Genomic DNA, 71635 nt, shown 5'->3' on the forward strand with positions numbered 1-71635 from the left:
GGTATGGGTGTGTACACTGCCTCACTGCTGCACTGGTTCCCAAACACACCTCGATAAGAACAACCTTTTACAAAGACTATTAACCATGAGCGTGTCCGAGCTGACGATGTCATTACCTTGGAGAAGTAACAGCAGGATGTAAAATTTCTTGATCAGTGTCTGCTCCCAGATATTTCATCAGCCTCACCCTCTCAAGCTCTGAAAGACAAAGGAGTTAATGAGACCTCACCTCTTGTCAGCAGCTCTCGAGAGATCAGAACTGCTTTTGGACCATGTCCTTGTAGACTACTTTGATTCTCTGTGGGCTGATAGGTGCTCCTCAGAGTCAGGAGGCTTCAAGAAGGTAAAACAACAAAATGTTTGAAATTTTATTGCAGCTTTCACCTCTTCAGGATGTCCCAAAGCTCCTGTCTCGGCATTACCCACGTTCCTTGATCGAGAAAGATATCCTGTATAACAGACTTGAGCCCTACAGTGAGATCTTCCTAACAACCGAAATTGTTCATTGGAATATATCTTCACAACATCCCAACATCAGCAAGACTTTAGTTCCCCTGAACCTGTCCAACTGCTCGCCTGGGGAGGGTGGAATTGCCACTTCCTGTATTGTTCCCCTTGAGTATTTAATCAGAACTGTTTTCTGTCACAGTGAGTGAAAGCAGCAAGTTGGTTCAAAGTGAGAAAGCAGCAATTAGCCCCGGATTACAAACAAACTGTTAACCCTTTGTGTTTCCTGATATTGTCTCTCTGTGGACCTGGACAGCATTAAACATGGCGGGGCTGGGGGCGGGGTGGGGGGAGAGGTGGTGAATGGAGCTTCTCCTGTTCCTCTCTCACAGACCTGAGAGGCTGAATGGGCCTCCTCCTGTCCCTGTGCTAAAGGCTTCTGGGGCTGGATGGACCTTATACTGGTCCAATGTAACGAGCTAAAGGGGCTGAGTGGTCTTGTTTGTGTCTAATAGGAACCGAGAGCCTGAAGTGGAATTGTCCTGTTTGTGAGTAACAGGCCCAGAGCTCAATAATAAATAGCAATTTATTGAAGGCGTCGATCACTGGAATCTGTGTGTGTCACATCACATCATCAAAGATATTGGTTGTGGAAGTGAATTGCAATAGCCTCATTACTTACTAATGACCTTCCTGACTGCTTGCCTGGGGAGGTACTGCCAGGACCCTCTGCTTGGACTGAATGAACTCCTCCTTTATTGCTACCCCCTGCCTATTTAATGACATACAGTAAACCGCTTCCGGATAAATACCTAAACCCTCGCATTAGAGGGACTTTCTCAGTGGCAGTTGCAGTGGGAGGAGCGACAGCAAGGACCAGAGACCCGTCAGGAAATTTGGAGTAAAGTTTATTAACTCACCTCGTGAATAGGCAGAGCACACACTGAGCAGGAGTGGACACAGGACTTATGGGTAAGTGAGGCCTTATGTTTGGGTGGTTGCTTTACCCACAACACTACCCGAGTTGTATCTCCCACCTGTCCTCTGCCTCGAACTGAGTGCCAGATTGATAAGGTGACTCGTTTTTTCCTCTTTTTAGTTTTTCAGTCGGATCGTTTGGAATTTGGAATGTTGGGAATGGTGGTTAGAGCAGTTGAAGGTTCCTCATGCAGAATGTGGGAGGGAAGGGTCACCACTAGTGTCTCTGCTGACTGCATCTGTGGGAAGTGCACCCAACTCCAGTTCCTCGAAAACTGCGGTAGGGAACTGGAGCTGGAGCTGGACAAACTTCGGATCATTTGGGAGGCAGAGGGGGTTATTGTAAGGAGTTATAGGGAGGTAGTCACACCTCAGGTAAAAGAAGAAGGTCGATGAGTTACCGTCAGGGGACTGAAAGAGAACTGGCAGGAAGTGCAGGAATCTCCTGTGGCCGATCACCTCAACAACAAGGAGACCATTTTTGGCACTGTTAAGGGAAACAACTTACCAGGGGTAAGCAATGGGGCACAGGTCTCTGACTCAGATTCTGTCCCTGTTGCTCAGAATGGAAGGCAGAAGAGGAGCAGAGCATTAGTCATTGGAGACTCCATAGTTGGGGGGATAGAGAGGAGATTCATTGGGAATGAGACAGACTCATGGTTGGTGTGTTGCCTCCCAGGTACCAGGGTGCGAGATGTCTCTGATCGTGTTTTCAGGATCCTTGAGGGGGTGGGGGAGCAGCCCCAAGTCATGGTTTACATAGGCACTAATAACATAGGTGGGAAGAGAGATGTGGATTTAAGGCAGAAAGTCAGGGGGCTAGAATGGAAACTTAGAGCTAGGATAAACAAAGTTATTATCCTTAGTTTGTTACACGTGCCACGTGCTAGCGAGGTGAGGAATAGGGAGAGGGAGGAATTGAACATGTGACTACAGGGATGGTGCAGGAGGGAGGGTTTTGGATTCTTGGATAATTGGGTCTCTTTCTGGTGTAGGTGGGACCTCTGTAAACACGATGGTCTTCTCTTGAACCAGAGGCATACCGATATCCTTGGGGAGGAGGGGGAGAGGGGAAGGAGATTTGCTCATGCAGTTTGGGTGTCTTTAAACTAATTCCGCACTGGAATGGGAAAGTAAATTACAATTTGAGGATAGAGGAGGTTGAGAATAAGGAGGTCTGAAATAAGGTTTCAGAGTCACAAGCAAAAAACGTTGGTTTTAAGTGTGTCTATTTTCAATGTCAGAAGCATTGGAATAAGGTGGGTGAGCTTGCAGCATGGGTCGGAACCTGGGATTTCAATGTTGTGGCTATTTCGGAGACATGGATAGAGCAGGGATAGGAATGGTTGTTGCAGTTTCGGTAAGAACAGAGAAGATGGTAAAAGAGGTGGGGGTGTGGCATTGTTAGTCAAGGTCAGTGTTACGGTTGCAGAAAGGACTTTGAAGGACTCGTCAACTGAGGTAGTGTGGGCTGAGGTTAGGAACAGGAAAGGAGAGGTCACCCTGTTGGGAACTTTCTATAGGCCTCTGAAAAGTTCCAGAGATTTAGAGGATAGGATAGCAAAGATGATCCTTGATAGGAGTGAGAGTGACAGGGAGTTGTAATGAGAGACTTCACCTTCCCAAAAATTGAATGGGAATACTATAGTTCAAGAACTTTAGATGGGTCAGTTTTTGTCCAATGTGTACAGGAGTGTATTCTGACACAGTATGTAGACAGGCAAGAGCTACAGCTGGGGAAATGCAATTACGATGCAGTTAGACAAGACTTAGGATGCATAGGATGGAGAAGGAAACTGCAGGGCATGGGCACAATCGAAATGTGGAGCTTATTCAAGGAACAGCTAATGTGTGTCCTTGATAAGTATGTGCCTGTCAGACAGGGAGGAAGTTCTCAAGCGCAGGAGCTATGGTTTACAAAGGAAGTTGAATCTCTTGTCAAGAGGAAGAAGAAGACTTATGTTAGGATGAATTGTGAAGGCTCAGTTAGGGTGATTGAGAGTTCCAAGTTAGCAAGGAAAGACCTAAAGAAAGAGCTATGATCAGCAAGGAGGGGATGTGAGAATTTGTTGGCGGATAAGATCAGGGAAAACCCTAACTCTTTCTATAGGTATAAAAGGGATTAAAGAATGATAAGAGTAAGATTAGAGCCAATCAGGGACAGCAGTGGGAAGTTGTGCTTGGAGTCAGAGGAGATAGAGGAAGTGAAAAATTAATATTTTTTGTCAGTATTCACACTGGAAAAAGACAATGTGGTCGAGGAGAATACTGAGAAACAGGCTACTAGACTAGATGAGATTTCGCTTCACAAGGGGGAGGTGCTAGCAACTCTGTAAAATGTGAAAATAGATAAATCCCCTGGGCCAGATGGGATTCTCTGGGAAGCTAGGGAGGAGATTGCGGAGCCTTTGGCTTTGATCTTTATGTTGTCATTGTCTACAGTAATAGCACCAGAAGACTGAAGGACAGCGAATGTTGCTCCCTTGTTCAAGAAGGGGAGTAGAGACAACCCTGGTAATTACAGACCAGTGAGCCTTATTTCAATTGTGAGTAAAATGTTGGAAAAGATTACAAGAGATAAGATTTATAATCATTTCGATAGGTATAAGTTGATAATGGATAGTCAGCATGGTTTTGTGAAGGGTAGGTCGTGCCTCACAAACCTTATTGAGTTCTTTGAGAAGGATGGATGAGGCTAAAGCCATTGATATGGTGTGTATGAATTTCAGTAAGGTGTTTAATGAGGTTTCCCCCATGGTAGGCTACCGCACAAAATACAGAGGTATGGGATTGAGGGCAATTTAGTTGTTTGGATCAGAAATTGACTAGCTGAAAGAAGACAGAGAGTGGTAGTTGATGGGAAATGTTCATCCTGGAGTTCAGTTACAAGTTGGGTACTGCAAGGATCTGTTTTGTTCCACTCTTGTTTGTCATTTTGATAACCGACATGGATGAAGGCATAGAAGGATGGGTGAGTAACTTTGTGGACGACACTAAGGTTGGTACAGTTGTGCATAGTGCCAGAATATTTTGGAGGTCACAGAGGGATATAGATAAGCTGCAGAACTGGGCTGAGAGGTGACAAATGCAGTTTAATGCAGGAAAGTGTGAGGTGATTCACTTTGCAAGGAGTAACAGGAATGCAGAGAACCAGACCAATGATAAGATCCTTTGTATTGTGGTGAGCAGAGAGATCTTAGCGTCCACATACACAGATCCCTCAAAGTTGCCACTGAGGTTGATTGGGATGTTAAAAGGCATTAGGTGTGTTAGCTTTTATTGGTAGAAGGATCGAGTTTTGGAACCATGAGGTCATGCTGCAGCTATACAAAACTCTCGTGCAGCCGCACTTGGAGTATTGTGTGCAGTTCAGGTCACCACATTATCAGAAGGATGTGGAAACGTTTGGAAAGGGTTCAGTGGAGATTTACTAGGATGTTGACTGGCATGGAGGTAAAAACAATGACTGCAGATGCTGAAAACTAAATACTGGATTAGTGGTGCTGGAAGAGCACAGCAGTTCAGGCAGCATCCAACGAGCAGCGAAATCGATGTTTCGGGCAAAAGCCCTTCATCAGGAATAAAGGCAGTGAGCCGGAAGCGTGGAGAGATAAGCTAGAGGAGGGTGGGGGTGGGGAGAGAGTAGCATAGAGTACAATGGGTGAGTGGGGGAGGAGATGAAGGTGATAGGTCAAGGAGGAGAGGGTGGAGTGGATAGGTGGAAAAGAAGATAGGCAGGTCGGACAAGTCAAGGAGACAGTTACTGAGCTGGAAGTTTGAAACTAGGATGAGGTGGGGGAAGGGGAAATGAGGAAGCTGTTGAAGTCCACATTGATGCCCTGGGGTTGAAGTGTTCCGAGGCGGAAGATGAGCTGTTCTTCCTCCAGGCGTCTGGTGGTGAGGGAGCGGCGGTGAAGGAGGCCCAGGACCTCCATGTCCTCGGCAGAGTGGGAGGGGGAGTTGAAATGTTGGGCCACGGGGCGGTGTGGTTGATTGGTGCGGGTGTCTCGGAGATGTTCCCTAAAGCGCTCTGCTAGGAGGCGCCCAGTCTCCCCAATGTAGAGGAGACCACATCGGGAGCAACGGATACAATAAATGATATTAGTGGATGTGCAGGTGAAACTTTGATGGATGTGGAAGGTTCCTTTAGGGCCTTGGATAGAGGTGAGGGAGGAGGTGTGGGCACAGGTTTTACAGTTCCTGCGGTGGCAGGGGCAAGTGCCAGAATGGGAGGGTGGGTCGTAAGGGGGTGTGGACCTGACCAGGTAGTCACGGAGGGAACGGTGTTTGCGGAAGGCGGAAAGGGGTGGGAGGGAAATATATCCCTGGTGGTGGGGTCTTTTTGGAGGTGGCGGAAATGTCGGCAGATGATTTGGTTTATGCGAAGGTTTGTAGGGTGGAAGGTGAGCACCAGGGGCGTTCTGTCCTTGTTACGGTTGGAGGGGTGGGGTCTGAGGGCGGAGGTGCGGGATGTGGACGAGATGCATTGGAGGGCATCTTTAACCACGTGGGAAGGGAAATTGCGGTCTCTAAAGAAGGAGGCCATCTGGTGTGTTCTATGGTGGAACTGGTCCTCCTGGGAGCAGATACGGCGGAGGCGGAGAAATTGGGAATACGGGATGGCATTTTTGCAAGAGATAGGGTGGGAAGAGGTGTAATCCAGGTAGCTATGGGAGTCAGTGGATTTGTAAAAAATGTCAGTGTCAAGTCGGTCGTCACTAATGGAGATGGAGAGATCCAGGAAGGGGAGCGAGGTGTCAGAGATGGTCCAGGTAAATTTAAGGTCAGGGTGGAATGTGTTGGTGAAGAAGGTCTTATGAGGAGAGGCTGAGGGACTTGAGGCTGTTTTTGTTGCAGACATATCAGATAATCAGAAGGTTAGATTGAGTGGACAGTGAAGCCTTTTTCCTCAGATGTTGGTGGCTCGCATAAAGGGGCATATCTTCAAATTGAGGGGTGATAGATATAGGACAGATGTCAAAGATAGTTTCTTTACTCAGAGAGTAGGTGGGGCATGGAACAGTCGTAGACCCGTCAACATTACGGGCATTTAAATGGTCATTGGATAGTCATCTGGGTGAGAATGGAATAGTGTAGGTTAGCTGGGCTTCATCGAGGCACAACATCGAGGGCTGAAGGGTCTGTACTTCACTGTAATATTTAAAACAGTTCATTCAAGCACTTTTTGTTAAATTGCAAACAAAAGAAAGAGGAACTTAACTACTTAACTACTCTCACGAATTACTTAACTACTCTACTGGAAAACTGAACAGAATAACCGATTATTTTACTCTTAAACAGTTACTGTTCCAATATAGTAACATCTCATAAACACACCCTTGCCAAAAGGTATATTCAGAAAACAGAAATGTCTCACACACAACTCCAGCAGCCCTAGAGGTAAAACAAATCCAGAGAAACTTCAGAGACAGCGTGTAGCAGCTGAGAGAGATCTATTGCTTTCTAACCCTACTACCACAGTCTATTTTAGTGCATTTTTCTCCATCACCACCAAATGCCTCCTTCTTGCTTTACGAAAGTCACAACAATGCATTGGTGTTATGATGTTGAAGGCATGTACTGGACCATTAAGAGAGAGTGAATGCTATTCTGAACTGAGAGATGACAAGCACATAGATAGCAGTCTGAAATGGATACCTGAGTAGTTTGCTGTTTTGATAATAATTCAGATTTAACCAACGGTGAAACTTGAAAGGGTTCAGAAAAGATTTACAAGGATGCTGCCAAGGTTGAGTGGTTTGAGCAACAGGGTGAGGCTGAATAGGCTGGGGTCGTTGCCCCTGGAGTGTCAGAGGCTGAGGGGTGACCTTATAGAGGTTTATAAAATCATGAGGGGCATGGATAGGGTAAATAGACAAGGTCTTTTCCCTGGCATGGGGGAGTCCAGAACAAGAGTGCACAGGTTTAGGGTGAGAGGGGAAAGATATAAAAGTGACCTTATGGGCAATGCTTTCATGCAGAAGGTGCTGCATGTATGGAATGAGCTGCCAGAGGCTGGGACAATTACAGCATTTAAGAGCCTTCTGGAAATGTTTAGAGGGATATGGGAAAAGTGCTGGCCAATGTGGCTAGATCAGGTTAATGTTACTGTTCAGCATGGATGAGTTGGATTGAAGTGTCTGTTTCTGTGTTGTACATCTCTATGACTGTAACCAGTTTAAATTATGGCCCTGGAAACTAAAACTTAATCGAGTTTGAATTTAATGTTTTGCCAACATCAAACCAATGAAATGATCTGACGTTGTGAATATAAAAATCTAAAATTTTTGAATATTGCGGATAGAGCAACTGCCATCAACACAGATCTAAGTAATTAAGAAACACTCTCTGCCAAAGGTACTTATTCATATGAAACATACTCACAGTAAAAAGAAAGAAGACAACCTGGGGAGATCTTCATCTGGAAAAGACAGACACCGAAGATGACAGCCGCTGTGTGGTTGTGAAATTAAGTTGATGTATTCCAACAAATGTTTTATTGGAACAGCATGTTGTTATCGAGTTGGAGGCAAGTAACGAGCAGGAAAGAGAAGGGGGGTCTTAGAATTATGAATAATTGTTGTTTAATGTTCACTTTTCAAGTTAAAAAACTAAATGGATTTTTTTTAACATAGTGCAATTTGGGAGTTCTCTGTCACTCATTACAGATTACAAGGCGAGGTGTGCTTTTCTGGGTTTTTGGTTGAGCTGACAGAGCGGTTCACCATTGCTTCATAACAATTGACACCTCTTCATTCTGCCGGGTGGAAAACTTTCAAATTGAATAGCTGCAATTATAAGCTCCATCGAAACAGTCTCAACTTTTTCTCCTTAAATGTTTCTAAGAACCTTAAAAGGATGTGGTCAGTATGTACTAATATCTCACACACATTACTAACAATATAAGTGTTGAAATATTGTAACTCCAATACGAAGCTCAAGGTTTCCTTCTTCATCGTGGAACAGTTCCGTTGATGATTATTCAATTTTCTGGAAAAATACCCAATATCCATCTTCTCGTCATCTTCTTGCAAGAGTATAGCACCAATACCTTGAATGGCTTTGCTTGATGAGGTGTGGCTAGCACTGGGACAGCTTTCAGGCTGGCAAATACCTTCTGATGGTTTGCTGTCCACTGATAGGTCAGTCAGTGGAGGAAACACACTGCTAAACCTGGGGATGAAATTCCAATAAAAAACACTCAAACCCAGGAATTATAGCACTGCCCTCTTTGCTGCTGGGATGTAAGACACCCAAATAACTTCTGTTTTCACATCCTGTGCGCCATCTGTCCGTGTCCACTGACATGGCCCAAGAATGCAAGTTGGCCTTTTACAAACTCACCCTGAGCCAGGTTTATCACCAAGCCCGCCTCTGAAAGTGAATCAAACTATTCCAATAAATGCTGCAAATGTTCCTTCCATGTGTGCCTAAAAATCACCAGCTCGTCGATATCTAGCACACAATTGGGTAATCCAGAAATGACTTTATTAATTTGTCTTTGAAATGTGGCTGGTGGATTTTCAGACCAAATGGCATGACTTCAAACTGATATAGCTCATTCTGTGTTACAGAAACTGAAACTGTCTCCACTCATAAAGGTACCTGCCATGTAACTGAGTAGGTCCAACTTAGAAGACTATGTTCTGTGTCCCAACTTCTCAATACAGTCTTCAAAATGTGGAATAGGTTATGACTTTGCAATAAGCTACACATAATCGTTGGGTACCATCTGGTTTTGGCACCATTACTATGAGTGAGCTCCAGTTACTGATGTTGTCTTTCAACGTGCATTCAATTTTTATTTGAACATGTGCCAACTTCAGAGGACAAGTCAATAAGGATGTTGCTTAATTGGAACAGCATTTTCTGGATTGGAATCATGCATAATTTAATTAGTGCTTCCTAGCTATGTCTCTCCATGTGATTGGAATAACTCTTTAAGGCCACTTTGAATTTCCTCTGAAAGATAACTCAATAATTTATCCCAATTTTTGAGAACTTCTTCACGGTCTAATTTGAGGAATGCCCAATTCAGAACAATCTGATCTGAGTTCTGCAAACATTCACCTTATTCAATTTCCTTTCAATTTGATCAGGTCCAGTAATACTTGCCTGTAAACGTTCCCTTATCGTTGGAAATAACGTTACCACTTTATCTCCACTAGCAACATGGCAATTTTTTGATTTCTTGTATACTTCCTCTATCATTATATTCTGAGCTACTTTCAAATGTTGTCGAGCCAACTCACTTGCTCTCTACACTAAAATCTGACACACAATCGAATTGTATGGTCTCAAAACTCTGACTCATCAATTTTCAATTAATTCATTTCAGTGGACTTCTCAACTTCAGCCCAAAACAAATTCAAATGAACTGAATTTGATAGATTCATTTGGTGCAAACAAATTGCAAAAAAGTACAAATGGAATTCCTTTATCCCAATTCTCTGGATAGTCTTGATGATAAGCCTTCAACATGGTCTTTAAAGTTTCATGCCACCATTCTAATGCTCCTTTTCATTCTGGATGGTATCGAGTGGTTTTGATTTGTTTTATTCCCAAGCTCCTTTATTGGTCAGAACACTGAATATGGGAGTTGGGAGGTCATGTTGTGGCTGTACAGGACATTGGTCAGGCCACTTTTGGAATATAGAATGGAAGAAGGATTTTGTGAAACTTGAAAGGGTTCAGAAAAGATTTTCAAGGATGTTGACAGGGCTGGGGGTTTGAGCTACAGGGAGAGGCTGAATAGACTGAGGTTGTTTTCCTTGGAGTGTCAGATGCTGAGGGGTGACATTATAGAGTTTTACAAAATCATGAAGGACATGGATAGGTTAAATAGACAAGGTCTTTTCCCTGAAATGGGAGAGTCCAGAACTAGAGGGCATTGGCTTAGGGTGAGAGGGGAAAGATATAAAAGGAGCCTAAAGAGCAACTTTTTCATGCAGAGGGTGGTGCATGTATGGAACAAGCTGCTGGAGGAAGTCATGGAGGCTGGTAAAATTGTAGCTTTTAAAAGGCATTTGGTGGGGTATATGAACAGGAAGTGTTTAGAGGGATATGGGCCAAGTGCTGGCAAATATGACTAGATTAGGTTAGGATATCTGGTCAGAATGGACGATTTGGACTGAAGAATCTGTTTCTGTGCTGTACATCTCTATGATTCTATCCATAACATCCTTGAATGCTTTGGATGTAAATGTGACCCTGATTATATCTCAGTGGGTAGTCCATATCTCGTAAAGAATTTGAGTAACTCTTCCACAATCCTTTAACTGTGATACTGCTTAATGGAATTACATCTGATAAATCGAGTAAACTCATTCATTATGGTGAATAAACACTGATGCCCATTCTATGTTTAAAGTTGGGGTCCTATGGAACCAATATAAAAGGTTCCTCAAACATGGGAATGGGCATCAAGGGTGCTGGTTTTATTACTGCTTGAGGTTTTCCTGGCACCCATGACATGCTTGGCAAAACTGATTACATCCTTATGCAGTCTAGGCCAACAAAAATGTTTCTGTATTTTGGCTTGTGATGTCCTAACTCCCATGTGACTTCCTCCTGGTAATTCATGTGCTACCCACAACACCTCCTTTCTTTAACCCACTGGTAATACAATCTGATGGACTTCTGTCCACTTCCCTTCCGCCTGAATATGCGATGGTCTCCATTTCCTCATCAAGAAGTCATTGTTATGGTACTAACATTCTGGGATACACACAGATTCTCCTTCTACATATGTATTTTGATACAGCTGCTTTAGTTTTTCATCTTCCTGTTGTAATTCATTTACTTTCTCTGAACTAAAGATATCCACTTCATCTTCCACCTGTTCCTGTTTGTTCTCAACCATTGAATCAGACATAGGCTTTGATAATTGAACCTCAACTTCCTTGTCTTCATGTTTTGATTTCTCCTCCTGATTCCACCTGTTGTTTTGTGACTGTCTTACCATACAGTCAGGAAAAATCCCAGGATATCCTTCCCGGTATACCTCAGTTGCCTGATATTCCACCGGCTTTTCAACTGCTGTAGGCATCACTCTCACCTGTGATCCAGCTGTATCATGACCAAGGATAAATTGCATTCCTGGAACTGAGAATTTCTCGATTACTCCTACCACCACTTTGCCACTTTTTCCTGGACTTTCCAACCTCACTTCAAACCATGAAACACTGCATTTCTCATCATGAATTCCACGTATAATTACTTTTCCTGGCAATATGCCTTGTGAACACATATCTCCTCATCTCTCCCTATCAAAAATTGACTTCCTCCCATATCACCAAAAATGTTAATTTTTTTACCTGCTCCTGCTGCCATACATGAGTCAACCTTACCCTCACAAGTAAATTCTTTATAAAGAGATCTGGCATTCTCTTCTCAACCAACCTCTGATTGGATTGTGCGTTCTTTCACAGCTTTTTTTTTAGCTTTCACTGCACTTTCCTTTCCCACAATAACAATATTCACTGGTTTATCCTGTTTTCCCACACCTGTCTTCCCAAAGTGCTTCTCCTATACCAGCAGTATTGTGACTTGATTTGGCGCCTACTTTATTACAGTGAAAACACTGGAGCATTTTTACTCCTCTTTCCCCTATCATGGGGTTCCTTTTCACCCTCTGGTAAACTACCTTTACTATCTTCAATGAGATCTCCTTTCCCTTACCACTTGAGGATTTCTCTTTTTCCCCAATTACTATCCTTCACAGATTGAGATTGATGTCGGAAGTCAAATTTTGATTTATGAATCAATTCATAATGACCTGCCAGTTCAGCAGTTAATCTAACAGTTTTAAATATCTGCTTTTCCACGTCAGTTCTCAGGGCTTCAGGAAGTGATTCTTTGAACTCCTCCAAAATAATCATCCCTCTCAGAGCATCATATGTTTGATATATTTTCAATGGTTTTCTCCCTCTATCAAAATTACGGTGTTTGATCCTTTCGAATTCAATGTATGTTTGACCAGGATCCCTCTCCTGAAACGCTTATGTCAGCTTCTGGTCTTCGTTCATATGCATTGAAGGTGGCATTTTTCACCTCATTACCCTCACCAGGTACCTCCTGTGTTAGCAATGCAAATACTTCACTGGCTCCACATACCAACTTTGGTTAAATCAACAATACCCACATGGTCACTGGCCATTTCATATATTTCGCTATTTTCTCAAATGGAATGAAAAAGGCTTCTCGATCCATCTTGTTGAACGTTGGTGATGCTTGAACATATTTAAACAGATCCCACCAGGCCTTTAACTCAGATGGGATTGCTCTCCGTCACCGCCCTCATCATTATTCCGACTTTCACCTCTACCTCCTACATTTTAACTTGACTTTGGGTTTTCAGTTCCAACCTCTGAAGTTCAAGTCTTACCTCTTTTTCCGATTCTTCTCTCTCTCCTTCAGTCTTTCTTCTCTCTCTCTCTCCCACACACTTTCTTTTACTAGGGATTTCTTCTCTTTTTCTTTTTCTGCTGTTTTTAATCATAATTCAAGCTGTCTCATTTCATTCTCTCTTCATTTTTGTTCTGTCAGTGCTATCTTTCCTTTTCTTTTGCCTCTAACCCACACTGCTTCATTTGCAATTACATTTTAGCTATTTCCAAAGATTCTGATGGCATTCCTGGCCATTGTAAATGCTGCGTGATTGCCACACATATCTCCCCTTTCCTCACAGACACAGCCAACCCCAACTCCAGCTGGTTTGCCAATTCCAAATGGTTTTCCTTGCTCACTTTTTGTAAAACTGCCAAAGCAACTTTCTCCACCCCTAAGAAACTCTCAGTGACTGAAAGAGCCATTATTAAAACAAGGTCCATCCTGTTTAAATTAATCAAATTCAACACCCCAAAAAAGAAACAAACACTTACCATTCGCTATCGTTGAGAACAATAATCCTGACTCAAAGTGGAATTAGAGATTTTGATCCTGATGAGAATCCCCAGTCTGCTATGGACCAGAGTAAACCCCCACAAAAAATCCAGAACACAGCCTAACCCTCACTTTTTCTTCTTGTAAAGGTACATGCAAGGCATTGTGTTCCGGACACAGTTTGATCCGTCAAACGACCAGATTTGAAGCAAAACACACTTTATTCATACACTATAGTTAAAAGACAATAAATGGAAAAGGCAATGAGAATAACTTTATTCAAAACTAAACAGAATAAGAAATTATTTTGCTACTAAAGAGTAACTGTTGTAATATCGTAACACCCCATAAACACACCGTTGGCAAAAGGTAAGTTCAGAAAAACAGATTGTCTACATGCAATTCCAGCAGCAGGAAGAAAAAACATCAAGAGGGCATTCAGTGAATGAATGGAGCTGGGAGAGACATCCTACAGCTTCCACACTCTGTTGAGACCTCAGCAATAACTGTTGAAAGTTAAAACTAATATACTCGTTCTGTGGGAGTTTGATCACACCCATTCAGGCTGCTTCAATTCTTCCATCTTTGAAAATACCTAAGCTGTTTTGTAGGTTTTCAATGGACAACAAACCTCTGCCTTAAAACCTTTCTTCAAAACAAAGACAGGACAAAATACATCTCTTAAAGCCATAATATCATCACAAAGTGATAGGGAGGGAGTATGAGACTTTGTTAGAGGGTTATTCCTTTAAGACCACTATCCAACTGGAGTGTCAGCATTGAGGGTGTGTCCTTTGTCAGAGGGAGTGATGTCATTACTCATGGGAGCACACTGAATGAGCTCGATCTTAAAACATTTTGAAGCTCAGTATAAAAATTCCTTTGAAACCCATGTCTCAGAAATTTCAGGATGTGAGAGTCTGAGAGGACATGGAAGAGATTTCCCTGAACAGCTCCAATGAGCAGGGATTTCAGTGACAGGGTTCATTTGGGGAAGCTGGGGCTGTTTCTCTCAGAGCGACGGTGACTGGGGGTGAATCTGACTGATGAGGATGAGATGGGGCCAGGTTTAGATCAGGGAGACAAAGGAAAGCTATTCCATTTGCTGATGATACAAGGACAAGGGGAGACATATTGAAGATTCAGGGTGGGATAGACAGAGCAGGGATTGTGAAGAAGGACTGCTATACACTGTGAGTGATAATAATCTGGATTTCACTGTCTACAAGGTGGGATGGAAAGGAAGATGCTCACTGATTTCAAACAGAATTTGGATGAATATTTGTGGGAAATAAACTCTCAGAACAATGAGGAGTGAGAGGGGAAATGGCACTGACTGGATTACTGTACAGAGACAGCTGGCATAGCTCAATGGACTGAATGGCTACCTGAGATCTCTATTGATCTCAGACGATCCGTACCAGTGCCCTTAACTGGACTCAGTACAACCTAACCCAACATCCCATTGGATTCGGTTACACTGATAAAGCTTGAAACAGCCTTTCAGCTTCCTTTAACTGTTTGCCCCTCACTGACACAAACACCAGCAACAGTCAGAACAACAGCTACAATGAATATCCCAGCTCGTATTCCCAGGATCAGGATCACATGCAGACTCTCTCCTCTGCTATCTAGAAAACACAGAGAAAGAATTAATCACTTCCTGTCCATGTTCAATCTCTCTCAAGCTCCACTTCATTACAAATGTGGCAGTGATGCAGTGAGAATGTCACTGGGTGAGCAATTCAGAATCCAAAGCTAATGGTTCTGGGAACATTGGTTCACATTACATTGTTACAGATGGTGAAATTTAAATGTAATTAAAGATCTGTAATTAAAACGTTTGCCTAATTGAGATCATGTAACTATTGCTGATTGTTGTAAAAAACCAGCTAGTTTACTTACGGCCTTATGAGAATCTACTGAAATTTTACCCGGCCTACCCTACATGTGATTCCAGACCCACAGCAATTTGACTGTCTCTGAACTGCCTTCCAAACCAGAAAAACTGGGATGAAATATAAAATATGTCTTTCTGAGCAACTAATGGTTTCTCAGAGACACCAAAGTGTCCAAGATCTTTTCACTGTGAACTTGCTGCAAGTGCCATTCTGACCTTCCACTTTAGTGGGGAGACGATGGTCTAGTGTTAATATCTCGACAGGAATCATCCAGAGAGCGCGGTGCTGTCTGGAGATTGCAGATTGGATCCATTATAGCTGATCGTGGAATGTGAATTCATTTAAAAATCTGGAATTCAGGGTCCAATGATAACCATAAAATCATTGAAGATCGTCAGCAAAACCCATCTGGTTCACTGATGTCTGTCAGGGAAGGGCAGTGCTGACATTATCAGGTCTGACTTACAGGAATGAATCTAGTGAATGAATCAAATCAAAGTGTGGGATATTGGAGACAGTGCAGGTTTGTCCTGTTTAATTCCCTGTCAAATGTTTCTCTCTTTTTTGCACACAGGGTTGTGTTGTTGTGAATTGTTGGAGAGAAATCTGGAAACGCTGTTCACAGAGTGTGAAATCTATCTTGGTCTCGTGTAAATCAGCCATGATCTCAACAGACCACTGCACAAAATTTCAGATTCCATTAAATAAACAGCTCCAGACATTACCCAGAGACTGGAGGGAACTACGACAAGTGAGCGTGTGAGAACCCTCCCTATCTATGTCACCTCAACCCATTCAGCAACTGCCACAATCTCTAAACTCAACCAGCCCCTCACCCAACATCACCACTGTGATATGCCACAGCCCATTCACTCATCATTTCCTCTGTAACCTCCTCCTGCTACGACACAACCTCCTTATCTCTGTAGACTCCTCTAGCCCCACCAACTCCCTCCCTATCTCTGTCACCTCTCCTTCCATACATCCCTCCCTATGTCTGTAACATGCTCCAAATGCTACACACTACCCTATATGTGTAAACCCCTTCACCCGCTACACCCCCTCCCTATCTCTGTAACGTCCTCCAGACCCTACAACCCCTTCTTATTTCTGTAACCTCCTCCAGACCCTACCCCCGCTTCTTATTTCTGTAACCTCCTCCAGACCCTACACCCCCTTCTTATTTCTGTAACCTCCTCTAGACCCTACACCCCCTTCTTATTTCTGTAACCTCCTCTAGACCCTACACCCCCTTCTTATTTCTGTAACCTCCTCCAGACCCTACACCCCTTCTTATTTCAGTAACCTCCTCCAGACCCTACACCCCTTCTTATTTCTGTAACCTCCTCCAGACCCTACACCCCCTTCTTATTTCTGTAACCTCCTCCAGACCCTACACCCCTTCTTATTTCTGTAACCTCCTCCAGACCATACACCCCCTTCTTATTTCTGTAACCTCCGCCAGACCATACACCCCCTTCTTATTCCTGTAACCTCCTCCAGCCCCTACATCCCCTCCCTATATGTGTAAATCCCTCCTGTCCCTAGACCTCTGCCCTGTCTCTGTAACCTCCTCGAGAGCCTACACCCCCTCCCTATATCTGTAATCCCCTCCAGCCCCTACACCCCCCTCCCTATCTCTGTAACCCCCTCCCACTCCTACACCCCCTCGCTATCACTGGAACCCCCTCCAGCCCCTACACTCCCTCCCTATCTCTGTAATCCCCTCCAGTCCCTACACCCCCTCCCTATCTCTGGAACCCCCTCCAACCGCTATACCCCCTCGCTGTCTCTGTAACGACCTCCCACTGCACATACCTTCCTGTTTTGTGTAACCTCCTCCAGCCCCTACAATTGTCACTATCTCTGTAAGGTCTGCCAGCCCTTACACCTCTATCTCTGTTACCTCCTCCAGCCCAATGCTTTGTCAGAGCAGCAGTCGGAGAGGAGCAGAAAGGTTGGAGTCTTCACTCTGTCCAGAGGCAAGTCTCCTGAGGTGACCTCACAATTTAACAATTAGCTCAGGGAAAGAGGATTGGTTGTCTAGGAACCACTTTTCGGGGCTCAGAGTAAAACCTGTCGGGAGACAGAATGTAAAGTCCTTATCCTTGTGCCTTGTCATTCTTTAGGAATAGAGAAAGCACAAGAAATCTGATTTGTTGAGTAATGGGTAAGGTTGGGTAGTTTCTTCCTAGTTTATTGTTTGTACTTGCTAAGGAGAACTCGGCACTGCGGAATGCTCCTCCTACTAGAATGTGTGAAATCAAAGACACTTCCAGTCTCCTTGGTGACCATGTATTCAAGAAGTATATTCAGCTGCAGCTCCTGATTTGGCACAAGGAGCAGATGCAGCTGCAGATGGAGTCATGATGGAGCATCCATGATGCTGAAGACATTGTGGATAGTACATATACTGAGCTGTTACACCATACGTAAGAGCTACACAGGCAGAAAGGTCTGGGGCAACCACCAGGAAGACTGTGGTCAGGTCATGCACAAGTCTCCTGTGGCTATTCCCTCACAAACAGATACCGCGTGCTGGATACAGTTGTTGGGGGTGGCCTATCAGGGGAAAGTTTGCAGTGTCGCAACTGGCTCTGCAGCATAGTGCAGGAAGTAAAAGGCTGGCTGGTCTTCAGTGACAGAGGAACTCGTTTGTCAGAGGAACTGACAGGCAGTTCTGTGGTGCAGAAAATGGGGGGGGGGATACTAAATGAGTATTTTGCATCAGTATTTACTGTGGAAAAGGATATGGAAGACATAGACTGTCGGGAAACAGATGGTGACATCTTGTAAAATGTCCAGATTACAGAAAAGGAAGTGTTGGATGTCTTGAAATGCATAAAAGTGGATAAATCCACAGGACCTGATCGGGTGTACCCCAGAACTCTGTGGGAAGCTGGAGAAGTGATTGCTGGGCCTCTTGCTGAGATATTTGTATCATCGATAGTCACAGGTGAGGTGCTGGAAGACTGGAAGTTGGCTAACGTGGTGCTACTGTTTAAGAAGGGTGGTAAAGACAAGCCAGGGAACTATAAACTGGTGAGCTTGACGTCAGTGGCGGGCAAGTTGTTGGAGGGAATCCTGAGGGACAGGATGTACGTGTATTTGGAAAGGCAAGGACTGATTAGGGAGAGTCAGCATGGACTTGTGCGTGGGAAATCATGTCTCACAAACTTGATTGAGTTTTTTGAAGAAGTAACAAAGAAGATTGATGAGGACAGAACATAAATGTGATCTACATGGACTACAGTAAGGCATTTGACAAGGTTCCCCATGGGAGACTGGTTAGCAAGTTTAGATCTCGTGGAATAAAGGGAAAACTAGCCATTTGGATACAGAACTGGCTCAAATGTAGAAGACATGGTGGTGGAGGGTTGTTTTTCAGACTGGAGGCCTGTGACCAGTGGAGTGCCACAAGGATCGGTGCTTTTTGTCCTCAACTTTTTGTCATTTACATAAATGATTTGGATGCGAGCATAAGAGGTACAGTTAGTATGTTTGCAGACGACACCAAAATTGGCGGTGTGTTGGACAGTGAAGAGGGTTACCTCAGATTACAACAGGATCTGGACCAGATGGGCCAATGGGCTGAAAAGTGGCAGATGGAGTTTAATTCAGATAAATGCGAGGTGCTGCATTTTGGGAAAGCAAATCTTGGCAGGACTTTTACACTTAATGGTAAGGGCCGAGGGAGTGTTGCTGAACAAAGAGACCTTGGAGTGCAGGTTCATAGCTCCTTGAAAGTGGAGTCGCAGGTAGATAGGATAGTGAAGAAGGCATTTGGTATGCTTTCTTTTATTGGTCAAAGTATTGAGTACAGGAGTTGACATGTCACGTTGCGGCTGTACAGGACATTGGTTAGGCCGCTGTTGGAATATTGGGTGCAATTCTGGTCTCCTTCCTATCAGAAAGATGTTGTGAAACTCAAAAGGGTTCAGAAAAGATTTCCAAGGAGGTTGGTAGGATTGGAGAGTTGAGCTCTAGGGAGAGGCTAAACAGGCTGGGGCTGTTTTCCCTGGAGTGTCAGAGGCTGAGGGGTGACCTTATATGACTCTATAACTCTCTATGTCCACAAATGGGACTCTCGAACGGGATATTATCCTCCTGGTCAGAGCTCCAGAGTAGCTGTCAGGCATTCTGAAGGGGGAGGGTGAATAACCAGCTGTCGTGGTACATGTTTATATATAAAAAAAATGAAATGTGGTTCTGTAATACGAATTGAGAGAGTTAGGGAATAGATTAAAAAGGAAGTCATAAAATATCTTTAGCTGACAGGATCAAGGAAAATCCCAAGGCTTTTTATAAGTATATTAAGAGCAAGTGCAGCATCTCCTCATAAGCTGCCTCTGCACCGAGCTTTAGAAGGTCTGTAATGCTGATTTTTGATCTTACATTTCATTTTTCTAATTCATACCTAAGATTTTGTGCCTAGATATCTTTGTTCCTAGGATCATGCCAGATATGGTGACTTTGTACACTTTTTGCTCCAGTGCCAGTGTATCATGACAGTTTTATGGCACAAAGTGAAATAACCAAATTAAACCAGCCATTGAATTACTGTATTTGCAACACAGTAACATTGTTGAAGGCCTCAATAAGCACCTCAATGGTTCCTAACCAGACGTTTGAATAAGCAATCCCAGACTTTGCAATTAATGAAATTTCAGAAACCAGTTTGTACCTGAAACAAAACACTTCACTATTTATTAAATACACAATAAGTTCAGCAAAGAGAAAATGATCTCTCTGTAATCTAACTAATGTTTATGTTTCAAACCCGAAACATTTGGTTTCAGACCCCATTCACACAAAAGACAGATAGACAGACAAACTAACATAAAAGAAATATCATAATTGGCCAGATTGCTGAAACCATTTTCATGTTGCATTGTTTCACAGGTAGGAATGGGGCTGCTTTTTCAAAACACTGATTAGGGTCACCTTCTCAGTTCACCCAGGCAAAAGCAGAAATACTTCTAATGCAACTTCCTACTCTTTGGAATTCTAAATGCCAACGTGACAGATTTGGCACAGAGCTTTCAAATCTTCATGCTGCCTTTGTTAGAAGCCAAACTCATCTACACAGCAAATACACACAATTACTTCAGTTCTAGTTCTGCCCTGATAGTCTGATTGCCTCTTCCTGAGGTCTCAATAACCATTCAACAACTGCTGTCTGCTTCAACATAGGGCCTCTTCCAGACTTGCTGGAACCAATTCCCAGATACAGACCTTGTTAATAGCCACCTTCTGCTATCTGTTTAAACACAATACCCTTCACTTTGTCTGTTGGAATTCCTTTAACCAAGAATCTGCCTGCAATTAGCCTCCAGGCCTGCCCTCACAAACAAACAGACGCTTGTTGATCTGCTATCTTCCTTTTACCACAAGCTGTCCCAAATTCCACAGTTCATTTTCAGCTCATACTTCCCAATTCACAACTCCAACCAAAACTGGTAAAACAATACAAACAAAAATAATGAAAAATCAGTGAGAGTTCTAACATTAGTTACTTGTATGTCTTGATTGATTATATCTCTTCTCTGCCCCACATTCCAGGATTCAATTTGGTGAACCCTCAATGTGCTGACTCTAAGATAAGGAAATCCTTCCTCAGCTGAAGTGACTCAAGCTGTAAACTGTCAATACCTCCCAACTGTCATTTGAGGCGTCTGACAAATGGCCATAAAATGAAGTACTTCTTAAGACTTCCATCATTCTGCCTACATTGGGTCATATCCACAGGGCCCATGCTTCCTGGGAGTAGAGCAATGTGAACACTGAGGGCTGTGCTGAACACTCAGTGTGAGGGCAGGGAGTCAGACATCAATATCAGGGCTGCTTACTTACTCCCAAACGTTATCCTGCGACCGTCCGAGCTGTTGGCACCGACTGTGTTCCCCGCCTCACAGGAGTACACACCCTCCTGTTTGTGAGTGACTCTGTACAAGGTCAGGTCTCTCTCAGATGATTCCAGAGACTCAGCCTCCTCTCCCTGTCTCAGTTCCCACTTGTACCAGCTGGTTGGGGGGTTGCTGTCGCTGGTGCAGCTCAGAGTGATGTTGTCACCTTCGTGTATCGCACTGTCCGATGGAGAGACTGACACCTGCATGTTCCGAGGGGAATCTGACAGAAAGGAACAAGACTCTCAGTGAGATATAGCATTACTTGAGCATCCCTCACTAAGGGAGACATTGCAAGGGGTGACATAACAGGAAAATCGGTCACAGATCCCACACGGCAGATAACTTGACAATTCTTCAATTAAAGGGCTCAGCTTTTAAGGAAGAGAAAGGGTGAGAGGTAAAACAAATTAGGGACAGATTGCCAAAGTTCAGGGCTGCAAATGGGAGAGTGAATCGGGAAATACTCAAGAGGCTGAAACTGGAAGGGGTTACAAGGATAAGAGGGGGTATAGGGAATGGGGAGCATTACAGATACAGAGAGGGATGTAGGGACTGGTGGAGGTCCAGAGTAGGGAGGGGTGTAAGGACCAGTGCAGGTTACAGAGACAGAGAGGGGTGTCGAGGCTGGAGAATGAAACAGGGATAGGGAGAGCTTTTGGGACTATAGGGAGGTACAGAAATAGGGAGGGGGTAGGTACTGGAGAATGTTATGGATATAGGGAGGAGTGTAGGGACTGGAGGGGGTTACAGAGATAGGGAGCGGGTGTAGGGACCAGAGGGGGTTACAGAGACAGGAAGGGGGTGTAGGGGCTGGAGGGGGTTTTGGGGTTGGGAGGGGGTGTAGGAGCTGGAGGGGGTGACAGAGATAGGGAGGGGGTGTAGGGGCTGGAGGGGGTTACAGAGAAAGGGAGGGGGTGTAGGGGCTGGAGGGGGTTATAGAGATAGGGAGGGGGTTGTAGAGGCTGGAGGGGGTTATAGAGATAGGGAGGGGGTGTAGGGGCTGGAGGGGGTTATAGAGATAGGAGAGGGTGTAGAAGCTGGAGGGGGTTACAGAGATAGGGAGGGGGGTGTAGGGGCTGGAGGGGGTTAAAGAGACAGGGAGGGGGTGCAGTGGCTGAGGGGTTTACAGACATAGGGAGAGGTGTAGGGTTTGGAGGGGGTTACAGAGCTGGGAGGGGGTGCAGGGGCTGGAGAGGGTTACAGAGATAGTGGGGGGTGTAGGGGCAGAAGGTGGTTAAAGAGATGAGGGGGGTTAGGGGCTGGAGGGGGTTACAAAGATAGGGAAGGGGTGCAGTGGCTGTGAGTTCAGAGACCGGGGGACAGTGAAACTTTGGATAAGTCGCTCTCATGCAGTGAGTAGTGACAGAGACCGGGGAGTTTACATTGGGAAAAGGTCAACCTGGGAATGTTACTCACAGAGCATCTCGATCCTGAAGCTCTTTGAAGCTTGTTTTCCAATAACGTTTTCCGCTTCGCAGTAATAATCTCCAGATTCCGTTGGGGTGATGGAGCGTATGGTCAGGATGTTCCCTGTCCCCTTGTTAACGGCTGTGTTCACATTGTCCTTATACCAGGTGTAGCGAGCTCCTGGATTACTCCTGGAGTTACAGGTCAGGGTAACCCGGTCTCCCTCCTTCACCTCTCCCTGTGGCTCACTGCGAACAATGGTAACATCTCCAGGACCATCTACAAGAGGAATTACAGCTCGATTCAGGTCAGGGAGAGGGATAAAGCTGTAGAACATTCTCCCAAATCTCCGAATAAATGCTGCCCCTGAGCACTGACATCATTTCACAGAAAGACCTCCAGAATTCCTCATATCCTGAAAGAGGCCATTCATCCCCTCTTCTCCATGCTAGAATTTCTCATTCCCAAGTGCACCCTCCTCTGTAATGCCTGACTATCCAACTGTAGTGTGGAGACCCGGGATCCAAACACAGTGCTCCGAGTGTGGTCTGGGGGCTATTTTCTGGTTATCCCACACCCTCTTTACTTACACTGTACATTAATGTGTTTGGGTGTAGAATCCCGGGAGCTGACAGAATTCCGTGCTCTACAGATGTAGCTACAAGATGCATCATCCCTGGTGGGTTGAATCCTAATCGTGTCGGTATTTTCTCGCAGATTGTTCCGTTGTCCGTTGCACATTTTCCTCCAGCTGTAGGTATGAACCGGGGGGTTGGCTTCACCTCGACACGTTAACGTGATCTCGGTCCCCTCCTTCACTGTATCCTCAGAAATAATCTCCACGTTCCTCGGTCCATCTGTTGGGAGAGAGAGAGAGAGAGAGAGAGACGTGATTCCAAGATTTCAGAATCCCTCACATATCCAGGTCCACAGGAGACAGGGGGTCTCCGAGGGGTGGGGTGGGGGAACACCAGAAAGATCCCTGATCGGAAATGAAACCAGGAAAAGTGACAAAAAAGAGCTCAGGGTCATTGCCAGCTGAAGGCAGAGCCGACGGGGGCAGGAATCAGGCGATACTCAAGAGGCCAGGACTCGAGGGGGTTACAGACATGTAGAGGGATGGAGGGGCTGGGGTAGGGTACAGAGATAGGGAAGAGTGGAGGGGCTGGAGGGGGTTACAGAGATAGGGAGGGGTGTAGGGGCTGGAGTAGGTGACAGAGATAGGGAGGGGTGTAGGGGCTGGAGGGGGTTACTGAGATAGGGAGGGGGTGTAGGGGCTGGAGGGGGTTACAGAGATAGTGGGGGGTGTAGGGGCAGAAGGTGGTTAAAGAGATGAGGGGGGTTAGGGGCTGGAGGGGGTTACAAAGATAGGGAAGGGGTGCAGTGGCTGTGAGTTCAGAGACCGGGGGACAGTGAAACTTTGGATAAGTCGCTCTCATGCAGTGAGTAGTGACAGAGACCGGGGAGTTTACATTGGGAAAAGGTCAACCTGGGAATGTCACTCACAGAGCACCTCGATCCTGAAGCTCTTTGAAGCTTGTTTTCCAATAATGTTTTCCGCTTCGCAGTAATAATCTCCAGATTCCGTTGGGGTGATGGAGCGTATGGTCAGGATGTTCCCTGTCCCCTTGTTAACTGCTGTGTTCACATTGTCCTTATACCAGGTGTAGCGAGCTCCTGGATTACTCCTGGAGTTACAGGTCAGGGTAACCCGGTCTCCCTCCTTCACCTCTCCCTGTGGCTCACTGCGAACAATGGTAACATCTCCAGGACCATCTACAAGAGGAATTACAGCTCGATTCAGGTCAGGGAGAGGGATAAAGCTGTGGAACATTCTCCCAAATCTCCGAATAAATGCTGCCCCTGAGCACTGACATCATTTCACAGAAAGACCTCCAGAATTCCTCATATCCTGAAAGAGGCCATTCATCCCCTCTTCTCCATGCTAGAATTTCTCATTCCCAAGTGCACCCTCCTCTGTAATGCCTGACTATCCAACTGTAGTGTGGAGACCCGGGATCCAAACACAGTGCTCCGAGTGTGGTCTGCGGGCTATTTTCTGGTTATCCCACACCCTCTTTACTTACACTGTACATTAATGTGTTTGGGTGTAGAATCCCGGGAGCTGACAGAATTCCGTGCTCTACAGATGTAGCTACAAGATGCATCATCCCTGGTGGGTTGAATCCTAATCGTGTCGGTATTTTCTCGCAGATTGTTCCGTTGTCCGTTGCACATTTTCCTCCAGCTGTAGGTATGAACCGGGGGGTTGGCTTCACCTCGACACGTTAACGTGATCTCGGTCCCCTCCTTCACTGTATCCTCAGAAATAATCTCCACGTTCCTCGGTCCATCTGTTGGGAGAGAGAGAGAGAGAGAGAGAGACGTGATTCCAAGATTTCAGAATCCCTCACATATCCAGGTCCACAGGAGACAGGGGGTCTCCGAGGGGTGGGGTGGGGGAACACCAGAAAGATCCCTGATCGGAAATGAAACCAGGAAAAGTGACAAAAAAGAGCTCAGGGTCATTGCCAGCTGAAGGCAGAGCCGACGGGGGCAGGAATCAGGCGATACTCAAGAGGCCAGGACTCGAGGGGGTTACAGACATGTAGAGGGATGGAGGGGCTGGGGTAGGGTACAGAGATAGGGAAGAGTGGAGGGGCTGGAGGGGGTTACAGAGATAGGGAAGGGTGGAGGGGCTGGAGTAGGTTACAGAGATAGGGAGGGGTGTAGGGGCTGGAGTAGGTGACAGAGATAGGGAGGGGTGTAGGGGCTGGAGGGGGTTACTGAGATAGGGAGGGGGTGTAGGGGCTGGAGGGGGTTACAGAGATAGGGAGGGGTGTAGGGGCTGGAGGGGGTTACAGAGATAGGGAGGGGGTGTAGGGGCTGGAGGGGGTTACAGAGATAGGGAGGGGGTGTAGGGGCTGGAGGGGGTTACAGAGTTAGGGAGGGGGTGTAGAGTCTGGAGGAGGTTACAGAGATGGGGAGGGGGTATACGGGCTGGAGGGGGTTACAGAGATAGGGAGGGGGTGTAGGGGCTGGAGGGGGTTACAGAGATAGGGAGGGGGTGTAGGGGCTGGAGGGCGTTACAGAGATAGGGAGGGGGTATACGGGCTGGAGGGGGTTACAGAGAGAGGGAGTGAGTGTAAGGGCTGGAGGGCGTTACAGAGACAGGGAGAGAGTATAGGGGCTGGGGATCATTATAGAGGTAAGGAGGGGGTTTAGGGACTGAAGGGTTTAACAGAGAGAGGGAGGGGTGTAGGAGCTGGAGGGGGTGACAGAGATAGAGAGGGAGTGATGGAGGGTGTTGAAAGCCAAGAATGGGAATTTTACAATTGAGGTGTTGCTGAACTGGGGAACGATGCAGGAGAGGGAGTGAGAGGAGGGTGATTCGGGAAAGGGATTCGTTGTGGGTTCAGAGACCGGGGGACAGTGAAGTTTTGGATAAGTCGCTCTCATGCAGTGAGTAGTGACAGAGACCGGGGAGTTTACATTGGGAAAAGGTCAACCTGGGAATGTCACTCACACAGCACCTCGATCCTGAAGCTCTTTGAAGTTTGTTTTCCAATAACGTTTTCCGCTTTGCAGTAATAATCTCCAGATTCCGTTGGGGTGATGGAGCGTATGGTCAGGATGTTCCCTGTCCCCTTGTTAACTGCTGTGTTCACATTGTCCTTATACCAGGTGTAGCGAGCTCCTGGATTACTCCTGGAGTTACAGGTCAGGGTAACCCGGTCTCCCTCCTTCACCTCTCCCTGTGGCTCACTGCGAACAATGGTAACATCTCCAGGACCATCGACAAGAGGAATTACAGCTCGATTCAGGTCAGGGAGAGGGATAACACTGTGGAACATTCTCCCAAATCCCTGAATAAATGCTGCCCCTGAGCACTGACATCATTTCACAGAAAAACCACCAGAATTCCTCATATCCTGAAAGAGGCCATTCATCCCCTCTTCTCCATGCTAGAATTTCTCATTCCCAAGTGCACCCTCCTCTGTAATGCCTGACTATCCAACTGTCGTGTGGAGACCCGGGATCTAAACACAGTGCTCCGAGTGTGGTCTGGGGGCTATTTCTTGTATATCCCACAACCTCTTTACTTACACTGTACATTAATGTGTTTGGGTGTAGAATCCCGGGAGCTGACAGAATTCCACGCCGTACAGATGTAGCTACAAGTTACAGAGGAGGTTTATGGCTTGGAGGGGGTTACAGAGATAGGGAGGAGGTGTAGGAGCTGGAGGAGGGTACAGGGATAGGAAGGGGGTGTAGGGATTGGAGGAGGTTACAGAGATAGGGAGGAGGTGTAGGAGCTGGAGGAGGGTACAGGGATAGGGAGGGGGTGTAGGGATTGGAGGAGGTTACAGAGATAGGGAGGGGGTGTAGGAGCTGGAGGAGGGTACAGGGATAGGGAGGGACATGAAGTTTTAGCTCAGTATAATGTGAGAGTTTGTTGGTGAGTGGGACTCTCAGACTGATGACACTCACACTGAATATCCAGTCGTATGGGATCAGATTCCTTTTCACCCACGGTGTTCCCCGCTGTACAGGTGATCTCACAGCCAACATCTTCAACAGAAGCGTAGAATGAACATTGAGACGTCCATTGATTCCCAGAACAGAGAGACATCGAACCGTGTGGACACACCTTCCACCAGCGATAGGAAACTGCTGCTGGATGGCCATCAGACTGACAGCTGAGGGTTGTCCACACTCCAGCTCGAACTGAAGGTGGGAATGTGATTCGGACACTGGTCGGAGCATCTGGAAATAAACACCCAACACCATTAGGACTGACCCTCATACAGTGCCCACTCCCTCAGCACTGACCCTCCGACAGAGCAGCACTCCCTCAGCACAGACCCTCCGACAGTGCCCATTCCCTCAGCACTGACCCTCCGACAGTACCCACTCTCTCAGCACTGACCCTCCGACAGTGCCCACTCCATCAGCACTGACCCACCGACAGTGCCCACTCCCTCAGCACCCACCCTCCGACAGTGCCCACTCCCTCAGCACTGACCCTCCGACAGTGCCCACTCACTCAGCATTGACCCTCTGACAGTGTGGCACTCCCTCAGCACTGACTCTCCGAGAGTGCAGCACTCCCTCAGCACTGACCCTCCAACAGTGCAGCACTCCCTCAGCACTGACCCACCAACAGTGCAGCACTCCCTCAGCACTGACCCTCCAACAGTGCGGCATTCCCTCAGCACTGACCCTCCATCAGTGCAGCATTACATCAGCACTGCCCCTCCGACAATGCGGCACTCCCTCAGCTCTGACCCTCCGACAGTGCGGCACTCCCTCAGCACTGACCCTCCGACAGTGCGGCACTCCCTCAGCCATGACCCTCCGACAGTGCGGCACTCCCTCAGCACTGACCCTCCAACAGTGCGGCACTCCCTCAGCACTGACCGTCCAACAGTGTAGCACTCCCTCAGCACTGACCCTCCAACAGTGCGGCATTCCCTCAGCACTGACCCTCCATAAGTGCGGCATTACATCAGCACTGACCCTCTGACAGTGCGGCACTCCCTCAGCACTGACCCTCCGACAGTGCGGCACTCCCTCAGCACTGACCCTCCAACAGTGCGCCACTCCCTCAGCACTGACCCTCCGACAGTGCGGCACTCCCTCAGCACTGACCCTCCAACAGTGCGCCACTCCCTCAGCACTGACCCTCCGACAGTGCGGCACTCCCTCAGCACTGACCCTCCGACAGTGCGGCACTCCCTCAGCACTGACCCTCCGACAGTGCGGCATTCCCTCAGCACTGACCCTCCATAAGTGCGGCATTACATCAGCACTGACCCTCCGACAGTGCGGCACTCCATCAGCACTGACCCTCCGACAGTGCGGCACTCCCTCAGCACTGACCCTCCAACAGTGCGCCACTCCCTCAGCACTGACCCTCCGACAGTGCGGCACTCCCTCAGCACTGACCCTCCGACAGTGCGGCACTCCCTCAGCACTGACCCTCCGACAGTGCGGCACTCTATCTGCATGTGCCCTTGAATGGTTAACGTACAGAAGCTGTTTGACCAGGTTTGGAAATACCAGGTGAATGAATTCAGGAGCTGTGTTTCTGGGGATACTCACACTGCACCTTGATGGTGATGGTGTGTGATCTCCCTGTCCCAACGTTGTTTCTAGCCTCACACTGATAATTCCCACTGTCGTCCTTGCTGATGCTTTCAAACAGCAGTATCTGCCCGCTGACTGGCTTGTTCTGAGTGAGTCTGTACCAGCTGTACCCTGAGACTGCAGGGTCACTGTTCTGACTGGTACAGCTAATATTCACAGTGTCACGCTCGTTCACAGACGTTAAATCTCTCCTAGCGTCACCATTCACACTGTGTGCAATCTGAAAATCTCTCGGTTTATCTGAAACAGAGGTTTGTTACCAATCTGGTTAATGTTGACATGGTGGGAAATGTTTTACTGATGGTGTTGTCACTGAAGTTTCCATTCGGCCCCTCTGCTCCATGCTAGGATTTCTGTTCCAGATCAGCTTCCTCAGCACCTCATCTTCATCTCCCTCTCTCCCTCGTGTGTTTAACCAGCTTCCCCTGCACCAATGCATGGAAAGGATTCACTTCCACAGGGAATTGTCGGAGTGAGTCCCACATGCCCTGCCCTCCAACTCCCTGTCAGAGTGAGTCTCACATTCCCAGCCCTCCAACTCCCTGTGGGAGTGAGTCTCACATTCCCAGCTCTCCAACTCCCTGTGGGAGTGAGTCTCACATTCCCAGCCCTCCAACTCCCTGTGGGAGTGAGTCTCACATTCCCAGCCCTCCAACTCCCTGTCGGAGTGAGTCTCACATTCCCAGCCCTCCAACTCCCTGTGGGAGTGAGTCTCACATTCCCAGCCCTCCAACTCCCTGTGGGAGTGAGTCTCACATTCCCAGCCCTCCAACTCCCTGTGGGAGTGAGTCTCACATTCCCTGGCCTCTAACTCCCTGTGGGAGTGAGTCCCACATTCGCCTCTCCCCCAACTCTCTGGGTGAAGATGTTTCTCCTGAATTCCCAATGGGAGTTATTCAGGACTTTGTCTTACCGACGGCCTCTCCTTCCGGTCACTCCCTCCCACTGTACCACCTCCCCTCCCCAACACACACAGAAGTGGAAATATCTTCCATCTGACTCCCCGAGAGAAATCCTTTGAAGAATTGTAAACACATCGATCAGGTCACTCCCTCAGACCCCTCTTCTCGAGAGAAACCTGCCTCAGTCTGTTCACAATCTCCCAATGGTTATAACCTCCAGATTGGGTATCATATTTGGAATAATGAGATAGGAAATACAGACCGAGTTTTGAGTGTAGTCTATCCAAACGATACAGACACTGGAACTGTGCACAGTGCTCCAAATGTGGGTCTGACTGAGGGATATACAGTTCTGTGGAGCTGTGCACAGTGCTGTGAGTGTGGTCTAACTGAGAGATATACAGTCTGGGGAGCTGTGCACTGTGCTGTGAGTGTGGGTCTAACTGAGGGATATACAGTCTGGGGAGCTATGCACAGTGCTGTGAGTGTGGTCTAACTGAGGGATATACAGTCTGGGGAGCTGTGCAAAGTACTGTGAGTGTGGTCTAACTGAGAGATATACAGTCTGGGGAGCTGTGCACAGTGCTGTGAGTGTGGGTGTAACTGAGGGACATACAGTCTGGGGATCTATGCACAGTGCTGTGTGTGTTGGTGTAACTGAGGGATATACAGTCTGGGGAGCTGTGCACAGTACTGTGAGTGTGGTCTAACTGAGAGATATACAGTCTGGGGAGCTGTGCACAGTGCTGTGAGTGTGGGTGTAACTGAGGGACATACAGTCTGGGGATCTATGCACAGTGCTGTGTGTGTTGGTGTAACTGAGGGATATACAGTCTGGGGAGCTATGCACAGTGCTGTGAGTGTGGGTGTAACTGAGGGATATACAGTCTGGGGAGCTGTGCACAGTGCTGTGTGTGTGGGTGCAACTGACGGATATACAGTCTGGGGAGCTGTGCACAGTGCTGTGAGTGTGGGTCTAACTGAGGCATATACAGTCTGGGGAGCTATGCACAGTGCTCTGAGTGTGGTCTAACTGAGGGATATACAGTCTGGAGAGCTATGCACAGTGCTGTGTGTGTGGGTGTAACTGAGGGATATACAGTCTGGGGAGCTGTGCACAGTGCTGTGTGTGTGGGTCTAACTGAGGGATATACAGTCTGGGGAGCTGTGCACAGTGCTGTGAGTGTGGGTCTAACTGAGGGATATACAGTCTGGGGAGCTGTGCACAGTGCTGTGAGTGTGGGTCTAACTGAGGGATATACAGTCTGGGGAGCTGTGCACAGTGCTGTGAGTGTGGGTCTAACTGAGAGATATACAGTCTGGGGAGCTGTATACAGTGCTCCCAGTTCTCCACTTGTGCTCACCTCTCATTGTGTTGCCTTCGGCCTTCCCTCCATCTCCCTCTGATTATCCCCATCCTGCCGGGAGTATTTCCTCACTGCCGTGTCAGGGGTGCCTGAATGAGACTCAGTTCCCCCAATAACCCTCCACACAGAGATCTATGGCACTTACACTGCCCTCTCAATTCAATACCCTCCGACCTGCCGCTCCCAATCCTGTTCCTCACTTCACAGAAATATTCCCCAAACTGTGAGTAGCTGATGTCTCTGATTTCCATGGTTTGACGCCAAGCGCTGGGGAGCTGAACTCCGTCCTGATACCAGGAATACCCGGTGACGGCTGGTTGACTGTAGAGGACATCACACTGTAAGGTAACAGAGTCCCCTTCCTGCAGTCTGTCTTTGTGTCCCTCGGTCAGTGAGATACTGACATTGCGAGGTTTATCTGAAAGTGAACAGAGTGAGCCATTCACTCTGGGTCACTCTCGAGAAGGTCACACCTCAGTCACCTAGGGAGGGGTCAGGGAGAGAGGATCCGAAACATTCAGTCAGTGTTTAGCTGTAAGGAGGAGAGACAGTGGGAGGGAGAGAGAGAGTGGGGGAGGGAGAGAGAGAGAGAGAGAGAGAGAGAAAGAGAGAGAGAAAGTGAGGGAGAGATGGAGAGAGAGACAGAAAACATGAGAAAGTATGAGAGAGAGAGAGAGACAGAGAGAGAAACAGAGAGTGAGTGAGAGAGAGAGAGAGGTGGAAAGATTTCCGGAGGGAATTCCAAAGCTCTGATTTCCCAGCCATGTGAGGCACAGCCCCAATGGTGGAACGCTGGGAATTGGGGGATACTTGAGAGTCTGGGATTGTAGAAGGTTCCAGAGATAGGGAGCGTAGGTAGGGGCTGGAGGGGGTTACAGAGATAGGGATGAGTTGTAGGGACTGGAGGGGGTTACAGAGATAGGGAGGGGGTGTAGGGGTGGGAGGGGGTTCCAGAGATAGGGAGCGGGTGTAGGGGCTGGAGGGGATTACAGAGATAGGGATGGGGTGTAGGGGCTGGAGGGGGTGACAGAGATAGGGAGAGGATGTAGGGGTTACAGAGATAGGGAGGGGGTGGAGGGGTTGGAGGGGGGTTACAGAGATAGGGATGGGGTGTAGGGGCTGGAGGGGGTTACATAGATAGGGAGGGGGCGTAGGGGCTGGAGGGGGTTATAGAGATAGGGAGGGGGTGTAGGGGCGGGAGGGGGTTCCAGAGATAGCAAGGGGGTGTTGGGGCTGGAGGAGGTTACAGAGATAGGGAGGGGGTGTAGGGGCTGGACGGGGTTACAGAGATAGGGAGGGGATGTAGGGGCTGGAGGGGGTTACAGAGATAGGGAGAGGATGTAGGGGTTACAGAGATAGGGAGGGGGTGTAGGGGTTGGAGGGGGGTTACAGAGATAGGGAGGGGGCATAGGGGCTGGAGGGGATTACAGAGATAGAGAGGGGGTGTAGAGACTGGAAGAGGTGGCAGAGAGAGAGGTGTGCAGAGGCTGGAGGAGGTAACAGAGATAGGGAGGGGCTGGAGGGTTCAAAGTCGGTTACAGAGATAGTGAGGGGTGTATGGGCTGGAGGAGGCTACAGAGATAGGTAGGAATTATTTGAAATCCCATGCAGACTAATCCTATGCTCCCCCTTGCCTCCTGTTATGAAGATGTGGGTGTACTGCACTTGTAAGAGAGTTAAAAGCTCACAGAACAACCTGACAGCACCAAATATTCTCAATGACCTAACAATATAACACTTGGTCGAAAGCTAGGTTTGCTGGGTTGCTGAGAATTGACAAAACAAATTCGAGTGAGGCCAATCAGTTTAAATTATACCCTGAAAAATACCAAATTCCAATCAAGTTTGAATTTAGTTTTTTGACAATTTTAAAGGTCAATGACATAATCCGATGGTTTGGGGGGGGGGGGGGTAAAAGACTGAGGAAAATCGAACAGTTGGGAGGAGAGCTGCCAAGCCAGTAGCATGTAGAGACTGCCTGAAAAATCGCTCTCTTACAGGTACCTTTATCGATGAATGACCTGTGAAGTAGAATCAGCTAGAAGATGGAATGAAGACAGGAATACAGAGAAGAACACAAAGCTGTCTTTTGAGATAAGAAGTTTTGTTTTGTAAATTTTAATTGGGGTTTAATTAGACTTGTATTGCAGAAGGGAAAGTAAAAGATAGGTTATAGGAAGGAGATGAAAACAGTTGCTGGTTAGTTATTCTCTCGTATACCTTAAGAAATAAAGTTGTTAATTTTTCTTTCAAATAGTTCTTGACCTCTCGAATTTTCACAGATTACTGCAGGGGATAAATCTTTCTTGTGTTGCAGGTTTAAATTAAGCAGGAGGGGTTACCCATGTCATAATACTCCTCATTCCTCTTAATATCTCACCCAGTCGAATCTCAAGCTCCCCCATCACTTCCCACACCTTTAATATCCCACCCAGTCTAATCCCACTCTCCCCCACACTCCCCACACCCTTTAATATCCCACCCAGTCTAATCACACTCTCCCCCTCACTCCCCGCTCCCCTTAATATCCCACCCAGTCTAATCACACTCTCTCCCTCACTCCCCACACCCTTTAATATCCCAACCAGTCTAATCTCACTATCCCCTCACTCCTCACATTCTTTAATATCCCACCCAGTCTAATGCCACTCTGCCCCTCACTTCCCACACCCTTTAATATCCCACCCAGTCTAATCCCACTCTCCCCTCACATCCTTAATATCCCACCCAGTCTAATTCCACTCTCCCCTCACTTCCCACACCCTTTAATATCCCACCCAGTCTAATCCCACTCTCCCCCTCACTCCTCGCTCCCTTTAATATCCCATCCAGTCTAATGCCACTCTCCCCTCACTTCCTGCACCCTTTAATATCCCACCCAGTCTAATCCCACTCTCCCCCTCACTCCCCACTCTCCTTAATATCCCACCCAGTCTAATCCCGCTCTCCCCTCACACCCTTAATATCCCACCCAGTCTAATCCCACTCTTTCCCTCACTCCCCACACCCTTTAATATCCCAACCAGTCGAATCTCACTCTCCCCCCTCACTCCCCACTCCCTTTAATATCCCACCCAGTCTAATCCCACTCTCCCCCTCAATCCCTGCTCCCCTTTTTATCCCACCCAGTCTAATCCCACTCTCCCCTCATACACCCCACTCCCTTTAATATCCCACCCAGTCTAATCCCACTCTCCCCCACACTCTCCACCCTCTTTCATATTCCACCCAGTCTAACTCCACTCTCCTCCTATCTCTCCACACTCCTTGCTCCCTTTAATATCCCACCCGGTCTAATCCTTCTCTCCCCATCACTCCCCACACCCTTTAATATCCGAACCAGTCTATTCCCACTCTCCCCCATCACTTCCCACACCCTTTAATATCCCACCCAGTCTAATCCCACTCTCCCCCTCACTCTCCACCCCCTTTAATATTGCACCCAGTCTAATTCCACTCTCCCCCGAACTCTCCACACTCCTTAATATCCCACCCAGTCTAATCCCACTCTCTCCCTCACTCCCCACTCCCTTTAATATCCCAACCAGTCTAATCCCACTCTTCCCCTCACTCTCCACTCCCTTTAAGATCCCACCTATTCTAATCCCACTCTCCCCACACTCCCTGCAATATCCCACCCAGTCTAACTCATTAACATGCTGCCCTTCATAATATCCCAGTCTCTCCACATTCCATTTTCTAATTCGGATCTGACTTTGCGACTGATATTTCCTCATCCTTTCTGCCTTTAGCTGTCTCTGTGTGTGTGTCTCTCTCTCTCCCCACGTCCCTCTCTTCCCCCAACCCCACTCTCTTTCTCTCTCTCCCTCTCTGTCTCCCCTCCTCTCTCACAAGGTTCCTCTGTATATGTAGATGTACATTGAGAAAGACACATACCACAGGCTGAAGGCAGGAACACTGACAAGAGGAGGAACCACTTCATTAGCAAAGACCTGAAGAGAAATGGAGACAATTCATGAAAAGATTTACATCATCATTGTTGAAATTCATACTCCCTTCTGAACCAACCCATTTAGGAAGACATTTGAGAGGGTCATCACTGAGGGAATGCCACACTGTCAGAGGGTCAGTGCTGGGGGATTGCCGCACTGTCGGAGGGTCAGTGCTGAGGGAGTGCCGCACTGTCGGAGGGTTAGTGCTGAGGGAGTGCTGCACTGTCAGAGGGTCAGTGCTGAGTGAGTACCATTATGTCAGAGTGGTCAGTGCTGAGAGAGTGCTGCACTGTTGGTGGGTTAGTACTGAAGGAATGTTGCACTGTCGGAGGGTCAGTGCGAAGGATGTGCCGCACTGTCACAGAAAGCGAGCAAGGTGAAAACAATGAGTGTTTTTACGTAAGTGTTAAAAATTATTTTAAGTTCTCATCAGTATTTATTGGAGAAGATTCTGAGAGACAGCATTTACTCATATTTGGAAAAGAATGTTCTGATGAAGGATATCCCCATGGCTTTATGCAGGGGAAGTCTGTCTCACAAACTTGATTGAGTGTTTTGAGGAAGTGATGAGGATGACTGATGAGGGAAGGGCAGTGGATGTTGTCTACTCAGACTTTACTAAAGCATTTGACAAGGTCCCTCATGGTAAACTTGTTCCGAAGATTAAGGCACACAGGATCCAGGGTGAGTTGGTCAGTTAGATACAAATTTGGCTTGGTCATAGATTACAGAGAGTCACTGTGGAGGGATGTGGGGGAAATGGGGGTCTGTGACCAGTGGTGTTAAACAGGGCCCAGAGCTGGGCTCCCTGTAGTTGATGAAACAGATAAATAATTTGGATGATAATGTCAGCAGTCTGTTTAATAAGTTTGCAAACATCATGAACTTTGGTGGAGTTGTGGATAGTGAGCAAGGTTGTGAATGGATTCAGCAGGGTATAGATCATCTGGAAAGTTGGACAGAGAAATGGCAGATGGAGTTTAATCTGGATAAGTGTGAGGTGATGCATTTTGCCAGGACAAATGTTTAGGAAAATATCAAATAAATGGCAGGACCCTAAGGAGCGCTGATACACAGAGGGATCTTTGGGTGCTGAGGGTCTGGAGTTACATGTAGGGTGAGACTGGAGAAGAATGGCAGATTTCCTTCCCTGAAGTATATCAGTGACCTCAATTGGTTTGTCCAACAGTGTTCATATGGCCATCATTAGATTATGATTTGGAGATACCAGTGTTGGACTGGGGTGTACAAAGTTAAAAATCACACAACAAAGCACTAGCTTTCAGAGCGCTGCTCCTCCATCAGATGGTTGTGGAGCATAAGATCACAAGATACAGAATTTACAGCAAAAGTGTAGTATGATGTAACTAAAATTATATCTTGGAAAAGACCTGGAATGTTTGTTAAGTCTCTCATCTTTTAGAATGAACATGTTGGTTTCAGTTCTTTCATATGTAAATCGCAAAAAATGTAAAAGTTATGTTCTCAATGAACTTTAACAACTGGTGTCATGTCAGCCCAGATAATGCATTGAAGGTGTGAGCTGTCCTGTGGGAGACTCTGTGCCACAATAAACAGAGAGGTAAAAACAATGACTGCAGATGCTGGAAAGCAAATACTGGATTAGTGGTGCTGGAAGAGCACAGCAGTTCAGGCAGCATCCAACGAGCAGCGAAATCGACGTTTCGGGCAAAAGCCCTTCATCCGGAATAAAGGCAGTGAGCCTGAAGCGTGGAGAGATAAACTAGAGGAGGGTGGGGGTGGGGAGAGAGTAGCAATAGAGTACAATGGGTGAGTGGGGGAGGAGATGAAGGTGATAGATCAAGGACGAGAGGGTGGAGTGGATAGGTGGAAAAGGAGATAGGCAGGTCGGACAAGTCCGGACAAGTCATGGGGACAGTGCTGAGCTGGAAGTTTGAAACTAGGATGAGGTGGGGGAAGGGGAAATGAGGAAGCTGTTGAAGACCACATTGATGCCCTGGGGTTGAAGTGTTCCAAGGCGGAAGATGAGGCGTTCTTCCTCCAGGCGTCTGGTGGTGAGGGAGCGGCGGTGAAGGAGGCCCAGGACCTCCATGTCCTCGGCAGAGTGGAAGGGGGAGTTGAAATGTTGGGCCACGGGGCGGTTTGGTTGATTGGTGCGGGTGTCGCGGAGATGTTCCCGAAAGCGCTCTGCTAGGAGGCGCCCAGTCTCCCCAATGTAGAGGAGACCACATCGGGAGCAACGGATACAATAAATGATATTGGTGGATGTGCAGGTAAAACTTTGATGGATGTGGAAGGCTCCTTTAGGGCCTTGGATAGAGGTGAGGGAGGAGGTGTGGGCACAGGTTTTACAGTTCCTGCGGTGGCAGGGGCAAGTGCCAGATTGGGAGGGTGGGTCGTAGAGGGGTGTGGACCTGACCAGGTAGTCTCAGAGGGAACGGTCTTTGTGGCAGGCGGAAAGGGGTGGGGAGGGAAATATATCCCTGGTGGTGGGGTCTTTTTGGAGGTGGCGGAAATGTCGGCGGATGATTTGGTTAATGCAAAGGTTTGTAGGGTGGAAGGTGAGCACCAGGGGCGTTCTGTCCTTGTTACGGTTGGAGGGAGGGGGTTTGAGGGCAGAGGTGCGGGATGTGGACGAGATGCGTTGGAGGGCATCTTTAACCACGGGGGAATGGAAATTGCGGTCTCTAAAGAAGGAGGCCATCTGGTGTGTTCTATGGTGGAACTGGTCCTGGGAGCAGATACGGCGGAGGAGGAGAAATTGGGAACATGGGATGGCATTTTTGCAAGAGATAGGGTGGAACGAGGTGTAATCCAGGTAGCTATGGGAATCGGTGGGTTTGTAAAAAATGTCAGTGTCAAGTCGGTCGTCACTAATGGAGATGGAGAGGTCCAGGAAGGGGAGGGAGGTGTCAGAGATGGTCCAGGTAAATTTAAGGTCAGGGTGGAATGTGTTGGTGAAGTTGATGAATTGCTCAACCTCCTCGCGGGAGCACGAGGTGGCGCCAATGCAGTCATCAATGTGCGGAGGAAGAGGTGGGGAGTGGTGCTGGTGTAATTACGGAAGATCAACTGCTCTACGTAGCCTACAAAGAGACAGGCATAGCTGGGGCCCATATGTGTGCCCATGGCTATGCCTTTGGTCTGGAGGAAGTGGGAGGATTCAAAGGTGAAATTGTTAAGGGTGAGGACCAGTTTGGCCAAATGAATGAGAGTGTCAGTGGAAGGGTACTGTTGGGGCTGGAGGGGGTTACAGAGATAGGGAGAGGGTGTAGGGGCTGGAGGGGATTACAGAGATAGGGAGGGGGTGTAGGGGGTTACAGAGATAGAGAGGGGGTGTAGGGGCTGGAGGGGCTTACGGAGATAGGGAGGGGGTGTAGGGGCTGGAGGGGGTTACAGAGATAGGGAGGGGGTGTAGGGTCTGGAGGGGGTTACAGAGATAGGGAGGGGGTGTAGGGGCTAGAGGGGCTTACGGAGATAGGGACGGGTTGCAGGGGCTGAAGGGGGTTACAGAGATAGGGAGGGGGTGTAGGGGTAGGAGGGGGTTACAGAGATAGGGAGGGGGTGTAGGGGCTGGAGGGGGTTACGGTGATAGGGAGGGAGTGTAGGGGCTGGAGGGGGTTACGGAGATAGGGAGGGGATGTAGGGTCTGGAGGGGATTACAGAGATAGGGAGGGGGTGTAGGGGCTGGAGAGGGATACGGAGACAGGGAGGGGGTGTAGGGGCTGGAGGGGTTACAGAGATAGGGAGGGGGTGTAGGGGCTGGAGGAGGTTACAGAGATAGGGAGGGTATGTAGGGGCGGCTGAGGTTACAGAGATAGGGAGGAGGTGTAGTGGCTGGAGGGGGTTACAGAGAAAGGGAGGGGGTGTAGGGGCTGGAGGAGGTTACAGAGATAGAGAGGAGGTGTAGTGGCTGGAGGGGGTTACAGAGAAAGGGAGGGGGTGTAGGGGCTGGAGAAGGTTATGGAAATAGGGAGGGGGTGTAGGGGCTGGAGGGGGTTACAGAGATAGGGTAGGGGTGTAGGGGCTGGAGAAGGTTATGGAAATAGGGAGGGGGTGTAGCGGCTGGAAGGGGTTACAGAGATAGGGAGGGGGAGTAGGGGCTGGAGGGGATTTACGAGAAAGGGAGAGGGAGTAGGGGCTGGAGGGGGTTACAGAGATAGGGAGGGGGTGTATTGGCTGGAAGGGGTTACAGAGATAGGGAGGGGCAGTAGGGGCTGGAGGGGGTTTACGAGAAAGGGAGAGGGAGTAGGGGCTGGAGGGGGTTACAGAGGTAGGGAGGGGGTGTATTGGCTGGAAGGGGTTACAGAGATAGGGAGGGGGAGTAGGGGCTGGAAAAGGTTACAGAGATAAGCAGGGGTGTAGGAGATGGAGGAGGTTACAGAGATAGGGCAGAGGGTGTAGGGGCTGGCGAAGGTTACAGGGATAAGGAGGGGATGTAGGGGCAGGAGGACGTTACAGAGATAGGGAGGGGGTGTAGGGGCTGGAAGGGGTTACAGAGATAAGGAGTGGGTGTAGGGGCTGGAAGGGGTTACAGAGGTAGGGTAGGGGTGTCGGGGCTGGAGAAGGTTATGGAGATAGCGAGGGGGTGTAGGGGCTGGAGGAGATTACAGGGATAAGGAGGCGATGTAGGGGCAGGAGGAGGTTTTCTTTGACAGGAGGTGAAGGAAATTCAGCATTAGGCCCCTCACCTACCTTTCCAGATGCACCAAGGAGAGCATTCTATCTGGATACATCACGTCTTGGAACAGCAACCGCTCTGCCCAGGCCTGTAAATAACTACAGAGGGTTGTGAACACAGCCTGGACCATCACACAAGCTGATCATCTGTCCATTGTCTCCATGTACACCTCTCCTTGCCTCAGAGAGACAGCCAACATCATCAGAGAGCCCTCCCCACCCTGGTTCTAATCTCTTCCAACCCTTCCATCAGGCAGGAGATACAAAACCTTCCACACAGATACCGACAGGTTCAAGTTCAGCTTCTTCCCTGATGTTAGACTTCTGAATGGACCTCTCAAATTTCAAACCTAATGTTCATCTTGCTGTTTGTACAAATTCTGTGCAGCCGTATTCCCCACTCTGTACAATCACACGATGGTCTTTGTACAGTGTGATGTTTACGTACTGCGTGGAAAACCTTTCACTGTACAGATTTGCATGAGACAATAATAAATCAAAACCTCAAAACGAGAGGATTTGTAAATTAATGTCGGGGTGCCTGCAATCTCCTCCCTTTGCCTCCCACAGCAGTCTGAGGTACGTGTGATCTGGGCCAAAGGAACTGATCAATTTTCGAGTCAATTAAACCGTCGATACCTCCTCCATCTCAATGTTAATTCATTAAAATATATGAGAGTCTCCCTTCCTGATTCCGAGACTTCCCTTGTCCTTCTCTCCAGGGAATACAAAGTACTCATTTCGAACCTCAGCTGTGTCTTCTAGCTCCACACACACAGTTTGCCTGTTTGGTCCCTAATGGGGCCTGCTCATTCTCTGACCCCGAATATACTTATAGAACACCTTTGGGTTTTCCTTCATAGTACTCACCATTACTTTGACCTGTCCCCTGGTTGTTCTCCTAATTCCCATTTTCAGTAACCCCCTGTATTTTCTCCGCTGAGGTATCTAGTGTTTTGACCCCTCGGTGTCTATCACAAGGGTTTTTTCCCCCATATCCAATCCTGTGCATCCACTGACATTCAGGGTTCTCTCAGCCTATCGGTCCTGTCCTTCACCTTTTTGGGAACATGTCAGCCCTGCACTCTCCCTTCTCTCTGTCGGTTATCTCACACCCTTATTGAGGTTTCTAGCACAGTGAGAATGAACAGGAAGTGCGATGCTGACCAGTCTGTCTATTCTAGGAGCTGCTGTACTGTCTTTGTAGGAAATTCTAACTAAACCAGTAAAAAAACATAAGTTTCAGTAAATTGTAACTGAACTTGCAGTGTCAGAATAAACATTATTCCCCAGTATTTATTCCAGTTCATCCTCATGACTGAATCCTTATTCACTGAATTCCATTGGTCAACAAAACTTCAGCTTTATGATAATCACCACTGCTTTCCCATCTATCTGTCACCACTCTCCACTCCCTCCCTCTGTAACCTCCTCTCGATCTGCAAATTACACTGTGGGATCTCTGTGTTACTCCACAACTGTTGTCAGGATGGGAGCCAGTGTATATCAGTGAGCACAGGGTGATGGGTGACCAGGACTAGGTATGGGTGTGTACACTGCCTCACTGCTGCACTGGTTCCCAAACAGACCTCGATAAGAACAACCTTTTACAAAGACTATTAACCATGAGCGTGTCCGAGCTGACGATGTCATTACCTTGGAGAAGTAACAGCAAGACGTAAAATTTCTTGATCAGTGTCTGCTCCCAGATATTTCATCAGCCTCACCCTCTCAAGCTCTGAAAGACAAAGGAGTTAATGAGACCTCACCTCTTGTCACCAGCTCTCGAGAGATCAGAACTGCTTTTAGACTAAGTCCTTGCAGACTACTTTGATTCTCTGTGGGATGATAGGTGCTCCTCAGAGAATTAGGAAGCTTCAAGAAGGTAAAACAACAAAATATTTGAATTTCTATAGCAGCCTTCACCTCCTCAGGATGTACCAAAGCTCTTGTCTCTGCATTACCCATGCTCGTTGATGCAGAAAGATATTCTGTCTGACAGACTTGAGCCCTACAGCCAGATCTCACTAACAAACAGAAATCATTCATTGGAATATATCTTCACAACATCACAACATCAGCAAACAATGATGCTGGTCGCGGCAGAAAGTTCTTGCTGTGACTTTACTTACCCTGGACCTGTCCGAATGCTCGCCTGGGGAGGAACTGCCCACATACTCTGTCTGGGTGGAATGGCCACTTCCTGTGGTGTTCCCCTTGTGTATTTAATCAGAATTGTCAATGTGTCACTGTGAGTGAGAGCAGCAAGTGGTTCAAAGGGAGAAAGCAGCAATTAGCCCTGGATTACAAACACACTGTTAACCCTTTGTGTATCCTGATATTGTCTCTCTGCAGATCTGGGCAGCATTTAACATGGTCCAAGGGGGGTGAATGGAGCTTCTCACAGACCTGAGGGGATGAATGTGACTCCTCCTGTTCCTGTGCTGAAGGCTTCTAGGGCTGGATGGACCTCATACTGGTCCAGTGTAACAGGCTCAAGGGGATGAGTGGTCTTGTTTGTGTCTAACAGGAACCAAGGGTCTGAAGTGGAATTGTCCTGTTTGTGAGTAACAGGCCCAGAGCTCAATAAGATAAAAGGTAGGAAGGAGGGACTTGGGGGAGGTGCGTTGGGAATGCGATAGGTGGAAGGAGGTTAAGGTGAGGGTGATAGGCCTATCACCCTCACCTTAACCTCCTTCCACCTATCGCATTCCCAATGCCCCTCCCCCAAGTCCCTCCTCCCTACCTTTTATCTTAGCCTGCTTGGCATACCTTCCTCATTCCTGAAGAAGGGCTTATGCCCGAAACGTCGATTCTCCTGCTCCTTGGATGCTGCCTGATCTGCTGCGCTTTTCCAGCAACACATTTTTCAGCTCTGAACTCCAGCATCTGCAGTCCTCACTTTCTCCCAGAGCTCAATAATAATAGCAACCTATTGAAGGCATTGACCATTGGAATCTGTGTGTGTCACATCACATCATAAAAGATATTGGTTGTGGAAGTGAATTGCAATAGCCTCATTACTTACCAACTGCCAGGACACTCTGCTTGGACTGAATGGCCTTCTCCTTTGCTGCTACCCCCTGCCTATTTAATTACAAACAATAAACCGCTTCTGGATAAATACCCAGTCCCTCGTATAGAGGACTTGGACACAATGTTGGCAGGGGGCGGGTGTTATCCTTCATGAAGCTGGACATGACCTATGCGCACCTGCCATTGCAGTTCGATGAGGATTCCCAGAAGTACGTTACCCATAAGGGTTTGTACCAATATACGAGACTGCCATTTGCGGGATCATCAGCCTGTACCATTTTGCAGTGCAGGGTGGAGAACATCTTCCAAGGTTTATTTCAAGTCACTATTTATCTGAGTGACGGGCTCATAACAGGTGTTATGGACCAGGTCAGACCCCTCAAAATATATTCGGAAGGTATACTAGACCCTAACTTTCTCTTTGTTCAAAGTAACTGCGATGTCCCAGATGCAATTCGATTGGTCAAAATATTCAATGTTAAGCAAAACACAATTTATTCAAACACTATAGTTAAACTACAAACAAAAAAAAAGGAACTTAACTACTTAACTACTCTAAGAATAACTTAACTACTCCACTGGAAAACTGAACAGAAAAATAGATTATTTTAAACTTAAACAGTTACTGTTCCAATATAGTTACACCTTGTATACACATCCTTGCCAAAAAGTATATTCAGAAAACAGAAATGTCTCACACACAACTCCAGCAGCCCTAGAGGTAAAACAAATCCAGAGAAACTTCAGAGACCGCATGTAGCAGCTGAGAGAGATCTATTGCTTTCTAACCCTACTGCCACAGTCTATTTTAGTCCATTTTTCTCCATCACCACCAAACGCCTCCTTCTTGCTTTATGAAAGTCACAACAATGCATTGGTGTTATGATATTGAAGGCATATACTGGATCATTAAGAGAGAGTGAATGCTATTCTGAACTGAGAGATTACAAGCACATAGATAGTTGTCTCAGAGTGTACTGGAAAATTGGGAACATGTAACATTTAGCTGTGAAATGGATACCTGAGTAGGTTGCTGTTTTGATAATAGTTCAAATTTAATCAGTGGTGAAACTTGAAAGGGTTCAGAAAAGATTTACAAGGATGTTGCCAGGTTCGGAAGGTTTGAGCTATAGGGACAGGCTGAAACACTGGGGCTATTTTCCCTGAAGTGTTGGAAGCTGAGAGGTGACCTTATAGAGGTTTATAAAATCATGAGGGGCATGGATAGGGTAAATAGACAAGGTCTTTTTCCTGGGGTGGGAGAGTCCAGAACTAGAGGGCACAGGTTTAGGGTGAGAGGGGAAAGCGACAAAAATGACCTTGAAGGCAACTTTTTCATGCAGAAGGTGGTGCATGTATGGAATGAGCTGCCAGAGGAAGAGGTGGAGGCTGGTACAATTACAGCATTTAAGAGGCATCTGGATAGGTGTATGAACTGGAAAGGTTTAGAGGGATATGGGCAAAGTGCTGGCAAATGGGACTAGATTAGGTTAGTGTAACTGGTCAGCATGGACGAGTTGGATTGAAGGGTTTGTTTCTGTCCTGTGCATCTCCATGACTGTAACCGGTTTAAGTTATGCCCCTGGATACTAAAACCTAACCAAGTTTGAATTTACTGTTTTGCCAACATCAAACCAATGAAACAATCTGATGTTGGGAATATAAAAATGCAGGCATTTTGACAATTGCAGATAGAGCAACTGCCATCAACACAGATCCAAGTATTTAGGAAACACTCTCTACCAAAGGTACTTATTCATAGGAAAGAAAGAAGACAACCTAGGGAAATCTTCATCCAGAAGAAGACAGTAGGTGAGCACTTTGGTGATAGCAAGCACAATTCTGTCATGTTTACTTTAGTGATATAAAGGGATAGGTGTATACCACTGGGCAAGAGTTACAGCTGGAGGAAAGGCAATTACAATGTGATTAGGCAAGATTTAGGAAGCATAGGATGGGGAGGGAAACTGCAGGGGATGGGCACATTAGAAATGTGGAGCTTATTCAGGGAAAAGCTCCTGAGTGTCCTAGATAAGTATGTACCTGTCAGGCAAGGAGGAAGCTGTAGAGCGCGGGAGCCGTGGTTTACGAAGGAAGTGGAATTTCTGGTCAAGAGGAAGAAGAAGGTTAATGTTCGGACGAGATGTGAAGACTCAGTTAGGGTGCTAGAGGGTTACAAGGTAGCCAGGATAGACCTAAAGAGAGAGCTCAGAAGAGCCAGGAGGAGACATGAGAAGTTGTTGGCGGATAGGATGAGGGTAAACCCTAAGGCTTTCTATAGGTATTTAAGGAATAAAAGAATGACGAGAGTAAGATTAGAGCCAATCAAGGATAGAAGTGGGAATTTGTGTGTGGGGTCAGAGGAGATAGGGGAAGTACTTAAATGAATATTTTTTGACAGTATTCACTCTAGAAAACGACAATGTTGTCGAGGAGAATACTGAGATACAGGCTACTAGATTATGTGGGATTGGGGTTCACAAGGAAAAGGTATTAGAAATCCTGCAGAGTGTGAAAAGAGATAAGTCCCCTGGGCTCGATAGGATTTATCCTAGGATTCTCTGGGAAGCCAGGGAGGAGATTGCTGAGCCTTTGGCATTGATCTTTAAATCGTCATTGCCTACAGGAATAGTCCCAGAAGACTGGAGGGTAGCAAATGTGTTCCCCTGTTCAAGAAGGGGAGTAGAAACAACCCTGGTAATTATAGACCAGTGAACCTTACTTCAGTTGTTGGTAAAGTGTTGGAAAAGGTTACAAGAGTTAGGATTTATAATCATCGAGAAAAGAATAATTTGATTAGGGATAGTCAGCACGGTTTTGTGACTCACAAACCTTATTGAGTTCTTTGAGAAGGTGACCAAAGAGGTAGATGAGAGTAAACCAGTTGATGTGGTGTGTATGGATTTCAGCAACGCGTTCGATAAGGTTCCCCATGATAGGCTATTGTATAAAATGTGGAGGAATGGGATTGTGGGAGATATAGCAGTTTGGAACAGTAATTGGCTTGCTGAAAGAAGACAGAGGGTGGTGGTTGATGGGAAATGTTCATCCTGGAGTCCAGTTACCAGTGGTGTACCGCAAGGGTTGGTGTTGGATCCACTGCTGTTCATCATTTTTATAAACGACCTGGATGAGGACGTAGAAGGGTGGGTTAGTAAGTTTGCAGATGACACTAAGGTCAGTGGAGTTGTGGATAGTGACAAAGGATATTGTCGGTTACAGAGAGACTTAGATAAACTGCAGAGCTGGGCTGAGAGGTGGCAAATGGAGTTTAATGCGGACAAGTGTGGGGTGATTCACTTTGGTCGGAGTAACCGGAATGCATAGTACTGGGCTAATGGTAAGATTATTGGTAGTATAGATGAGCAGAGAGATCTCGGTGTCCAGGTACACAGATCCTTGAAAGTTGCCACCCAGGTTGACAGGGTTGTTAAGAAGGCATGCAGTATTTTAGCTTTTATTAATAGAGAGTTCGAGTTCCGGAACCATTAGGTTATGCTACAGCTGTACAAACCTCTGGTGCGGCCGTACTTGGAGTATTGTGTTCAGTTCTGGTCACCGCATTATAAGAAAGATGTGGAAGCTTTGGAAAGGGTGCAAAGGAGATTTACTAGGATGTTGCCTGGTATGGAGGAAAGGTCTTATGAGGAAAGGCTGAGGGACTTGAGGCTGTTTTCATTGGAGAGAAAAATGCCAAAACAGCAGCAGTTTTAAAAGGGAGAAGAACAGACATGGTGAGGACAGTGCAGGAGAGAGAGAGAGAGAGAGAGAAAGAGAACCTGCACAGTTACTGCCTTTGCTGTTTTTGAATTCATGTATCGCTGGACACCGGAGTGCATCTTGGAAAATTAACAAACAGTGAATTTCACAACTAATCTTGGAGGAACCGGTTTGGGCGAAGTTCACAACACAGAATCAGATAAATTAATTGTTGTTTTAAGTCTGTCCAAGAGAAAGGCTGTATTAGTTATTACATTGGGTTCTTTCTTGATAATATGTTTTTGGAGATAAGTCTCTTGATTAAACTTAAAATATAAGCCATGGCTCCTAATTTAACCTGGTGCAGTGCTTTGTAGAGGAATAAGACATCGTTATTTTCTGGGTCTATAGATTATGAAGGAGCAAAAATGGCCTTTGCAGTGATATGTACTTCTTGTCAGATGTGAGAGTTTAAACAGAGTCTGAGGGTTACTGCGGATGATACCTGTCATAAATGCTGTTGGATGTGAATCTTATCAGATCGAGTGGATTGGTTGGAGCAATGAGGAATTTGCAACAGTAACAGTATGTGATGGATGGCAGTGTAAGGAAGGGGGGAAAGTCTCAGATACAGTCACATAGATGGGTTAACTCCAGGAAAGGTGAGAGAGGTCGGCACCTAGGGCAGGAGTCTATTGTGGACATACCCATTTCAAACAGGAATGCTGTTTTGGAAAATGTAGGGAGTGATGGATTCTCAAAGGAACGTAGCACGAACAGCCAAGTTTCTGGTATTGAGGCTGGCTCTAATGCAACGAGGGGTACATCGGCTTCCAAGAGATCAATTGTGTTCGGGGACTGTCTAATCCGAGGTACAGACAGACGTTTCTGTGGCCAGCAGAGAAAAGGCAGAATGGTGTGTTGTTTCCCTGGTGCCAGGATCAAGGATGTCTCAGAGAGGGTGCAGAATGTTCTCACGGGGGACAGGGGGCAGCAAGAGGTCACTGTCCACATTGAAACCAACGACATAGGAAGGGAAAAAGTTGAGATTCTGAAGGGAGATTACAGAGAGTTAGGCAGAAATTTAAAAATGAGGTCCTTAAGGGTAGTAATATCTGGATTACTCCCAGTGCTAAGACCTAGTGAGGGCAGGAATAGGCAGACAGAGCAGATGAATGCAAGGCTGAGGAGCTGGTGTATGGGTGGGAGAAGGATTCACATTTTTGGATCATTGGAATCTCTTTTGGGGTAGAAGTGACCTGTACAAGAAGGCTGGATTGCACCTAAATTGGAAGGGGACTGATACACTGGCAGGGAGATTTGGTAGAACTGCTTGGGAGGATTTAAACTAGTACGGTTGGGGGGTGGGACCCAGGGAGATAGTGAGGAAAGAGATCAATGTGAAACTGGTACAGTTGAGAACAGAAGTGAGTCAAACAGTCAGGAAAGGCAGGGACAAGGTAGGACTAATAAATTATAATGCATTTATTTCAATGCAACGGGCCTAACAGGGAAGGCAGATGAACTCAGGGCAGGGTTGGGAACATGGGACTGGGATATCATAGCAATTACTGAAACATGGCTCAGGGATGGGCAGGACTGGCAGCTTAATGTTCCAGGATACAAATACTACAGGAAGGATAGAAAGGGAGGCAAGAGAGGAGGGGGAGTGGGGTTTTTGATAAGGGATAGCATTACAGCTGTGCTGAGGGAGGATATTCCCAGAAATACATCCAGGGAAGGTATTTGGTGGAACTGAGAAATAAGAAAGGGATGATCACCTTATTGGGATTGTATTATAGACCCCCTAATAGTCAGAGGGAAACTAAGAAACAAACTTGTAAGGATATCCCAGCTATCTGTAAGAATAATAGGGTAGTTATGGTCGGGGATTTTAACTTTCCAAACATTGACTGGGACTGCCATAGTGTTAAAGGTTTAGATGGAGAGGAATTTGTAAAGTGCGTACAAGACAATTTTCTGATTCAGTATGTGGATGTACCTACTGGAGAAGGTGCAAAACTTGACCTACTCTTTGGAAATAAGGCAGGGCAGGTGACTGAGATGTCAGTGGGGGAGCACTTTGGGGCCAGAGACCATAATTGTACTTGTTTTAAAATCATGATGGAAAAGGATGGACCAGATCTAAAACTTGAAGTCCTAAATTGGATAAAGGACAATTTTGACGATATTAGGCAAGAACTTTCGAAAGCTGATTGGAGGCAGATGTTCGCAGGTAAAGGGATGGCTGGAAAATGGGAAGCCTTCAGAAATGAGATAACAAGAATCCAGAGAAAGTATATTCCTGTCAGGGTGAAAGGGAAGGCTGGTAGGTATAGTGAATGCTGGATGACTAAAGAAATTGAGGGTTTGGTTAAGAAAAAGAAGGAAGCATATGTCAGGTATCGACAGGATAGATCAAGTGAATCCTTAGAAGACTATAAAGGCAGTAGGAGTATACTTAAGAGGGAAATCAGGAGGGCAAAACGGGGACATGAGATAGCTTTGGCAAACAGAATTGAGGAGAATCCAAAGGGTTCTTACAAATATATTAAGGACAAAAGGGTAACTAGGGAGAGAATAGGGGCCCTTAAAGATCAGCAACGCGGCTTTTGTATGGAGCCACAGAAAATGGGGGAGATACTAAACGAATATTTTGCATCAGTATTTACTATGGAAAAGGATTTGGAAAATATAGACTGGAGGGAAATAGATGGTGACATCTTGCAAAATGTCCAGATTACAGAGGAGGAAGTGCTGGATGTCTTGAAACGGTTAAAGGTGGATAAATCTCCAGGACCTGATCAGGTGTACCCGAGAACTCTGTGAGTTTGCAGTAGTGCCAGTGTATCATGACAGTATCATGCTGGGCCTCTTGCTGAGATATTTGTATCATCGATAGTCATAGGTGAGGTGCCGGAAGACTGGAGGTTGGCTAACGTGGTGCCACTGTTTAAGAAGGGCGGTAAAGACAAGTCAGGGAATAAGCCAGACATTTGACAAGGTTCACCATGGGAGACTGATTAGCAAGGTTAGATCTCATGGAATAAAGGGAGAACTAGCCATTTGGATATAGAACTGGTTCAAAGGTAGAAGACAGAGGGTGGTGGTGGAGGGTTGTTTTTAGACTGGAGGCCTGTGACCAGTGGAGTGCCACAAGGATCGGTGCTGGGTCCTCTACGTTTTGTCATTTACATAAATGATTTGGATGCGAGCATAAGAGGTACAGTTAGAAAGTTTGCAGATGACACCAAAATTGGAGGTGTGGTGGACAGCGAAGAGGGCTACCAGATGGGCCAATGAGCTGAGAAGTGGTAGATGGAATTTAATTCAGATAAATGCGAGGTGCTGCATTTTGGGAAAGCAAATCTTAGCAGGACTTATTCATTTAATGCTAAGGTCATAGGGAGTGTTGTTGAACAAAGAGACCTTGGAGTGTAGGTTCATAGCTCCTTGAAAGTAGAGTCGCAGGAACATAGGATCGTGAAGAAGGCGTTTGATATGGTTTCTTTTATTGGTCAAAGTATTGAGTACAGGAGTTGGCATGTCACGTTGCGGCTTTACAGGACATTGGTTAGGCCACTGTTGGAATATTGGGTGCAATTCTGGTCTCCTTCCTATCGGAAACTCAAAAGGGTTCAGAAAGGTTTTACAAGGATGTTACCAGGTTTGGAGAGTTTGAGCTATAGGGAGAGGCTGAACAGGCTGGGGCTGTTATCCCTGGAGCGTTGGAGGCTGAGGGGTGACCTTATATGACTCTATGATTCTCTATGTCCACAAATGGGACTCTTGAATGAGATATTATTCTCCTGGTCAGAGCTCCAGAGTAGCTGCCAGGCATTCTGAAGGGGGAGGGTGAACAACCAGCTGTTGTGGTACATGTCTATACCAAAAAAAAAGAAATGTGATTCTGTAATAGGAATTGAGAGTGTTAGGGAATAGATTAAAAAGGAAGTCATAAAATATCTTTAGCTGACAGGATCAAGGAAAATCCCAAGGCTTTTTATAAGTATATTCAGAGCAAGTGCAGCATCTCCTCAAAAGCTGCCTCTGCACCGAGCTTTAGAAGGTCTGTAATGCTGATTTTTGATCTTACTTTTCATTTTTCTAATTCATACCTAAGATTTTGTGCCTAGATATCTTTGTTCCTAGGATCATGCCAGATATGGTGACTTTGTACACTTTTTGCTCTAGTGCCAGTGTATCATGACAGTTTTATGGCACAAAGTGAAATAACCAAATTAAACCAGCCATTGAACTACTGTATTTGCAACACAGTAACATTGTTGAAGGCCTCAACGAGCACCTCAGTGGTTCCTAACCAGACGTTTGAATAAGCAATCCCATACTTTGCAAATAATGAAATTTCAGAAACCAGTTTGTACCTGAAACAAAACACTTCACTATTTATTAAATACACAATAAGTTCAGCAAAGAGAAAATGACCTCTCTGTAATCTAATTAATGTTTACGTTTCAAACCCGAAACATTTGGTTTCAGACCCCATTCACACAAAAGACAGATAGACAGACAAACTAACATAAAAGAAATATCATAATTGGCCAGATTGCCGAAACTATTTTCATGTTGCATTGTTTCACAGGTAGGAATGGGGCTGCTTTTTCAAAACACTGATTAGGGTCACCTTCTCAGTTCACCCAGGCAAAAGTACCAATACTTCTAATGCAACTTCCTACTCTTTGGATTTCTAAACGCCGACATGACAGATTTGGCACAGAGCTTTCAAATCTTCAAGCTGCCTTTGTTAGAAGCCAAACTCATCTACACAGCAAATACACAAAATTACTTCAGTTCTGGTTCTGCCCTGATAGTCTGATCGCCTCTTCCTGAGGTCTCAATAACCATTAAACAACTGCTGTCTGCTTCAACATAGGGCCTCTTCCAGACTTGCTGGAACCAATTCCCAGATACAGACCTTGTTAATAGCCACCTTCTGCTATCTGTTTAAACACAATACCCTTCACTTTGTCTGTTGGAATTCCTTTAACCAAGAATCTGCCTGCAATTATCCTCCAGGCCTGCCCTCACAAACAAACAGATGCTTGTTGATCTGCGATCTTCCTTTTACCTCAAGCTGTCCCAAATTCCACAGTTCCTTTTCAGCTCATACTTCCCAATTCACAACTCCAACCAAAACTGGTAAAACAATACAAACAAAAATAATGAGAGTTCTAACATTAGTTACTTCCTTTATTATCTGAGGCTGCATCCCATCAGGTCCAGGGGACTTGTTGGCCTTTTCTCCCACTAGTTTCCCTGGTTCATTTCCTCTTGTGAGCATTACTGTATTTATTTCCTCCCCTTGGTTATTTGAGAATTTACTGGAATACAGTGGGACCACCTCTTATTTCATACTGTCCAGTGATGTGCAGGTTAGTGTGGATTGGCAATGCAAAATTGTCCTATAGTGTCCAGGGATGTGCAAGCTAGGTGAGTTAGCCAATGGAAACGTGGGGATATGAAGCTAGGCTGTATCTGGGATGCTCATCAGAGGGTCAATGTGGACCTGATGGGTTGAATGGACTCTTTACACCCTACAGACATTCTATGATTGACTGTATCTCTTCTCTGCCCTACATTCCAGGATTCAATTTGGTGAACCCTCAATGTGCTGACTCTAAGTTAAGCAAATCCTTCCTCAGCTGAGATGACTCAAGCTGTAAACTGTCAAAACCTCCCAGCTGTTATTTGAGGCGACTGACAAATGGGAGTAGAGCAATGTGAACACTGAGGGCTGTGCTGAACACTCAGTGTGAGGGCAGGGAGTCAGACATCAATATCAGGGCTGCTTACTTACTCCCAAACATTATCCTGCAAACGTCTGATCTGTTGGCACTGACTGAGTTCCCCGCCTCACAGAAGTACACACCCTCCTGTCTGTGAGTGATTCTGTACAAGGTCAGGTCTCTCTCAGATGATTCCAGAGTCTCAGTCTCCTCTCTCTGTCTCCGTTCCCACTTGTACCAGCTGGTTGGGGGGTTGCTGTCGCTGGTGCAGGTCAGGGTGATGTTGTCACCTTCGTGTATCGTACTGTCCGATGGAGAGATCGACACCTTCATGTTCCGCGGGGCATCTGACAGAAAGGGACAAGACTCTCAGTGAGATATAGCATTACTTGAGCATCACTCACTAAGAGAGACATTGCAAGGGGTGACGTAACAGGAAAATCGGTCACAGATCCCACAGGGCAGATAACTTTACAATTTTTCAATTAAAGGGCTCAGCTTTTAAGGAAGAGAAAGGGTGAGAGGTAATGTGCAGGTCAGGTGAATTGGCCATGCTAAATTGCCAGTAGTATTAGGTGCTGGGGTAAATATAGAGGAATGGGACTAGGTGGGTTGCTTTCGCAGGTCAGTGTGGACTTGTTGGGCCAAAGGGCCTGTTTCCACACTGTAAGTAATCTCATCTAATCTTAAAACAGATTAAGGACAGATTGCCAAAGTTCAGGGCTGCAAATAGGAGAGTGGATCGGAAAATACTCAAGAGGCTGAAACTGGAAGGTGTTACAAGGATAGGGAGGGGGTGTAGGGAATGGGGATCATTACGGAGACAGAGAGGGATGTAGGGACTGGGGGAGGTCCAGAGTAGGGAGGAGTGTAAGGACCAGTGGAGGTTACAGACACAGAGAGGGGTGTCGAGGCAGGAGAATGATACAAGGATAGGGAGAGGTTTTGGGACCAGAGCGGGTTCCAGAAATAGGGAGGGGGTAGGTACTGGAGAACGTTATGGAGATTGGGAGGAGTGTTGGGGCTGGAGGAGGTAACAGAAATAGGGAGGGGGTGATGGGAGGGATTTGAAAACCTATAATGGGAAATGTATAATCATGTGTTGCTGGACTGGGGAACGATGCATGAGAGGGAGTGAGAGGAGGGTGATTCGAGAAAGGGACTCGCTGTGAGTTCAGAGACTGGGGGGCAGTGACATTTTGGATAAGTAGCTCTCATGCAGTGAGCAGTGACAGAGACCGGGGAGTTTACATTGGGAAAAGGTCAACCTGGGAATGTCACTCACACAGCACCTCGATCCTGAAGCTCTTTGAAGTTTGTTTTCCAATAATGTTTTCCGCTTCGCAGTAATAATCTCCAGATTCCGTTGGGGTGATGGAGCGAATGGTCAGGATGTTCCCTGTCCCCTTGTTAACTGCTGTGTTCACAGCAATCCACCAGAATTCCTCAATCCTCACATCCTGAAAGAGGCCATTCATCCCCTCTTCTCCATGCTAGAAATTCTCCTTCCCAGCTGCATCCTCCTCTGTAATGCCTGACTACCCAACTTAAGCATGGAGAACAGGGATTTGTACACAGTCCTCCGAGTGTGGTCTGAGGGCTATTTTCTGCATATCCCACATCTTCTTTACTTACACTTCACATTAATGTGTTTGGATTTAGATTCTTGGAAGCTGACAGAATTCCATGCTGTACAGGTGTAGCTGCATGATGCATCATACCTGGTGGGTTGAATCCTAATTGTGTCAGTATTTCCTCACAAATCTCTCCACTGTCCGTTGCACACTTTCCACCAGCTGTACGTATTAACCAGCTTTACTTCGACACGTTAATGTGATCTGGGTTCCCTCCTTCACTGCATCTCCTGACATAATCTCCATGTTTCTTGGTCCAACTGTGGGAAGAGAAGTTCATCCAAGATTTCAGAGTCCCTCAAATATCCAAAGTCCGCAGGAAACCAGTGGTCTCGCAGGAAGGGGGAGGGGCGAAAGCAGAAAGCTTGCTGATCAGAAATGAAATGAAGAAATGTGACAAACAATGGCAATAAAAGACAATGTGCATTTGCATAGGACCTGCTTAACCAGGAGATGGTTGCAAGGGGTAAAACAGCAAACCAATTCCAAACTGCCTCAACAAACTCAAGGGTGGGTGATCATTATGTCAGGAGAAAATGTTGTTTTTAAGGTACATCTTGGAGGAGGTGGGGGGGCGAAGAGAACGAGAGGGAGAGAAAGAGATATGGAGGGGTGCAGGGAGAGAGCACCCGAGCAGTTGAAGGCATGGCCCATGATGCCCGAGTAATGGGAACCAGGTAACATTTGAATCGCAGGATTGGAGGAGGCGACAGTGATAGGGAGCGGTATAGAGAATGGGGGCCGTTGCAGGGATAGGGAAGCGTACACAGCCTGGAGGAAGTGACAGGGATAGGGAAGGGTGTGTTGGCTGGAGGAGGTTTCAGAGATAGTGAGCTGGGTTCCGAGTTGGAGAAGGTTACAGAGATAAGGAGACGGTGATGAAAAGATTTGAAAATGAATCGCAAGTTAACATTCGAGGTGCTGCTGGACTGGGGAACAATGCAGGAGAGGGAGTGAGAGGGGAAAGTAACTCAGTGTGAGTCAGAGACGGGGCAGGGGTCGGTTGCATCTTGGATAAATAGCTCTCATTCAATGAGTGGTGACAGAGACCGGGAAGTTTACATTGGGAAAAGGTCGACCTGGGAATGTCACTCACAGAGCACTTCAATCCTGAAGCTCTTTGAGGTTTGTCTTCCAATCATCACGTTTTCCACTTTGCAGTAATAATCACCAACATCCATTGGGTTAATGGAGTGAATGGTCAGGACTTTCCCTGTCCCCTTGTTAGCTGATGTGTTCACATTGTCCTTATACCAGGTGTAGCGAGCTCCTGGATTACTCCTGGAGTTACAGGTCAAGGTAACCTTGTCTCCCTCCTCCACCTCTCCCTGTGGCATATTGCGAACAATGGACCATCTACAAAAGGAATTACAGCTCAATTCAGGCCAGAGAGCAGGATAAAGCTGTGGAATATTCTCCCAAATCCCCTCATAAATGCTGCCTCTGAGCACTGACATTAGTTCAGATAGAGAACACTAGAATTCCTCAGAAATCACATCATGGAATAGGCCATTCAGCCCATCTGCTCAGTTCCAGAATTTCTCATTCTCAAGTGCACCTTCCTCTCTAATGCCTGACAATCTATCTATACTACGAGGACCAAGGAACTGTGCACAGTGCTCCGAGTGTGATCTAACTGAGGAATATGAAGACTGCAACTGCGCACAGGTCTCCAAATGTGGGCAATACATGAGGGTTACAGAGACCAGAATGGTGCATCATGCCCCAGGTGCTCCGAGTGTGGGTCTAACTGAAGGAAACGGAGACTGGAACAGTGCACAGTGCTCCCAGTTTGGTCTGTAGGATACGGAGATTGGAACTGTGCACAGTGCTCAAGGTGTGGAACTAAGAGATATTTTCTGCATATCCTGCACCGTATTTACTTCCACTCTACATTAATGTGTTTGGGTGTAGAATCGCAGGAACTGACAGAATTCCATGCTGTACAGATGTAGCTACAAGATGCATCATCCCTGATTGGTTGAATCCTAATTGTGATGGTATTTTCTCGCAGATCTCTACGTTGTCTGTTGCACATTTTCCACCAGCTGTACAGATGAACTGGGGGGCTGGCTTCACTTCAGCACGTTAATGTGATCTCAGTCCCCTCCTTCATTGTAACCTCAGGAATAATCTCCACATTTCTCGGCCCATCTGCGGGGAGAGAGGTTTATCCAAGGTTTCAGAATCCTTCACCTATCCAGCCCTGCACGCGGTGTCATACTAAGAATGTGTATAGAGTATAAGCAGGCAGGGAAAGAGTTAAGTTCTGAGTTTTGTGAAACAAGAGATTCAGCTGAGCATTACTCAGATCAGATAACAATTTACAGTTAACGATGGGGTGTTGGAGGCAAGGGTAATGGGTTAACAAGGTGGAAAAGCATTCATTAGGTAGATGCATTTAAAAATATTTTAAGCATTCAATATGTGAGGTCAGTTTAACAAGGTGAAAAGTATTCATTATATGAAACCGGTTATTCATTGTCTAACAGCAGATGACTTAATAATTAACACTTGCTGATTGTTAACGGTCACCACCTCAACAGGTGTGTTGCTGTATCTGGATGCTCCTCCCTGTAAAATGGCTACATAGTTCATTGAGAAACTAGCCTTCCAGAGAAGACCATGAACTCATATCTCTGTGCACATGGGTGATCATTCTCTCTCCCTCCAGGGTCCGGAATAAAGATGAAGGAGGTAAAACTACATTGTGTCTCTGAGTGTTTTGCTTCGACTGAGGACGAATGGGATAATGGTAGGATTGGGTGACATCAGAAAAATTGCTGATCAGAAAATGAACCCAGGAAATTTGTCCAACAATGGCAATAAGATGCAATGTGCATTTGTGTAGCACCTGCTTCACCAGGATATGGACTGCAAGGGATGAAACAACAGCTCCACTCGAAGCTGCATCAACAAAGAGTAAGGGCAGGTGATCAATGTGTCAGAGGAGGTCACTTTTGAGGTACATCCTAGAGGAGGAGACAGAGTGGGAGAGAAAGAGATGGACGGCTGTAGGGAGGAATACCTGACCTCCAGGCAGCTGAAGGCACGACACATGATGTCAGAGCAATGGGAATCAGGCAATACTTGACAGGTCCAATTTGAAGAGGTTACAGAGATAGGGAAAGTGCGTAGGTGCTGGAGGAATTTACAGAGACAGGGAGGGGTGTAAAGGCTGTAGAAGGTCACGGATACAGCAAGGGATCTAGGGTGTCAAGGAAGCTATAAAGGAAATGGATGGTTGTCAGGGCTGGTTTCAATGACAGATAGCAAGGGACGTTGGCCCTGGGAGAGGATATCCTGATCCTGAAGCTCTTTGAAGTGAAGCTTCCAAAGTAGTTTTCTGCTTTGTCGTAATAATCTCTAGAAGCCATGGGGTTGATGGAGAAAATGGTCCCGACTTTCCCTATCCCCTTGTCAGATGTTGTGTTCACATGGTCCTTATGCCAAGTGTAGAGAGCTCCTGGATTACTCCTGGTGTTACAGATCAAGGTACCTCAGACTCCCTCCTTCACCTCTCCCTGTGCCTCACTGCGAACATTACCTTCTGGACCATCTATAATGGGAATTAAAGCTCAATTCAAGCCAGGGAGAGGGATAAAGCTGTGGAATATCATGGAACATTCTTCCAAGTTCCCTCATAAATGCTGCCCCTGAGCACGGACATCATTTCAGAGAGAGACCATCAGAATTCCTCCAAAATCATATCCTAGAACAGCCTATCCAGCCCCTCTACTCTGGATCAATGTTTCACATTCTCAAGTTGGTCCACCTCTGTAATGCTTGACTATCCACTTATACTATGGAGACCAGAAAACCGCACACAGTGCTCAGAGTGTGGGTCTAATGGAGGGACATGGAGACTGGGAATTGTGTACCATGCTCAGATTGTGGGTCCAACTGAGGATACAAGACTGGAAATGAGCGTAGTGCTCTGAGTGTGGGTCTAACCGAGTGATACGGAGACTGGAACTGATCACGGTGCTCCGAGTGTGGGTCTAACTGAGGGATACAGAGACTGGAAATGTGCACTTTGCTCCGAGTGTGGGTCTAACTGAGGGATACAGAGACTGGAAATGTGCACGGTGCTCCGAGTGTGGGTCTAACTGAGGGATACAGAGACTGGAACTGTGCACGGTGCTCCGAGTGGGGGTCTAACTGACGGATACAGAGACTGGAACTGTGCACGGTGCTCTGAGTGTGGGTCTAACTGAGGGGTACGGAGACTGGAACTGTGCACGGTGCTCCGAGTGTGGGTCTGACTGAGGGATACGGAGACTGGAACTGTGCATGGTGCTCCGAGTGTGGGTCTAACTGAGGGGTACAGAGACTGGAACTGTGCACGATGCTCCGAGTGTGGGTCTAACTGAGGGGTACGGAGACTGGAACTGTGCATGGTGCTCCGAATGTGGGTCTGACCGAGAAATGCGAAGACTGGAAATGTGCATAAAGCTCAGAGTGTGTTCTAAATGATGGAAATGGAAACTGGAAGTGTGCAAGTTTGAAGCAGAGGGATATTTTCTGCCTATCACACACTGTCTTTACTTACACTGTGAGGCTGGACAAGGTTACAACAATCGGAAGTGGTGTAGGGGGCTGGAGAAGGTTACGCAGATTAGATTAGATTAGATTAGATTCCCTACAGTATGGAGACAGGTTCTTCAGCCGAACAATTCCAAACCGACCCTTCAAAGAGGCCCATTTCTATACATTTACCCCTGACTAATGTACCTAACAATACGGGCAATTTAGCATGGCCAATTCACCTGATCTACACATCTTTGGATTGTGGGAGGAATCTGGAGCACCCGGACGAAACCCATGCAGACACAGGGAGAATGTGCAAACTCTACACAGACAGTCGCCCAAGGTATGGAGGAGTGGTGAAAGGATTCGAAACCAAAAGTGGGAAGTTTATAATCGAGGTGTTTCTGGGACTGGGAAATGATGCAGGAGAGAGAACAAAAGGAGGATGACTGGTGAAAGGGACTCAGCGACAGGGGTCAGTGATCTCATGCAGCGAGTGGTGACAGAGACTGGGGAATTTACACTGGGAAAGGGCTGCCCTGGGAATGTCACTCACAGCGCACCTCAATCCTGAAGCTTTTTGAGGTGAAGCTTCCAATCAGATTTTCCACTTTGCAGAACATAGAACAGTACAGGCCCTTCAGCCCTCAATGTTATGTCGACCTTTTATCCTACTCAAAAGTGAGATTAAGCTACATACCCTCCATTGTACTACCTTCCATGTACCTACCCAAGAGTCGCTTAAGTGTCCCTAATGTATCTGATTTGACCATCACAGCTGGCAGTGCAACACACGCATCCAACACTCTCTGTGTAAACAATCCATCTCTGACATCTTATCCTCAACCTTCCTCGAATTAAATTAAAATTATGCCCCCTCTCCCACCTTCCCAAGATAGCCATTTCCGCCCTGGGAAAAAGTTTCTGGCAATCCACTCTATTTATGCCTCTCACCATCTTGTACACCTTTCTCAAGTCACCTCTCATCCCTCTTCACTCAAATGAGAAAGGCCCTGGTTTCCTCCACCTTTCTTCATAAAACATGCCCTCTGTCCAGGCAGCATCCTGGTAAATCTCCTCAGCACTCTTTCTAAAGCTTCCACATCCTTCCTATAATGAGGCAACCAGAACTGATCACAATATTCCAAGTATGCTCTAACTAGGCCTCTATAGAGCTGCAGCAATAACTTTGCAGCTCTTAAACTCAATCCCCCACAAATGAAAGCTGTATATAACCATTTCAAACAGGAATGCTGTTTTGGAAAATGTAGGGGGTGATGGATCCTCAGGGGAACGTAGCACAAACAGCCAAGTTTCTGGTATTGAGGCTGGCTCTAATGCAACGAGGGGTATGTCAGCTTCCAAGAGATCAATTGTGTTAGGGGATTCTGTAGTCAGAGGTACAGACAGATGTTTCTGTGGCCAGCAGAGAAAAGGCAGAATGGTGTGTTGTTTCCCTGGTGGCAGGATCAAGGCTGTCTCAGAGAGGGTGCAGAATGTTCTCACGGGGGAGAGGGGCCAGCAAGAGGTCATTGTCCACATTGGAACCAACGACATTGGAAGGGAAAACGTTGAGACTCTGAAGGGAGATTACAGAGAGTTAGGCAGAAATTTAAAAATGAGGTCCTCAAGGGTAGTAATATCTGGATTACTCCCAGTTCTCTGACCTAGTGAGGGCAGGAATAGGCAGACAGAGCAGATGAATGCATGGCTGAGGAGCTGGTGTATGGGTGGGAGAAGGATTCACATTTTTGGATCATTGGAATCTCTTTTGGGGTAGAAACGACCTGTACAAGAAAGACGGATTGCATCTAAATTGGAAGGGAATCTAAATTGCATCTAAATTGGAACTGGCAGGGAGATTTGCTAGAACTGCTTGGGAGGATTTAAACTAGTAAGGTGGGGTGGGACCCAGGGAGATAGTGAGGAAAGAGATCAATGTGAAACTGGTACAGTTGAGAACAGAAGTGAATCAAACAGTCAGGAAAGGCAGGGACAAGGTAGGACCAATAAATTATAATGCATTTATTTCAATGCAAGGGGCCTAACAGGGAAGGCAGATGAACTCAGGGCATGTTGGGAACATGGGACTGGGATATCATAGCAATTACGGAAACATGGCTCAGGGATGGGCAGGACTGGCAGCTTAATGTTCCAGGATACAAATACTACAGGAAGGATAGAAAGGGAGGCAAGAGAGGAGGGGGAGTGGCATTTTTGATAAGGGATAGCATTACAGCTGTGCTGAGGGAGGATATTCCCAGAAATACATGCAGGGAAGTTATTTGGATGGAACTGAGAAATAAGAAAGGGATGATCACCTTATTGGGATTGTATTATACACCCCCCAATAGTCAGAGGGAAAGTGAGAAACAAACTTGTAAGGAGATCTCAGCTATCTGTAAGAATAATAGGGTAGTTATGGTCGGGGATTTTTACTTTCCAAACATCGACTGGGACTGCCATAGTGTTAAAGGTTTAGATGGAGAGGAATTTGTTAAGTGCGTGCAAGACAATTTTCTGATTCAGTACGTGGATGTACCTGTCAGAGAAGGTGCACAACTTGACCTACTCTTTGGAAATAAGGCAGGGCAGGTGACTGAAGTGTCAGTGGGGGAGCACTCTGGGGCCAGCGACCATATTCTATTCGTTTTAAAATAGTGATGGAAAAGGATAGACCAGATCAAAAAGTTGAAGTCCTAAATTGAAGAAAGACCAATTTTGACAGTAATAGGCAAGAACTTTCAAAAGCTGATTGGAGGCAGATGTTCGCAGGTTAAAGGACGGCTAGAAAATGGTAAACCTTCAGAAATGAGATAACAAGAATCCAGAGAAAGTATATTCCTGTCAGGGTGAAAGGGAAGGCTGGTAGGTATAGGGAATGCTAGATGACTAAAGAAATTGAGGGTTTGATTAAGAAAAAGAAGGAAGCAGAGGTCAGGTATAGACAGGATAGATCAAGTGAATCCTTCGAAGACTATAAAGGCACTATACTTAAGAGGGAAATCAGGAGGGCAAAACGGGGACATGAGATAGCTTTGGCAAATAGAATTAAGGAGAATCCAAAGGGTTCTTACAAATATATTAAGGACAAAAGGGTAACTCAGGAGAGAATAGGGCCCCTCAAAGATCAGCAAGGTGGCCTTTGTGTGGAGCCACAGAAAATGGGGGAGATACTAAACGAATATTTTGCATCAGTATTTACTGTGGAAAAGGATTTGGAAGATATAGACTGTAGGGAAATAGATGGTACTTCTTGCAAAATGTCCAGATTTCAGAGGAGGAATTGCTGGACGTCTTGAAACGGTTAAAAGTGGATAAATCTCCAGGACCTGATCAGGTGTACCCAAGAATGATGTGAAAGGCTGGATAAATTATTGCTGGGCCTCTTGCTGAGATATTTGTATCATCAATAGTCATAGGTGAGGTGCCGGAAGACTGGAGGTTGCAAACGTGGTGCCACTGTTTAAGAAGGGCAGTAAAGACAAGCCAGGGAACTATAGACTGGTGAGCCTGACCTCGGTGGTGGGCAATTTGTTGGAGGGGATCCTGAGGGACAAGATGTCCATGTATTTGGAAAGGCAAGGACTGATTTGGAATAGTCAACATAGCTTTGTGCGTGGGAAATCATGTCTCACAAACTTGATTGAGATTTTTAAAGAAGTAACAAAGAAGATTGATGAGGGCAGAGCAGCAGATGTGACCTATATGGACTTCAGAAAGGCGTTCGACCAGGTTCCCCATGGAATACAGGGAGAACTAGCCATTTGGATACAGAACTGGCTCAAAGGTAGAACAGACAGGAAGACAGAGGGTGGTGGTGGAGGGTTGTTTTTCAGACTGGAGGCCTGTGACCAGTGGAGTGCCACAAGGGTCGGTGCTGGGCCCTCTACGTTTTGTCATTAACATAAATGATTTGGATGCAAGCATAAGAGGTACAGTTAGAAAGTTTGCAGATGACACCAAAATTCGTGGACAGTGAAGAGGGTTACCTCAGATTACAACAGGATCTTGACCAGATGGGCCAATGGGCTGAGAAGTGGCAGATGGAGTTCAATTCAGATAAATGCGAGGTGCTGCATTTTGGGAAAGCAAATCTTAGCAGGACTTATACACTTAATGGTAAAGTCCTAGGGAGTGTTGCTGAACAAAGGGACCGTGGAGTTCAGGTTCATAACTCCTTGAAAGTGGAGTCGCAGGTAGATAGGATAGTGAAGAAGGCATTTGGTATGCTTTTCTTTATTGGTCAGAGTATTGAATACAGGAGTTGGGAGGTCATGTTGCGGCTGTATTGGACATTGGTTAGGCCACTGTTGGAATGTTGGGTGCAATTCTGGTCTCCTTCCTATTGGAAAGATGTTGTGAAACTTGAAAGGGTTCAGAAAAGATTTACAAGGATGTTGCCAGGGTTGGAGGATCTGAGCTACAGGGAGAGGCTGAATAGGCTGGGGCTGTTTTTCATGGGGCATCGGAGGCTGAGGGGTAACTTTATAGAGGTTTACAAAATTATGAGGGGCACAGATAGGATAAATAGACAAAGTCTTTTCCCTGGGGTCGGGGAGTCCAGAACTAGAGGGCATAGGTTTAGGGTGAGAGGGGAAAGATATAAAAGAGACCTAAGGGGCAACTTTTTCACGCAGAGGATGGTACGTGTATGGAATGAGCTGCCAGAGGGTGTGGTGGAGGCTGGTACAATTGCAACATTTAAGAGGCATTTGGATGGGTATATGAATAGAAAGGGTTTGGAAGGATATGGGCCGGGTGCTGGCAGGTGGGACTAGATTGCCTTTGGATATCTGGTCGGCATGGACTGGTTGGACCGAAGGGTCTGCTTCCATGCTGTGCATGTCTATGACTCTATTTCCCAGAGAAGATCTCTTCCCAATTTAGGCACCACAGTTCTTGCCTAATTGCATTGTAATTCTCCCTCCCCCAATTAGTTTCCCATACCGTCTGCTCTTATCCCTCTCCAACAGTACAGTAAAGGCCAGGGTGTTGTGATCACTATCACCAAAATGCTCTCCCACCGAGAGATCTAACACCTGCCAAGCACAAAATTCAATATGGCTTCCCATCTAGTTGGCCTATCTACATATTGAGTCAAGAACCATTCCTGGACACACCTGACAAAACCTGTTCTATCCAAATTATTTGAACAAAAAAGGTTCCAATCTCCCTCTCTATCCCTGCCTCACTCCAACAAGGCTCCTTCACCTGTTTGCTGTAGATGTACATTTTGAAAGACACATACCACAGACTGAAGACAGGAGCAGTGACAAGATGAAGCACAACATTCGCAAAGACCTGAAGAGAAATGGAGACATTTCATGATAAGATTTACATCCTAAATGTCTAAATTCCTACTCACTAACTGAACCAGCCCCAACTGGAAGACATCTGAGTGGACCAGTGCAGAATGACTGTCACACTGTCAGAGTGTCATACTGTTAGAGTGCCACACTGTCGGAGGGTCAGTGCTGAGGGAGCGCCACACTGTCAGAGGGAGTGCCACGCTGTCAAAGGGTCAGTGCTGAGGGAGTGCCACGCTGTCAGAGCGTCAGTGCTAAGGGAGCACCACGCTGTCTGAGGGTCAGTGCTGAGGGAGTGCCACGCTGTCAGAGCGTCAGTGCTGAGGGAGCACCACGCTGTCTGAGGGTCAGTGCGGAGGGAGTGCCACGCTGTCAGAGGGTCAGTGCTGAGGGAGTGCCGCGCTGTCAGAGCGTCAGTGCTGAAGGAAAGCCATACTGTCTGACGGTCAGTGCCGAGGGAGTGCCGAACTGGTGGAGGGCCAGCATCAAGGGAGTACCGCACTGTCGGGGGACAGTGTTGAGGAACGGCCATGGTGTCAGAGGATCAGTACTGAGGGAGTGAAGAAATGTTGGTTCTGAGGGAGTGCGGCACTTTTGGGGGATTCGTACTGATGGAGGGCAGTAGTATTGGAGGCCAATTTTAAGTGAGTACTGAGGGAGTGCCGCACTGTGGAAGAGTCAGTACTGAGGGAGTGCCACACCGTCAGACGGTCAGTACTGAGGGAGTGCCACACCGTCAGACGGTCAGTACTGAGGGAGCGCCACACTGTCGGAGAGTCAGTACTAAGAGAGATGTAAGGCACCTAAAATTCTAACAGGACTTTACACCGTAAATACAGGAATGATGCTCCTGATAACTGGAGACTCCAGAACCAGGGGCTCTCAGTCTCAGTCTGAGAGGTAGACCATTTAGGACTGAGATGAGTAAATGTTCTTCATCCATGGAGTGGGGAGCCTGTAGAATTCTCTGTCACAAAAAGCAGTTGAGGCTAAAACAATGAATGTTTTTACGAAGGTGTTAGATATTATTTTTATATTCTAATTGGTATTTATTGGAGAAGATTCTGAGACACAGGATTTACTCGCATTTGGAAAAGAATGTTCTGATGAGGGTTAGTCCCCATAGCTTTATGCAGGGAAATTATGTCTCACAAACTTGAATGAGCTTTTTGAGTAAGTGATGAGGAATACTGATGAGGGTAGGGCCGTGGATGTTGTCTACTCATACTTTACTAATGCATTTGAAAAGGTAAACTGGTTGAGAAGGTTAAGGCACATGGGATCCACAGTGAGTTGGTCAGTTAGATACAAATTTGCCTTGGTCATGGAACACAAAGGATAGTTGTGGAGGGGTGTTTTTATAACGAGAAGTCTGTGACCAGTGGTGTTCCATTTCTCTTCAGGTCTTTGCGAATGGGATGTTTAGTGATACATATAGATAATTTGGGTGAAAATATGAATGGTCTGTCTAATAAGTTTGCAAACGACATGAACATTGGTGAAGTAGTGGATAGTCAGGAAAGTCATCAATGGATACAGATCATCTGGAAAGTTGGGCAGAGAAACTGCAGATGGAGTTTAATCAGGATAAGTGTGAGGTGATTCATTTTTAAAAATCACACAAAACACCAGGTTATAGTCTCACAGATTTATTTGGAAATACAAGCTTTTGGAGCATTGCTCCTTAATCAGGTAGCTAGTAGGGCAGAATCTTAGGACACAGAATTTATAGTAAAAGATCAAAGTGTCAAACAACTAATATGATGTATTGAACTAATATGATGTATTAGATTGCCGTTAAGTCTTTAATCACTTAGAACGAGTTGCAGGTTTCGATTCATTAATATGGAAGTCCCAGAACTTCTTTCACATTACATTCCCGAAATAACTTCGAGTTTTATTCAAAAAAAGGTGACATCTCAGCTCAGACAATGCATTAAAGGGTGTGAAGTTAGAATCTGTCTATATTCCAACCTTGAGTCAGACCAGTTCTATTTCCAAAGTAGGAACCTCACCCATTTAATGAATTATCTGAGCTGAGTTGTCATTTTTTTTCATAAAACCTTAAGTTATCTCAGGAAAGTGACTTGAAAGAAGTTCTGGGATTTACATATTAATCACTTGAAATTTGCAACCCCATTCTAAAGTGATTAAAGACTTAACAGTAATCTAGATGTGTTCAATACATCAGTTGTTTGACACTTTGATCTTTTATTATAAATTCTGTGTCCGATGATCCTGCCCCACTAGCTACCTGATGAAGCACCAGTGCTCTGAAAGCTGGTACTTCCAAGTAAACCTGTTGGACTATAAGCTGATGTTGCACGAGTTTTAACTGCGTCCACCCCGGTCTAACAGTGGCACCTCCACAGCATTTTGGCAGGACACATGCAAAAGTAAAATATACAGCAAATGCCAGGACCCTCAAGAGGGTATGTTCAGAGGGATCTTTGAGTGCTGTGAGTCTGGAATCACACATAGGGCAAGACCGGAGAAGAATGGCAGATTTCCTTCTCTGGAGGATTTTAGTGACTCCAATCGGATTATCCAACAATTGACAGTGTTCATATGCTCGTCATTAGATTAGATTTTCATTTTGCTGAATTCAAAATTCACCAGTTCCCATGGTAGGATTCGAACCAATGTCCCAAAAACATGAACCTGAGACCATTACATCTTCAGGTCACATGTGACGATGTAGTGATAATGTCCCGAGCATGTCGCTACAAGGCATACCGACTGTTTCGAAGAACAGGGAGGACTGTTAGATGATGCTTACCTTGTGAAATGGTCTTGACCAGCGAGGATTTGGTTTAAAATCAGCTGAAACTGGAGATCAGTAGGGAATCCTGCGCTCTCTCTCTTTCTCACTCTCTCTTTCTCTCTCACAGAAGCATGCGCCTGTGGAACACAATTCCTTCAACATTGATGGCATATGAGATGTGTTTAAGTATTAAAATATTTATGGCAGAGATAGACAGCTTCTTGACAATAATGGGTGAGGGGGGGGGGGGTAGTAGGATCAAGTTCACCGAGAAGGAGGTGGGCATGGAGACATTCTAATGGAGGAGAAACAGGCTGGAGGAGCCGAATGGCCAACCAGTTCCTAGAACCATAGAGGCAGAGAAACCAGGTGCATGATTAGGTATTTGGCCCTTCTAGCCTGCACTGCTATTCAATCTGATCAAGGCTGATTCTCCCACTCAGGCCCCTTTTTCCTCTTTCTCCCCCATAGCCTTTGATCCTTTTAGCTCTAAGAACTACCTCTATCTCCTTCTTGAAAATATTCAATGTTTTCGCATCAAATACTTTCTGTGGTAGAGAATTCCACAGGCTGTCCACTCTCTGGGTGAAGGTGTTTCTCCTCATCAAAGTCCAAAAGGGTTTACTCTGTATCCTTAGATTGGAATCCCTTCCTCTGTTTACTCTCTGAAATTAGAGTTTTATTGGTTTCTCTGAGATCTCTCCCCTTGCTCTTATAAATGCCAGTGAATGTATTGCTAACCAGACCAGTCTCTCTTTATCCATCAGCACTGCCATCCCAGAATCAATCTGAGAAACACTCTGCCAAACTCCCTCCATCGCTAGAACATCCTTCCTCAAATAAGAAGACTAAAACACGCCAAGTATGGTCTCAACAAGGCCCCTGAACAATTGCAGCAAGATATCCCAGAAACCTCTGCCATTATTAGACAGAGCGGATTTGTAGCAAGGAAACCCAACCGAGAGCAAGAATTCCACACAGTCTGCTCCCCAAAATAGCAAGGCAGTGACAAACCACACACGGCCATACTGATAATGCTAACATCATCTGCAAGTCAGCCTCGTTTAACACGATGCCATAGAACATAGAACATAGAAGAATACAGCGCAGTCCAGGCCCTTCAGCCCTCGATGTTGCGCCGATCAAAGCCCACCTAACCTACACTAACCCACTATCCTCCATATACCTATCCAATGCCCGCTTAAATACCCCTAAAGAGGGAGAGTCCACTACTGCTACTGGCAGGGCATTCCATGAACTTACGACTCGCTGAGTGAAGAACCTACCCCTAACATCAGTCCTATATCTACCCCCCCTTAATTTAAAGCTATGCCCCCTTGTAATAGCTGACTCCATACGTGGAAAAAGGTTCTCACTGTCAACCCTATCTAACCCCCTAATCATCTTGTACACCTCTATCAAATCACCCCTAAACCTTCTTTTCTCCAATGAAAACAACCCCAAGTGCCTCAGCCTTTCCTCATAGGATTTTCCTACCATACCAGGCAACATCCTGGTAAACTTCCTCTGCACCCGTTCCAGTGCCTCCACATCCTTCCTATAGTATGGTGACCAAAACTGCACACAATATTCCAGATGCGGCCGCACCAGAGTCTTATACAACTGCAGCATGACCTCAGGACTCCGGAACTCAATTCCTCTACCAATAAAAGCCAGTACGCCATATGCCTTCTTCACTGCATATCAACTTTCCTACAGTGTGGCACTCCCTCAGTACTGACCTTCCAACAGTGCCCACTCCTTCAGCACTGACCCTCTGGCAGTGTGGTACTCCCTGAGTACTGATGTACAACAGTGCCCACTCCTTCAGTACTGACCCTCCGACAGTGTGGTACTCCCTGAGTACTGACCTTCCGGCAGAGCCCACTCCTTCAGCACAGACCCCCTGACAGTGTGGTACTCCCTGAGTACTGACGTACAACAGTGCCCACTCCTTCAGTACTGACCTTCCGACAGACTGGCACTATCGAAATTGATTGAGAAATCAATTGTGCAGTAACGTAATGCCTTTAATATGAAGAAACCACAGCATCTCAATCAAGCACAGTGTCACTCCGAGGTCCGCTTGGGGATATCATGAAACAGGCAATGAAAGGTTTGGTTGAAGAGGACATTGTTGAAGTCGTGCATTGAAAAGGTGGGAGCAGGAGAAAGAGTGAGGGAAACTAACAGGGATAGAGATGACAGAAACAAAGGGGGAGAGAGAGAGAGAGAGAGAGAGAGAGAGAGAGAGAGAGAGAGAGAGATTGACAGAAATAGAGAGAGATAAATAAATGGACTTGGATAGGTCTATGGATGCATGCCAGAGCTAAGGGCCCCCAGGCAGCTGAAGACACACCAATCAATGGGGAAGCAATGGAATCAAGAGATACTCAAGAATTGCAGGAGCACAGAGATTGTGGATGTTCATCCAGGCTGGTGGAGGTGACTGAGATAGGGAGGGGTGTAGGTGCAGAAGGAAGTTACAGAGATAGGGGAGGGTGATAGGGGCTGGAGGAGTTTACAGATAAGGAGGGGTGTAGAGGCAGGAGGAGGTAACAGAGATAGGGAGAGTTGTAGTAGCTGGAGGAGGTGACAGAGATAGGGAGGGGTGTAGGGACTGCAGGAGATGACAGAGATCAGGAGCGATGTTGGGGCTGGAGGAGGCGACAGAGATATGGAGGGTTATAGAGGCTGGAGGTGGTTACAGAGATAGAGAGGGGTGTAAGGGCTGAGGGTCATTACAGAAACAGGGATTCCTGCATCCTAGATTTACCTTGTCCTTCTCTACAGTGAATACAGATACAAAGTACTAATTTCGAACCTCAGCTGTGTCTTCTGGCTCCACACGCACAGTTTGCCTGTTTAGTCCCCAATGGGGCCTACTCCTTTTCTGCCTTTTCTCTGAGCCCAAATACACTTATAAAACACCTTTGGGTTTTCCTTAATGGTACCCACCATTGCTTCGTCATGTCTCCTCATTGTTCTCCTAATTTCCATTTTCAGTAAACCCCTGTATTTTCTTCTGAGGCATTTAGTGCTTTGAGCCCTCAAAATGATCTGGATGTGGGTGTAGGTGGATAGGTTAGTAAACTTGTGGATAACACTAAGGTAGGCAGAGTTGTAGGAAGAGAATAGGGCCTCTCAAAGATCAGCAAGGCAGCATTTGTGTGGCGCCACAGGAGATGGGGGAAGAAATTAATTGAGTATTTTGCATCAGTGTTTACTGTGGAAAAAGAAATGGAAGATCTAGAACATAGGGAAATAGATGGTAACATCTTTAAAAATGTCCATATTACAGAGGAGGAAGTGCTGGATATCTTGAAACGCATAAAAGTGGATAAATCCCCAGGATTTATCAAGTGTACCCTAGAACTCTGTGGGAAGTTAGGAAAGTGATTGCTGGGCCTCTTGCTGAAATATTTGTATCATTAAAAGTCACAGGTGAGGTGCTGGAAGACTGGATGTTGGCTAATGTGGTTCCGTTGTTTAAGAAAGAGGGTAAAGCACAAGCCAGGGAACTAAAAACCAGTGAACCCGACATCGATGGTGGGCAAGTTGTTGAAGGGATCCTGACGGACAGGATGTACATTTATTTGGAAAGGCAAGGATTGATTAAGGATAGTCAACAGGGCTTTGTGTGTGGGAAACCGTGTCTTACAAACTTGATTGAGTTTTCTGAACAAGTAACAAAGAGGATTGATGAGGGCAGAGCAGGAGATGTGATCACTCAGGTGGATAGAGTTTGTAAGAAGGCCTATGGTGTATTATCGTTCATTAGCAGAGGGATTGAATTCAAGAGTCATGAAGTGATGTTGCAGCTGTACAGGACTTTGGTTAGGCCACATTTGGAGTACTGTGTGCAGTTCTGGTCGCCTCACTTTAGGAAAGATGTGGAAGCTTTGGAGAGGGTGCAGAGAAGATTTACCAGGATGTTGCCTGGAATGGAGAATAGGTCGTACGAGGATAGGTTGAGAGTTCTCGGCCTTTTCTCGTTGCAACGGCGAAGGATGAGGGGTGACTTGATAGAGGTTTATAAGATGATCAGAGGAATAGATAGAGTAGACAGTCAGAAACTTTTTCCCCGGGTACAACAGAGTGTTACAAGGGGACATAAATTTAAGGTGAAGGGTGGAAGGTATAGGGGAGATGTCAGGGGTGGGTTCTTTACCCAGAGAGTGGTGGGGGCATGGAATGCGCTGCCCGTGGGAGTGGTAGAGTCAGAATCATTGGCGACCTTTAAGCGGCATTTGGATAGGTACATGGATGGGTGCTTAATCTAGGATAGATGTTCGGCACAACATCGTGGGCCGAAGGGCCTGTTCTGTGCTGTATTGTTCTATGTTCTATGTTCTAAGTCAAGACGTGACAAACAGAGTGAGACAGAGACAGACCTACGGGAGGGGCGGAGAAGAGAGAGTGAGAGCAAGAGCGAGAGAGACAGAGAGCGAGAGAGATACAGAGAGCAAAACAATAAGACAACAAGAAAAAGGCAGGAATAGTTAAAGAGAAAAAGCAAAAGACAGAGAAACAGATAGGGAAAGATTCAGAGTGAGAAACAGAGAGTGCCAGAGAGAGACAAACAGAAAGAGAGAGGGAGAAAGAAAGAAAAAGTCAGTGATGAGAAACAGGGGAGGGTACCAGGTAAACCCATTGATTTTTGCTCCCTCTGATGGATGTAGCACAGAATTAGAACTTTATTTTTCATACTTTGGGGGATGTAGTGTCCCTGAAAGAGTCCATTGCTGATCTGTAACTGACCATGAGAAGGTGGTGGTCAGTTGCCTTCCTGATCCTCTGTGATCATTTGGCATAGAGAAATGCACAGTGGTGTTGGGGAGAATTCCAGGACTTTGACCCAGCAAAACAGAAGGAGCAACGATATATTTCCAAGTCAGGATGGTTAGTGACTTGCAGGGGTATGCTCCACATAACCTATCAATAGACAGATATAACTGAGATCCTTGCAGGTTTCTATGGCCACAGCTTAGAACTTAGAACATTCTTTGTTCCATTCCTCTGCGAGCCGCCATGCACAACACTCTCTGAGACATGAATGACATATTCGGTGCTCTGTTTCTCCTCCTAAATTGGAAATATTCATCAATTTTGCTTCCAATTCCCACCCTGCTCTCACCTTCGCCTCATTTATCTCTGGCTCCTCTCTCTTCCTTCGATATGTCTAGGTAACAGTCCACATTAGCAGCTATTGATTCTCCGAGGGTGACCTTCATCCATTCTTTTGTCTGCTCAGCTGTAGTTCTATCATCTCTGGACTCCATTTAAAATCTACTCCTGTGCCCTTCCCCCACACCATCTTCAGCATATATGCCAACGGTTTCCTAACTACAAACATT

The 71635-nt window shown here is 46.4% G+C and overlaps 2 protein-coding genes across 2 annotated transcripts; both read right to left on the reverse strand.

Annotated features, from left to right (window-relative positions):
- Nucleotides 1-13655: 13655 nt before the first annotated feature.
- Nucleotides 13656-23363, reverse strand: LOC140472438 (B-cell receptor CD22-like). Its single transcript, XM_072567486.1, has 4 exons — nucleotides 23116-23363; nucleotides 22535-22804; nucleotides 21063-21338; nucleotides 13656-14939 (listed from the first exon to the last, which is right to left on the reverse strand). Exons 1-4 carry the CDS (start codon nucleotides 23264-23266, stop codon nucleotides 14812-14814), a joined length of 825 nt encoding a protein of 274 aa, XP_072423587.1. The 5' UTR covers nucleotides 23267-23363; the 3' UTR covers nucleotides 13656-14811.
- A 660-nt stretch (nucleotides 23364-24023) lies between these two features.
- Nucleotides 24024-41555, reverse strand: LOC140472439 (B-cell receptor CD22-like). Its single transcript, XM_072567487.1, has 9 exons — nucleotides 41486-41555; nucleotides 41216-41297; nucleotides 39575-39658; nucleotides 34842-34897; nucleotides 31090-31362; nucleotides 28631-28915; nucleotides 27017-27292; nucleotides 24613-24879; nucleotides 24024-24301 (listed from the first exon to the last, which is right to left on the reverse strand). The coding sequence occupies exons 2-9, from the start codon at nucleotides 41275-41277 to the stop codon at nucleotides 24024-24026; spliced, it is 1581 nt and encodes a 526-aa protein (XP_072423588.1). The 5' UTR covers nucleotides 41278-41297; nucleotides 41486-41555.
- Between the last annotated feature and the right edge of the window lie 30080 nt (nucleotides 41556-71635).

Source organism: Chiloscyllium punctatum, unplaced genomic scaffold (assembly GCF_047496795.1).
Source record: "Chiloscyllium punctatum isolate Juve2018m unplaced genomic scaffold, sChiPun1.3 scaffold_327, whole genome shotgun sequence".
Taxonomy (NCBI): Eukaryota; Metazoa; Chordata; class Chondrichthyes; order Orectolobiformes; family Hemiscylliidae; genus Chiloscyllium; species Chiloscyllium punctatum.

Coding starts and splice junctions, on each gene's coding strand:
- LOC140472438 (XM_072567486.1), bottom strand. CDS start 23,266: ATGTGCAACGGACAACGGAACAATCTGCGAGAAAATACCGACACGATT. Junction 21,339..22,534: donor CTTCAGGATCGAGATGCTCT/GTGAGTAACATT, acceptor CCTTTCTGTCAG/ATTCCCCTCGGAACATGCAG. Junction 14,940..21,062: donor TCGCAGGATAACGTTTGGGA/GTAAGTAAGCAG, acceptor TGTGTTTTCTAG/ATAGCAGAGGAGAGAGTCTG.
- LOC140472439 (XM_072567487.1), bottom strand. CDS start 41,277: ATGAAATATCTGGGAGCAGACACTGATCAAGAAATTTTACGTCTTGCT. Junction 31,363..34,841: donor GTTCCTGCCTTCAGCCTGTG/GTATGTGTCTTT, acceptor GTTCACTTTCAG/ATAAACCTCGCAATGTCAGT. Junction 24,880..27,016: donor CATACGACTGGATATTCAGT/GTGAGTGTCATC, acceptor CTCTCCCAACAG/ATGGACCGAGGAACGTGGAG.